The sequence below is a fragment of the Rutilus rutilus genome, assembly GCF_951802725.1.
Source record: "Rutilus rutilus genome assembly, chromosome: 1".
Classification (NCBI taxonomy): domain Eukaryota; kingdom Metazoa; phylum Chordata; class Actinopteri; order Cypriniformes; family Leuciscidae; genus Rutilus; species Rutilus rutilus.
In genome coordinates, this window is record NC_140209.1 from 13,881,682 (window position 1) to 13,953,770 (window position 72,089).

The following is a 72,089-nucleotide window of genomic DNA, read 5'->3' on the forward strand; positions in this document are numbered from 1 at the left end:
ATGAGCTGATTTAAAGTATGTATTTAACACCCTTTGAACCCATGTGCTGAATATGTTCGTTGATGTATTACTCCTCTCTAATCTAACTTATTGCTGATTATCATTCATTTCAAATACATGGTCAGTTGAATTGTACTCATGATTGCATCAACTTGCTGTTTTAATACTATGATGGTTCAAGAGTAAAATTTGTTACATTTGCATCTGACTAATTTTGGGTACGTGAGTGTTTCCTTGGTTATTGCGCCCACATACAATCTTTGGTCCAGTCGAGAACCTGTAAATCACCCTTATTAATTATTATTTCTTTTTCAGCCCATCATTTAATTTAATTTCAGTTTGTAGCGAAGCTGAGTGACGAACTAAGATGTTGAGTTGATCATTCTGACCATTACATTAGCTTTATTGCCCTTAGTGACAGTGAGTTACTGTTCAAATAAACTGTAGATCTGTGTGAAACTGCTCCTGGGTTATTTGTTGAAGGAACCTCCTGCTATTGCTATTAAAGCGGAGCAACAGCATGCTTGTCTGCACATTTATTAAACGTATTCCTACCGGGATATTAGTCAGACTACAAATAACTAGTATAGGCTACATAGCCTTAAAGCCACTCCACATAGTCTATAATGGTATTAACAATAACATAATGCATCAATGATAATTCATTGCATTTAAAATCTACATTTCAGACTTTTTGTAATGTATATGTGGAGGTGGATATCAAGGGTTAAACGGTAAATAATGTAGCCATAAAAACAGACAATAGCAATGAGTTGTTGATAAAATGAGTAATGAGTTTATTCAATAATTACATGAAGCAAATACAAACATTAAGTAAACGAGTTAAAAATGAATATCAGATTCATGTCTCTCTTAAAAGCGTCAAAAGCTCCTGAACATTGTCAGCATAAGAACACGGAATTATTTAAAAATCTACTACTTTACTTCAACTTAAGAAAATTAACATAAAAATCATTATAAAGCCTATTCATATAATTAATGTCATTAAGGAAAACGTAGATGGAGTCGATCTGAATCTCACACTGCTGGTCCTGAAGATGAACATGAACGTTGAAGACAATAGATGATGTTTCTTTATCGTGTCTCTCTTTGGCGCTGATTAGGACAGATTTCTATAGAAGAGATGCTTTATCAAATCTGGTCAACAACTATGATCTATTTTAATGTCATGGAGATAATTTGTGTTATTAATCACTAGTTTGGTCATGAAACTCTAGATGGCGCAGGCTTGACGTTGAAGGATTACAAATTTAAGAATCCATTTCAGATATGCTTCCTTACATAAACATCACGGTGAAGAATACTGATTTTAGCATTTGAGGTTTTAATTTAGATTCCAATATAAACTGAGAAAGTTTAGCAGCTGTTATGATGATTATATCAAGAGATTACTGCCAGTCCTGTTCTCTAAATGAGTCAATTAATGAGACTCTCACCCTCACCCTTTGTCTTTATGCATTTCCTGACCATTTAGCTCAATGTACAGCTGTGCTTTTGTCTCTATGATAATGTTAATGTATGGGCGATCTAGTCAGGCTGATTGGATCACTGTTATGCTGATGAGATCAGAGCTGCGGAAATTCTGGTAACGAGCTGACGCCTATATTGTATTTGCATACTTTGTAAAGGGAAGGTCTCCACCTCCAAAAGTCCCTCCTCCTAAAATGCCTATAAGATACCATGTAAAGTTATGTTAGATTAGATTGTTGGATGACTGCAGCAACGCTCAGCGAAGTCCTCAATAAAGAATAACGTCTGCTTGAACGATCTCCCAACATCTCCTGGTCTTGCTTCGATGAAGGAATAAAGCTTCCAACAACGTGATCTGTAATCATTCACATCGACACGAGCTGATTGGAGCCACTGAGATGCTTGCTCAATATTTAAATGGTTTGTTTCAATGTTTGCTGTAAGCTGCTCAAAGATTTGCTGAAGAATTACAGCATTGCTTTATCAGTAGGGGAATATTCGAGCACAGTGTGAATGTTTCATCAGAATCCACTGTTTCTATTTCAAATCTTCAGGTGCCATACATTTGCCTTTCCAGTGTCAAATGCATCAATAAAAAACTATTCACTTGGGTTTTTCATTTGCTTTATTTTGTCATGTTTTTATTCTCGACCTGAAACACTGTAAATCTGGTGAGCATCATGTTCTTCATCATGATGAATGAATGAGGAATCAAGAATAAACACCAACCACTTTGTTCTCCATTATCATGATGTTTCATTCTGCAGGTTCTGGATCACTGGCGTTCTCTCTGTCCTTCCAGATGCTTTCCGGCAGTTCTGCTATAAACAAACAAGTGTCACTTCTAATAGGCATGATGTGAGATTTCAGTTTATCACAGCTTTCCCCGGACGCTGTTCAGATGTCTGTGTTGTTTACTCTGGCCTGAGAAGTGTTTTTCCCATTGCATAACTTACATTTAAAGGCTATATTCTTATCTGTAAAGGAAGTCATATGATGTTAGTTTTTCCATTTTGCTTAAATGCTTGAATGTCCTGAGAGTGAAACTTATCAACTATTGTATAACTTCCTTTAATGACTGGCTATAAACACGAGCAGCTTCAAACATTTTCCATCCCGCTAAAAATAAGCGGATAACATCAAGCCTATTTAACAAACACTCTGTCAACTGTTCATGAGCTCCAGTCCCTAAAAGATGTATGCAACGTGTACATGGTGTACAACAGTGTTGATGGACTCAATACTCCATCTGTGTTTTGATCCTCGTTCTGAATCCAGGAAGTGCAAAAAATAAGTAAAATGTTATGTTCACTTAAAGAAAACTTCCAGTATTTTTGCAGAATAAAACTTCTAAACTAGTTTACTGAGAGTATACTTCAAAGTGTACTTTCATAAACTAAAATAATGCATTGCTAGTATTAAAGGTGCTGTAACTTCTTCACGCTACTAAAGCATTGAAATATCATAATATGTTTACAGATATTTAGGAAACATGCTGAGTTCACACACTCATTTATCTGAAAAACACTTCTACTGCCAGTTATTTACTTATTATTTATAGTCAGTCAGGTTTTGTTTTGGTCTGTGTGACTCCGCCCACTGCTGTTCAGCCATTAGTATTGGGGGATGCACCCTGGGATGCCAGATAGCAGGAAAACACAGCGTATCACAGCCATCAAACAAACTGGGTCAGAGATTGCAGCTTCTACACAATCTAAAAGCCTCTGTATCCATCTAAACATCTCTATGAACGAGAGCATATTAAAACACAGATAATCAACTTACCGGTGTCTTAAGGCTTTCATTGTCAATTGCTCTCGTTCTGTTGCATGTCCTCAAACTGGCAACCGGCGTAAGCGTTGAGTCTGAAGAGCAGGTCGATCAACATATATATATATATATATATATATATATATATATATAGGTGGAGAAACAACGATTTCCGATATTTAGAATTTGGACTGCAGTACCTATTTCCACCACTAGATGTAATTCTTGCAGACTGCACCTTTCAAATAGTAAACTACTAGTATACTGATGTTCACTTGTAGTACAGATGCAGTACAAATGAGAAACGCAGTTGTGAACAAGTTGTGCACTTAAAGTTTACTACTGTTAACAGTACAGTACTACACTTAAACGTGTACTTTTTATATAGTAAAAATGGGCCAATTTAGTCCCAAGCAGTATTTAAATAGCACACTTATAAGTTTACTACTAGTAGATTGACATTAGTATACTTAAAATATATACTTGCACATTACTTCATAAAATTAACTATAGTTCTTATAAGAAGTATACTTCTTTTTCGTTGGTGAAGTCAGAGATGCTGTCGGAGCAGTCCAGTGCGCTTCACTAAACGGCAGACTCGCACGCAGTGAACGCATGCAAAGAGACAGAGCAAACAGAAAGGAATTGCGTGCAGACAAAGATAAGAAATATCACAGATGCAGGTTTGCCACGCACCTTTCAAATGAATGCGAGGCAAAGACAGCAAAATTCCTGTATTGTAAAAACAAAACAAAAATGTTACACTTTGCAATGACTTGGAAAATGGATAAAAAGAGAGACAAGCCAGGATTTAAAGAGAAACTCAAAGGAACTGTGCATGAGTCCGATTCGGATGATTCAGAGGAGTTTGTGAACTCCATCGACTCAGAAGGTAAAGAGACTGTAAAAGAGCAAAGCCATTTGATCAAAATGATAGTGGATACAGGCAGTAGAAAAAAATGTCATCAGTGAGCAACGGTATGAGACTATCTTCACACAGAAAGGCATCACTCTGTGCCAGACGAACATAGGATTTTTTTGCAGATACTCCCTTTAAATACGTAGGTTCCTTTGATGCTAGTTTAAAATACAAAGACAGAACCATAAAATACATCATCTATGTGATTAAAGGACGGTAAAACCACTGCTGGGGAGGAATGCATGTCTCAAGCTGGGAGTTTAACAGGTGTTGTCTGTCAACAAAGTGGAAAATTCCCCAGGCAGGTTCAGCAAACTGGCCAAAGAGTGACTGTTCAAAGCACTGCAACAAGTGTGAGGATATTTTCACAGAGTCACTGTCGATGAGAAAATATCAGCTGTGGCACAAGGACTAAGATGAGTCCCATATCACATGACTGAAGCTGTCAATCAAGAGCTCGATAAGAGGATTGAAGAAGGAATTATTGAGGAGGTCAATGAAGGTGTATAATGGATCTTCAACCTCTTACTGATACCAAAGAAAGACACGACAGAGGTGAGACTGTGTGTTGATTTAAGAGAGGTCAATAAAGCAGTCATTCGTGAAAGACTCTACAGTTAACAGCATCCTTCAAGCGATGCAAGATGCAAAAGTATTTGCTAAATTGGATGCCAGGAAAGGATTTTGACAGGTTGATTCAGCAGAGTAGTCAAGCAATCTGACAATCTTCATCACACACAGAGGGTGCTACTGTCTCCAAAAAGTTCATTTTGGCCTTTCTAGTGCACCGGGGCTTATCAAAGAGCAACAGACTCCATACTTTGTGGATTACCGGGGTAGATTGGTACATGGATGATGTAGTAGTGTATGCTGACACTGACAGAAAGCTGGAGTAAAGATTGAGAACAGTGTTTGAAAGATTCTAAGAAAGAGGACTTGAACTGAACAAAGATAAGTGTTCCTTCACACTAGCTAAACCTGATCCCAGGAAAGTGGAGGCTGTGTGTGGAGAAAACCCCAAAAGAGCGTGAAGCTCTCGGCTGTGTTTGGGCTGTTGAACATTTCAGAACAAATCTGAGGGGAGGAAAATTTACATTACAGACTGATCATAAACCTCTCATTCACACATTCAATCCTGAAAAGGCAACACTCCTTTTCCATCACACTGTTGCTGATTCTCTATCCAGGCTTCCCTTGCCAAAGACTGAAACGACTGAATATGTGGAGGATTATTGATGAAAGTATTGTTAGTGCAGACACATGACTTACAGGCACAAACAAGTGATGTGATTAAACTACTTCTTCAGCATCTGATTCAAGCAGTTCACACAAACCAGTGGCCAAGTCCAGTTCCAGTAGTGTCAGTTCTGTATCAGCGTATGAATTGTCACTATATGATGGACTTGTAGAAGGTAGAACTGTGCTTCCCTCTTCTTGGGACTCACTCATGAGACACACCATGGCATAGTAAGAACAAAGCAGTACCTGAGGTGTAAGCTTTACTGGAAAGAATAGTCAAATCAAGTCACCTTCATTTATATAGCGATTTTAACAATATAGACAGTTTCAAAGCAGCTTTACAGTGATAATAGGAAATTAAAGTAACGGAGATTGTTTTGGCTTTACAGCAGCTCCAGAATAAAGTCATTGTCCAGCTAAAGTTAGTCTTGATTGATTCACTTCGGTTGCAGCGATCATTAGTTATTAACTTAGGAACCACTAACACGACACCGTTCTAACAGAAAACCCTTAACGCACTCCGGCCCGCTCATCCGCACAACGGCAGTGTCTGGTGCTCGAGAACCCAAACCTTGAAATAGGTTTAATGAACCTCTTCATGAAGACCAACTGCTGCAACCACTTGAGCCATGGACTAAACTGGGAATTGACTTAGTATGACCAATACAAGGTGAATGTATTCTGACTGTTATTGACTACTTTTCCTGTCCTGAGGCAGTGGTGATAGCTGACATCTCCTCATAAACAGTCCCTGCAGAACTGAGGAAAATGTTTGCTCACTTTGGCTATCCATCAGAAGATGTAACTGACGATAGCAGACATTCAAGCGTTTGACACGTTTCTCAAGAATGGAGGTATCAAGGACATATGCACTTCGCTGTATTATCCTAAGAGTAACGGGAAGATTGAACAGTTCCATTGATATCTGAAAAAGACGTTTTAAACATGCAATGCAAGTGTGACATATAAGGAGAAAATGGGTTTTAAAAGTGCAAGGTGTGTCCTTCTGAGCAAAACGTCAGACAGCTCATTTGAACTTGTGAATACAGAAGATGGATCTTTGATCAAAAGTAATGTCAAACACATGAGACATGCATCATTGTCTGTGGATTCACCTGTTCCTGAGCTTGAGAAGGAGAGCATAAGCTCACATCTGCAAAGAGACCAAGTGCAACGTGAGCAAGGAAGACGTGTCTACAAACAAAGAGAAGTTGCCAGAGACTGTTTCTGTAGAGAAACCATTCACGACTAGGTTGTTTTGTGAAGAAACCAGCTAAGTTCAAAGATGTGAAGTTACTTGAAGTGATAGTTGTTGTTTCAGTTACATTGAACCCTTCTGTGGTTAACTTGGACTAAAAAGAAGGTTGTTTTTATTTCTTTAATTTAGTAAAGACGTTGTTCAAGTAATAGGCTACATTTAAATATTAACAAGGGAAGACATGTAGAATAGTGTATGAGTTCTCACGAGAACGTTCAAGAGTTGGATGAGAGTTGTGAGAGGTAAGAAAAGAGATCAGGAGTGATAAACATGCAGTGATATTCGATTTTATTTTGTGAAGAGGCTGAAAAGTGTTCACATTTAGGGTTTATAGGGGGGAGTTAGGGGCTCAAAGATACCTATATAATAGTAAAATATATTCACATAAAAAAACTTTATAATTTAAAAATGATATAATATTGTATAGATATTGTATAGATTTGTATGTCCTGTAACTGAAAGGTATAACGGAAGCTTTGCATATGGCAAATAAATTATCAATTTAAAAAAAAAATGTTTTTACATAATTTATAAATATGATCTGTAAATGAAAGAAAAAGGAAAGAAAAATCAAAAATGAGATCTCTTTAACATCTTAAATGTCTTTCCTAAACAAAAATTAGGTTGCTTTAAACATCAAATGGAGACTTTCACTTGAAAATCTCTAACACTCTCATATTTGTCTCCTCTAAAGTTTAGAAGACATGTTGGACTCTTTTCTCTCAGAACTGTGTCTCAGTTGTGTCTACTTTTATCGATCATAAGGAATCTTAGGAGAAACATCTGAGACACTGTTACTAAAATGAGAGATATTTGAGAATCACAACTAAGTCCCCTGAGCTTAAAAAGAGCAACCTCCGAGCAATAAAATATGAATATAATGAAGACTTGAAAGAGATTACAGCAAGACAAAATGTTCTATGTTCCTTCCACCACATTCTCAGCTATGACTCTTTTTCTGATTTATGAGAATCACAACTAAGTCTCTTGAGCTTAGGAAAAAAAAAAAAAAAAAAAATGTTTCCTCTGAATCCTCCATGTGACTCTCATATTCAAGGTAATACCCTGCTCACATGCTGTTTACACTAAATGCTATCACATTTGTAAAAATGCTTATACAACAGGTTAGTGTCACAGAAATGAACTAGTTCCAGCTTTAAATGTAACAGTTGATTTAATAATAATAATAATAATAATAAATATATATATATATATATATATATATATATATATATATATATATATATATATATATATTTGTATTCTTTCAAATTGAATACAACATTTTCATTGCAATATTATATTATCCACATAAAACTGCCTGAAAATAAAATGGAAGAATTGTATAAAACTGATGATCATGTTCTCCAGCATGATTTGAGATGATCCGAAGACCATCTTATGAAAAGTGTGAGAAATATATGAACCATGCACATAAAACATGTACACTGACGCAATTACAAAATTACACTACTGAATAGATTAAAAATATCTTTACACACCGAGAACACACATAAAACAGGATAAATTCACATGTGAGATGTGAGAACATGAGCAGGTGCTGATAAACAAACTCCCCTCCAGTATATAAAGATAAACCAGAGCTCCACAGCGCAATATCCAGACATTCACATTGATCTACTGAACTGGTTCGTATCACAAAAGTACATAACTGAACCATGTAAACCTTCTAATAATTATTTACGTATAATTCTTTTTTTAAATTCTATGCAGAGTTTCAGTGTTCATTGAGAAACAATGGCGGTCTGGACTGTCTACCTGTCTCTCTGTCTTCTCATAGCTTTGACTGCTTCAGGTAAGAGCATTATTCCATGTTTCACATTATTGTTATATTAACATTAATTGTAGCACACCTGGGACTCTGTAATGACTAATCAGAAGAATGTCTAATACAGTATTTGCACTAAAATAAACCTAAGTTTGCTTCTTAATTATTATAGTAAATTAAGACAATAAAACAACAACAATTATATAATTATATCAGCTAAAGTTAATGTTTCTTATGAATGTATTTATATTATTATTTTTGATAATAAAATACATCAACAAATGTGTGTGTTAATCTGTAGTATATTTTTATTATTATCATTATTATCATTATTATTATTATTATTATTATTATTAATAGTAGCAGTAGTAGTAGTAGTGGTACCACTATTACTATACTGCTACTAGTTTTTATTTATTTTTAAGAGGAAACGCATCCTGTTGGAAATAAACATTGTGGTGATAATGTTTTTCTTGTCTTCTACTAATGTTGTTGTTCAACTAATCTAAAGTGGTAATGTCAAACGAAACAATAAATCATTCAATCTCGGTTAATTCTCATCAAGAACTTCTGTAGACGTCTGACAGAAATGAAGTCAAACTAGTTAGTAATAAGTGAAGCTGGTAATGTTGTTTGTGAAGTTGTTTAATCAGATTTTGAGAGATCTAAGGCTGTGGCTGGAATTTAGTTGTAGTTCTCGTGTTTCTCTTTTTTTCTCTTGTTTCTCTGTTTTTCAGTTATTCTGCTTGTTAACAGCAGGTGTTCATCAGTGTCTGAATTCACTCATTTGTTTTCATTCACTGTCAAGTGGACTTTATTAGTGAACTAAAATATATTAGTGATTGAGGGTATAGGGTGTGTTTGCAACACAGCCTCTGAGTGTCGACTTTGAGTGCTGTTAATTCACAGTAAATTCCTGTAGGCTACTTTCTAGAAAATGTCAAATATTACCCAGAATGCATTGTTTTCCTCTGGCCAATAAGAAAACAGTATGCTACTGTCAAAATGTGGCCATTTTTTACAGCAATTTTTAACAGTGAATAGAATAGAAAGTATTTCTTTGCAAACAAGTCTTCTTTAGAAGTTCAAAATGTAAAAATAAAAAGTTCTAAAATAGAAGTATGTAAAAGTTCAAAATACACTGCAATTTTCTTACTTCATATTTTTGTCTTGTTTTCCAGTACAAATATCTAAACATTCTTAAATCAAGATAAATTTAATCATATTTTTTCTCTTTGAATAAGGTTTATTTTGTCTGACCCCACTGAAAAATAAATAAATAAAAAATACATTTTATAAATTTTTCAGAAACAAGACTTAGGGCCCTATTTTAACGATCTGAAACGCAAGTATCAAGCGTGAAACACAAGTAACTTTGTGGGCGGGTCTTGGGCGCTGTTGCTATTATACCGGCGGGATAAATGACTCTTGCACCCGATGCAAATCTAAAATGGGTTGGTCTGAAGTAGGTTCATTATTCATAGGTGTGGTTTGGGCGTAGCGTGAAATAAACCAATCAGAGCGTCATCTCACATTCCCTTTAAGAGCAAGCTCACTTATTCCATGGCGGATTTCTATTATAACTGCAGATTTGCCAGGCACACGCCAGGAGCGGTTCACAGCCGAGGAGACCGACGTTCTCGTCAGGGCCGTAAAACACAGAGAAGTGACATTGGGGATGGAGAAACCAACCCAAATTAAAATCTATCCATCTATCTATGTATCTATGTATCTATCTATCTATCTATCTATCTATCTATTGTAATAATGTATGATTTGCAAAAATGAAACCTTCTGCTTCTGTGTAGATGAAAGAATCGAAGTGTATGCGCGTTGTGCACACGCTACATTGATTATGGCCAAGCATGCGCCCTTAAAATAGCATATAAATAACATGCGCAACGAGCCACTGACTTTAGACTAGGTTTTTCCTGGTCAGTGGCGGAATTGTTTTCTAAACGTGAAAAATAGCATCAGGGAACGTTTGCGCCGGAACACACCTCCTCTTTGCGCTGAACCGCCCCGGGGAGTGGCGGCTTCAGGATGTTTTTTTTCTTTTTCTTAAAGGGGTTCTTAACAGATTATTATTATTTTTCAGGTTTGGAACCTGACTACACAGTCAACTGGGAGGCCAAATCCCTAAAATCTCGGGACTTCGACTGTTACCCTGATGGGGGTTCCGATCAGGCCAAATGTGAAGCCCGCGGCTGCATCTGGGAGGTCAGAGAGCGAAGACATTCAAGATTCAAAGACACTGTTTGAGCTGAAGTGTGTCTTTCCTGTTACTGTTAGAACGTGATACTACACATCTGCTCCAAATGTTTTTATCATCTTTCATAGCCTTCAAGTATTCCCAACGCGCCCTGGTGTTATTACGCCGAGACCCACGGCTACATCACCAGCAACATTGTTGAAACAGCAAGCGGCATCACTGTAGATATAGAGCGCAATACCGATTTCCCAATTCATCGCCCTCAATCTCAAGACATCAACAAGCTCCGTGTGGAAATCACATTCCTGAGTGGAAAAAGCCTGCGCTGGAAGGTATGCTTTTCTAAATGTAGGCTTTAGACCAATACAATGAGTTAATATACCATTTACATTCATGCCTTTTACAGATGCTCATAGAGGTTCAGAGAGGTTACTTCCTTTGGCAACATTTTTTTTATTAAAATTGATATGAATATGTCAGAGAAAGTGTCTATTCTCGGAGGTCACCATTTATAATCACTGTATAAAATATATTTACATTCATGCACTTGGCAGATGCTTTTATCCAAAGCGACTTACATTGCATTTAAGGTATACTTTGTTAATGCATTCTCTTGGGAACCCATAACCTTGGTGTTACTAGCACCATTCTCTAATGATGATTTTAAGAATTAGGAATTAAGTAAATAGATGAATACATTTAGGACTGAAATCAAGAGTACAACTGATTATGGTCTTATTGATCTAGATCTTTGACCCAGCCAACGCTCGCTTCGAGGTCCCCGTTCCTCTCGAGCTGCCGGCCACACCAGAGACTGAGGAAAACAACAGACTGTACAGGGTTCAGATCCAGAACAAGCCATTCGGGATCCAAGTCATCAGAAAGAGCTCAGAAGAAATCATGTGAGTAATCCACCTCAATTAACATGGTAACATGGAGTCCAGAGAGCTTCTCTTGCCAAAAATCTAGTAGTTTTACTGTAGTTTCAAAAACTTGAGCATGTCTTTATATATATAATCAATCAAGATTTTGGATTCAAATTTAATGAATAAGGAATAGTGTGTATTTTATCTGCTGTCCCCATTTATTGGAGTTTACAGTTTGTAATCACCTAATAAAATACATTTATATTTATACATTGTCAAGTTTAGGTTGTGGGAAGCACAGGAAGATGAAGGTTCAGGTTCAAGAAAGATTTTAATAATCCATACTAGCAAACAATTCAAAAGGCAGGCGAGCAAACACAACTTAACATTGATGTGACTGGACAAATGAAAACTGAAAAGACTGTGGGCCCTATTTTAAAGATCTAAGCTCATGGTCTAAAGCGCACGTCACAAGTGCACTTAGGGCGTCTGAATCCACTTTTGCTAGTTTAACGGCGGGAAAAATAATCTGTGTGCCCAGCGCATGATCTAAAAGGGTTGTCCACCGGATTCCATCATATCTTTATGTACACAATAATAATCTTTTACACTGTTGTACTTTTATTTTTAATATTTGGCATGTTTTGCTGCATTGCACCGGGTGTATGATAGGGCCCTGTAACTTAAATATGAGGCAAATGAGGGTAATTAACGACAATGTGATGAATGAATGAATCTCCATGACAACTCATTAGTGGCGGTAAACTAAACAAAGGAAACCAGGAACTAATACAACATAAAAGTCCATGAAAGTGAAACTAAGACAAAGATAACTGAATGTCTGTGACATACATATGTCATTTACATTCATGTATTTGGCAGATGCATTACATTCAAGCTATTATTTTTATCAACTGAAGCTAATGTTTGAGTTAAAATGAAATAATGTTTTTTATATGTTAAATAAAATGCATTGAATATAAATAAATATATAGGACTATAAAGCACAGTTTGCCTTCTTAATATAAGGAACTTATTTATCAGTGTTCTCAAAGTTCTGTTAAATCTCTTCTCCTCTAGATGGGACTCTGCTGTGCCAGGGTTCACGTTCTCCGATCAGTTCCTTCAGATCTCCACACGCCTCCCCACAAACTATGTCTATGGTGTTGGTGAAACCGAGCACCCCAGCTACACACATGACCTCAACTTTCACACATACGGCCTGTTTGCCAAAGACCAGCCTCCAGGGGTGAGTGTCCGAACCAGTGCTGATGTTTTACAAGCCTGATCTGCATCTGCACTTCACAAACGGCTGATTCATTCAGGAATGAAGTAAATGATATTGCGTCTCATATTGTGCTTATTGCTTGTTATTTTATTGCTGCGCTTATTGCTCATACAGGGGTGTTTTTGCCCTGATATCTTAAATTTTAGGGTCATTCTGCTTTCTGTAGGCTTCAGAGAAATTGGATTTGCATTGTTCTTAAGCCAAATAAAAATCTCTCATTGACACTACATTGTCTGGAGCAGAACTGAAATCACATCACAAACTCAAACTCTGATCTCTTTTTGCCCATCTGTAGTATAAACTGAACAGTTATGGAGTCCATCCCTTCTACATGGGTCTGGAGAAATCAAAAGACGCTCACGGTGTCCTCCTGCTCAACAGCAATGCCATGGGTGAGTACAAACACACACTAAACATGTGTGACCCACCGGACACAACCTGTGCTGAATGCTGTAAGAGTGACCAAAATACATCTTAAAGGGTAACTAAACCCCTGGTCAGAGCCTGACTCCACCCACTGGCAATATTTGAAAAACGCTGGAAAAGTAGTCAGAGCCCAGCGGAGGGGGGGCGTGCATCTGAGACGCGTCTCTCTGTAGGCAATGGCGTGGTTAGCTGGTGCCCTCTGACGTCAGAGGGTACCACAACTTCCAATAGGAAAATTCAACTGCAGTAGCCACCGTTTAACCTGAAGAGGGCAGCACTCAGACGTTTTTACACCATATATTGTAGAATTAAAACACTTTAAACACAAATGTCAAAAAAATTACTCGAATCAATGAACAGCATTAATAAAGCCCCAATCTTACAGATCATTAACTAAAAAAAGTTGTTTTAGGGTTTAGTTACCCTTTAAAACAGCCTGAGATGGTTTGCTGGTTTAAACTGGTCTAGCTTGTTCATGAACAAAAGCAATGAAGACACTTTCAAAATTAATAAATTAAAGCCTATTATTTCACACCTAATTAGTAAAAAATATATTTATATTTAGTCGTTTTTAATTTATTGTAATTATTTTCTGTAGTTTTCTATATTTTCTCTATAATTTAGGAAGGTGGTTCACATTCTTTTCAGCATTTTATTAGACTAAATTTGGATGTGTGCATATACCTATGTGTTTATAAGAAATATTTAATAAATTACATTTTATTACAAATTGTAAAAAAATCTAGATTTTATAAAAAAATATATACTCACAAACTAAGCACCTCTATCAACAATTCTTATTGCCATTTTGTGGTAAATATTGTGACGTAGTCACAATTCAATAGGTAGTATTTGAACTTATGTTAATTTAAATGTAGAAGTCAATATATAAATATTTTACAGCAAATATACTGTTACAGTAAAACCTTCTAATCAAAATTATTATTGATAATAATGGAAATTACAAAAAAATATTAAATCTAAAACACATGACGTGAAAATAAGTGTTACAAATAGGCTTCATTTTCTTTATCCAAAATATAATTGCATTTTTTTTTATATTTGGATTTTATTCAGTTATCTTGTCTTAGTTTCATTTTCCTGGACTTTTAGTTGGCTCAGCATTCTTAACGGTTTCCTTTGTTCATTTTCCTGCCACTTGTTTGTTACTATGGTTACTAATTAATTTGATCACACCTGTTAGTATTCTGGTCATTATCTGTGTAGATTTAGGGACTGTTTACACAACACCGTTTTCCACTAAAAACGTAAAACTTTTGATATGTTTTGGCCGTTAGTTTACACGACAGCTCCGTTTTGGGTGCCTGAAAATGCAAAGTTCTGAAAACAGGTTTCAAACCGGCATCCGTGTAGACAACAAAAACTCGAATCTCTGAATGCTTAGACACACTGTCTCGTGGACTTGGATTATTTGAGTTTATTTCCTTATTACATTTATTTGTTTTGGAATCTCTTGACTCATCTTAATCTTTGGACTTTTAGTATCGTGACAGAATAACCACAACAAATAGCCAACACATACACATCAACACAAAAACACATAACCAACACAAAAACACATAAGACAGACGAGATACAAACAAAAGAAACACGACAAATACGGACACACGCGGCTACTGCTGTATGTCGCCACCGGAAGGCAGCGCCAGAACTAGCGAACATGTGAACTGTCCGCTGCGCTCTGATCCTCCATCCCTCTGTGGCTCAGTCTGGCTCCGCCTTCCCTCAGGCTCAGCATCAGTCCTCAGTCGCATCGGTTCCGTTGCTCAGTCACACGAAAGCAGTCTGCCCCTAAAGCCTGAGATGTCCCCGGGTACCGCAACGCGCCGTCTGCACCCAGGTCTCCAGCTCCATCGGCTCCGCCACCGTCGTTCGTCCCCGTTCACTCCCGTTTGCCTGCCTGCCTGTTCCCATCCCTTCACCAACTCCTCGTGCACCTCCTGAACCTCCTCCTCTGCCGTACTACAGTGCGAGGACATGCCTTCTCGGAGGGGGGCGTAAAGTCACACTTATTTAGTTATCTTTTCTTACTTTAATTTTCATGGACTTTTAGTTTGCTCAGCATTGTTTCTTGTTTCCACTTGTTTGTTACTATGGTTACTGATTAATTTGAGCACACCTGTTATTTTTCTGTTCATTATCTGTGTAGATTTAAGTTCTTCTGAGTTCTCAGTTCACTGTCAGTTATTGTTTCTGTTAGCGCTTATGCTTAGACGCATTGTCTCATGGACTTGGATTATCTGAGTTTATTTTCTTTTTACATTCATTTGTTTTCTTTTAGTATTGTGACTTTTAGTATCGTGAAAGAGTCACATGGATGATGTCATCCTTTTCTAACTTTTTTGCTTGTTTTGCTCTTAGATGTGACCATCCTGCCGACTCCAGCTCTGACCTACCGCACCATCGGAGGAATCTTGGACTTCTACATGGTGATGGGACCCACTCCAGAAGTTGTGGTTCAACAGTACACTGAGGTGTGTGTGTAAGAGTGAGAGTGTGTGTGTGTAATTGTGTGCAGTGCTGGGGGGCCTTCAGGAATGTGGTTGGGAACCACCATCTTAAGCCACTTGAATATATATATTCTAAAATGTAAGTGCATAAAATGTAAAATATTTATCTCTTGGTTTTGTTTGACAGATGATCGGCCGCCCGGTTCTTCCAGCCTATTGGTCGCTTGGATTCCAGCTTTGTCGCTACGGCTACGCCAATGATGCGGAGATCGCAGATCTTTACAACGACATGAAAGCTGCTCAAATTCCTTATGTAAGCGACCTCATCTTTTAAACTTCTGATGTCTTTGGTCATTAAATGTAATGATCATAATATTTGACCTTTGATCCCTCATAGGATGTTCAATATGCAGACATTGAATACATGGAGAGGCAGATGGACTTTACGCTGGACAAGGAGAACTTCAAGGGACTGCCTGCTCTGGTGGACCGCATGAGGGCTGAGGGGATGCGCTATATCTTCATTTTGGTACCAACAATTCTTAATTACCGGAAATTAATTGTTGTTTCCATAAAAGGGTAAAAGATGTCGGAATGAGAACAGAGCTTATAAATATAGATGGATGTAGTCTGACATCAGTATGGCCAGAAACATGCAGTGAAATGTATTCTGTAGCAAAGCTACATGCTTTATTTGTTTGTGTGCTTCAGGACCCGGCTATAGCAGCCAATGAGACTAAAGGCTCCTACCCTGCGTTTGATACCGGGATTGAAAAAGACGTTTTCATCAAATGGCCTCCTAAGCTCAGCGATGACATTGTGTGGGGAAAGGTATGACAAACGCAAAGAGAAAGAGCAGCATATATTGATGTATACTGAGTCAATACCTCATAGTTTTGTTGACAGTCTGGTTTTCTCTGCTCTGCGGCACAAGTTTGGGGCGCTTCATGTTCTGCGCTACCTTAAAACATTGGTTTGCTTGTGTTGCAATTTAAGTATAATATGATTGTCTATGCAACAGGATATGGGAATAAAGAAAGTTTGCCATTGTTCAGTGAGGGATTGACAGTCAGCCTACATAAAAACTGAGTTTGTAAATCATTATTATTACTTTATGACATTTTTATTATCATACCAATTTCCATAATTTTCTCAAACAGGATGATTTTTTTGTAGTAAAACAAATCAAATAATAGCACAAAACAGCACTGAATTCATCAAATCCTTTGCTAATACTTACTGACGTTTGTGCTGACGGTTTCCTTAAAAAATATTGTTCCTTCCTTGATGTCATTATCCTGAGATGTCATTATTATGTTTTGTTATGCTGCATTCTCCAGGTCCTAAAATGGAAGTTTCCCAACTCCTACTTGGGAATAACCACTGAAAGGCAAATTAATCAACCCATACTTCAGTCAGAAGTTTCATTTGATGATGAATGAAGCAAAATTCTGAATTCTGTTGATTATTTTCAAATGTGGCGGAGGAATTCAGATTCAGAGTTTCGGGTTAAATGAGGTTAAAGTGGGAAACTTCATCTGGAACGCAACATTAGTTGAAGAGATTTTTTTTTTTTTTTTTGGAGCATTTTGATTAGAGAACCTGTTCATCTGATGTTTTCAGTCATATACAGTATGACGTGGACATGTACTGAAAGCAGGAATGATCCTGAACCCCTGATTTTAGCAGTTGATTCGCTCTCATAGGTGTGGCCTGATTATCCCAATGTGGATGTGGACAATTCCTTGGACTGGGATACTCAAGTAAAGGTAACTGCCTCTTTCTCTCTTGTTCCGTTTTTATTATTTTTCTATATATATATCGCTTTCTTTCTATTTCTATCACTCTTTAATGAGAAAACCGGACACCTTTTCTTTAGCTCCCCCATATTCAAGTCTATTCCTTCTGAAATCAAGCGATATGAGTGTGATATCATAGATACTATCAACCAGTCAGCATGTAGAAGACACACCATCAGCCAATGAGCACATACTAGTGCTATGCTGTGGTAAACAAACTCAAACTCAGCCAATCAGAACAGATAAGAAGTACATTACTGTTTAAACAAATGAGCAAATGTAAATCGGCATGTAGAAATGGTTAAAGCATCGTGTCCAACCTAATGTTTCTTTCATTTAAACTTTCAGCTGTTCCGAGCGTTCGTGGCGTTCCCTGATTTCTTCAAGAAAAGTACAGCAGAGTGGTGGGGACAGCAGATTAAAGACTATTACAACAACGTCATGAAGTTTGATGGACTTTGGATCGTGAGTGCTTTGTTTTTGTCATTTTTCATGGAGTGAAAAGTAAACCAATTTCATGAATTAAAATTGTACAAGATGTTCTTTGAGGACATCTGTGCTGTTACGCGCCTTTGTTGCTCTTAAAACAACACGTCCTTAATAATTAAATACCTCCAAAATCGAGGAAAATGATAAGAATGTTGTTGAAATCTTAACAAGGATGTTGATTCATGAATACATCTTACTTGTCAGAGTCATGTTGAGCTGTGCAAGAACAAGTGAAGGTTTAGCATAGCCACGCCCCATTTCTACACTCATTTGGATATCATCACAGTTATACCCTTTGGATTGATTGGATGATAATACTGTCATTGTGTTTTGCTTTCTGAAGGACATGAATGAGCCGGCCAGTTTTGTGCATGGCACCGTTGGAGAGAAGTGTTTAGGGGATCAAACTTTGGAAAATCCCCCATACATGCCCCGTAAGTTCTTATGAGCGCATCCTGGCATGAATACTTGGCTCCAGAGATTTTACAACACCATAGTCAACATTTACTAGGCCTCCTCCTGACTGAAGTTTTTCTAGGTAGTCGTTAATTTAAAATATTAGTTGACTAAGCGCATGCTTATTAGCCTGACTACGTCAGACTTCTTACTTCCGCTCAATTTCATTTCGCTTCTGTACTCAGTCTGAGACAGCGTAATAGCTTTCCATTTTCCTCCGGCCTGAAAACAGCCGGCCAATCAACGAACAGAGGGCGGGCTGAGAGCCGTGACGTAGACACTAATTGTACCGTGGATGCATAGATTTACTTCACATAATCTGCAAAAGTCGTTCACAGCCATGTTCACTCCAGTATTTCGCTCAATGGTTTTGTTTTCACATCATACTACATGTGTTTACAGTGGAAGTTAGATGCGGCTGAGCATGCGCATAACACACGCCATAACCAAACGTTATGTGATTGGCTTACGGGTAACCAATGATTTTAAACTTCAGACAAGCGCCTCCCCGCGAGAAAGAAAACGCTTTTCAATTATGCCATGCCAGACTCTGTCTACGAAGCAAAGCGAAGTAGCAGAGTTTGGTATTACCAGGCTACATGCTTATAATAATTTAATTACTTTAATATACTCTGGGAGTGAACTAAACCACAATGAGACTTTAATATTTTCAGCGCTCTAGCACACGCATAAAGCTTGAAGCAAAGCACTGGCAAAAATCATGACTATGAGTGTGTCAGAAAAAATAGAAAGAATATATTTTGATTATTTATTAATGAACCATTTTTTTCTGAGTCAATGTCGGGTGCAAAGATGAAGTTGACAATGCTGACACGTCATCTCTGTAGTATAGCTCATTAATTTAGAGAGGAAACTGAGACGGCAGAAAGCACATCCTGATGTTTTATTTATTTTACAAAAGCACAATGTTTTCTTGTTATTGTGAGTTTCCTCAAATTAAAATAAATGACTATTTTGAGCGATGTATTACTCTTATCTGTATGACCAAAAATGAGGGAGTATAGTAATCGCGCCGGCGTCTCTGTGCAAGCGAGTGTACAGCTTCCACACTCCACACAAACACTTGGATAAGTGCCCAGTAATCGTTAACTTTAGAGCAAGTGGACAAGTAAAGTTGCTTCAATGTTATCATGTTTCAAATGATAAGCCATATTTGAGGTCGATGGATGATAGGCGAACATTTGGATTTCCTGACCGACATACTGTAATTACCACAAGAACCGCTGTTAACGATCTCTGTGTGACTTCACCACTTTCTGTAGAGTTTTTTTTCACACATAACACATAACATTTTGGTTGACTAAGCCTCTTCTGGCCGATTAATGTTTAGTCGACTATTCCCAACATTTACACTAGTATTTAGCACTTTCTGTCCAAAATGTATGTGTGTGATCTTTTCCCAGGACTGGAGTCCATGCATAGAGGTCTGAACCATAAGACTATGTGCATGAACAGCGAGCAGATCCTCGATGATGGCACACGCGTCAGGCATTATGATGTCCACAACTTGTACGGATGGTCTCACACCAAACCCACCTATGAGTGAGTTTTCTGTTCCTCCATATTCACTACTATATTTATTTCTTGGTTGTTCTGATATGGGTTTTGATTGCTTTTTGTGTTTATCATCATCATTATCATCATCATTATCTAAGCTTTATTAAAGACTCACATGGTTCAAAACACAAACAGTAACTGACACAAACAATAACAGACAAATACAAACAAAAAAATCACACAATATCACATATTTATATTCAGGCTAAAATGCCAATGGTTCCACACACTGGAGGAGAACCTGACTGACCTTAGGGCCGGGTTCGTCAGTGTTGAAATTATGCTATGTGTATTTCACAGTGCTTTGCTTAGTACCACTGGAAAGAGAGGAGTGGTTGTTACCCGTTCAACATACCCGTCTAGTGGGCGCTGGGCAGGACATTGGCTGGGAGACAACTACTCCAGGTGGGACCAGCTTCTGAAGTCCATCATAGGTATGGTGATGATGCTTATTATTTGGTGCTTCTTGGTCTCTACTTTACAGTTCAGTGTATAAACCTAATATCTGTATGCATGAAAACCAAAACCTCCCTCCCTCCCTTTCTATCTTTCAGGCATGATGGAGTTCAGCATATTTGGCATCCCTTACGTAAGTGCCTCTCTCGTCCTATTGATCTATCATTTGTGCTTTTGTTCCTGTCAAATAATATTTTTAGTTAATTTGGGTTACACTAGCATGCAGCCATGCAGACTCTAGAGTTTATTTATGTATGCTCTGTTTTACAGAGAACTATATTTGTGTTTCTCTCTATCACTCTCGTTCCAGACCGGCGCTGATATCTGTGGCTTCTTTAACCCTGCCGAATACGAGATGTGCCTGCGCTGGATGCAGCTCGGAGCTTTCTACCCGTTCTCCAGAAACCACAACACCATTAACATGCCAGTAAGAACACACACTCCCAGCATCTGTTTATGGTCAGATTGAGGATTTCTGGACCAAAAACTTGATTATCTTATTCTAAGCCTATAGGTATGACAATAGTATGAATGGATTGTGTCAGAGGTCTTTTCCCTTTTAAAAGCTCTCATGGTTTTTGCACATTATAATATTTTTTGGATCTAAAAATGTTTTTTTTTAGATCCTTCATCACTGTGCTAATGAAGCTCGTGTGAGAATCCATTCATGTTTTCTTCAGAAGTACTGAATGATGATGATCTGATCTTTGACAGAGGCAGGACCCCGTGGCCTGGGGATCGGAGTTTGCTGCTGTGTCTCGTGACGTGTTGAACATTCGCTACACCCTCCTGCCATACCTGTACACACTGATGTACGAAGCTCACGCTCATGGAAACACTGTGGTCAGACCCCTTCTGCACGAGTGAGTGTTTCTCAAGAGTTCACTCACACACACATGAAAATCACCCAAAACCATGAGCCAGATGTTCAGCAGAACGCTCATGTTGACAGAACATCAACTGTCCCTTTAAGACCATCGTTCATCTTGTGCTCCTCTCTTTCCCTCAAAATATACACGACACTATATTACCAAAAGCATTGGGACACCCCTCCAAATCGTTGAATTCAGGAGTAACAATCACTTCCATGGCCACAGTTGTATAAAATCAAGCACTAGGCATGGTTTGCTCTCATGAGCTGCATCATGTCCAGTGTTGATGAGATCATGTCCAGTGCAGTGTTGATGAGATCATGTCCAGTGTTGATGAGATCATGTCCAGTGTTGATGAGATCATGTCCAGTGTTGATGAGATCATGTTCTGTATTGATGAGATCATGTCCAGTGTTGATGAGATCATGTCCAGTGTTGATGAGATCATGTTCTGTATTGATGAGATCATGTCCAGTGTTGATGAGATCATGTGAGATCATGTCCAGTGTTGATGAGATCATGTCCAGTGTTGATGAGATCATGTTCTGTATTGCAGGTTTGTCACAGATGAAAACACATGGAAGATCGACAGACAGTTCCTCTGGGGTCCCGCTCTTCTGATCACTGCTGCACTGGACCCGGTACTGAACACACACACACACACACACACACACACACACACACACACACACACACACACACACACACACACACACACACAAACACAACTGTGTTCATGCAACACAAACACAACTCCACTGTGTTCACACACACACACACACACACACACACACACAAACACAACTGTGTTCATGCTACACAAACACAACTCCACTGTGTTCACACACACACACACACACACACACACACACACACACACACACACACACACACACACACACACACACACACACACACACACACACACAGACACACACACAAACACAACTGTGTTCATGCTACACAAACACAACTCCACTGTGTTCACGCTATACAAACACAACTCCACTGTGTTCACGCTACACAAACACAACTCCACTGTGTTCACGCTATACAAACACAACTCCACTGTGGTCACGCTACACAAACACAACTCCACTGTGTTCACACACACAAACACAACTCCACTGTTCACACACACAAACACAACTCCACTGTGTTCACGCTACACAAACACAACTCCACTGTGTTCACGCTACACAAACACAACTCCACTGTGTTCACACACACAAACACAACTCCACTGTTCACACACACAAACACAACTCCACTGTGTTCACACACACAAACACAACTCCACTGTGTTCACGCTACACAAACACAACTCCACTGTGTTCACACACACAAACACAACTCCACTGTGTTAATGCTACAAGTCCGAGTCTCCATTAGTCATTTATGAGTTTGAGGTTGCTCACATAAACTTAAATGATGCCCCTGTACTGACACACATGTGTTGTTTGTGTAGTTGTTAATTGCTGTCCCATTGGTTTTGTTTTGTGAAGGGTGTTACTGTGGTCAGGGGCTATGTGCCAAACGCTCGCTGGTACGATTACCACACGGTAAGCATTTCATCAGCAAGCATGCCGGATTTCTGTAACATGTCAATGAAAGATCAGTCATAATGCACTCTCTTTTCTGCTGGTGTGTGATTGATCCACCAGGGTGAAGTTGTTGGAGTGCGAGGACAGTTTGTGGATATGGAAACACCATTATGGAAAATTAACCTGCACGTGAGAGGAGGACACATCCTGCCCTGGCAGAAAGCAGAGAGCAACACACACTACAGGTCAAGAAGCTGCCCGCCATCTTTATTAAGACTTCTGACATTTCTCTAGAGTTGCATAGGATTTTATTTTCCACTTTCAAAAGGTTTCTTGCTAGACAAACAGTCCATTTTCTTTTTCATATCCATATTCCACTCTCTCTGTGTCTTCAAGAGGTCATATTGTTGTTTATCAAGATTACCAAGTTTCTGATCACTGAATAAGTATTAAAGAACCCATATTATGCTTTTTCAGATATTCCCTCTCATGCAGTGTGTAATAGAGCTGTTTGTGAATGTAAAATGTCTGCAAAGTTTAAAGATCAAAGTGCAGATAAAAGGAGTTTTTGTCTCCTGAAAGAAAGAAGCGATTCTGAACTGCATGAAGCGAGTCGTCAGTAATTCCAGTCTTACTTCCAACTCATTTGCATAATGCCATCTGTGATCTTCATTGGCTGAACAGCGTCTCTTTGCCCCGCCCTCAAACACTGTTGTGTATCTGAGACTGGAAGAGTTTGGTTTGTGTTGTTCATGTCGAGAAGAAGCTGTTTTCATTTCTGTTTATATCACTGTGTATCAAGAGCTGAGATTCAGATATGATAATGAGCATTTGGTTTCTGACCAATCACAGCAGACTGGGCCATCTGACCAATCAGAGCAGAGCAGCTGTCAGAGAGGCGTGGTTTAGAGACTGAATCCTTGATTGAAGCGTTTCAGACACTGAGATGTTGCATGTGAACCTATTATAGGAGACAAAAGGACAGTTTAATATGTAAATCTTGGTGTTAATATGTTTATTCTTGTGATGTCACAGCACTAATGTAATGTTCACTGTTTTGTTTTGTGTTTTGTGTTTTTTTTTTTTTTTGTAGTCGTCTGAATCCTCTGGGTCTTCTTGTTGCTCTTGATGATGGAGGTTCAGCACATGGATCCTTGTTCTGGGATGACGGAGAGGGAATTGGTGAGTTATATTTGTGAGTGAGTGAGTGATAGAGTGTGTGTGTGTGTGTGTGTGTGGGGGGGGGGGGGGTTCTGAATATGTATCTTTATTTTAGTTTGTACATCATCCTAAAACCCTTTTTTTGCTTCTTTCTCCTTACAGATACTGTTCAGAACAAGCGTTTCCTCTTGACAACTTTCACTGCATCTTCGGTACGTTCATTTGTTTAGAAGAAAGCTATGTGTGCAGTTCTTTCAGATTTATTTGGATTGTGTTCATTAAATCCAATAGGGAATCCAAGTGTGTAACGTGTGTAACAGCTGTCCTGTGTGTTTATTAGGGCTGTCCCCGACTATGGATTTTCATAGTCGAATCAGAATCGTCATGTCTTGCCTATAGTCGACTAATAGTCGAATCATGTGTATGGGGGCGGGGCTTTAACGTTTCAAAGCCGCGATGTACAGAAAATCACACAAAGATATAGAAGAAAATGTATAAAAACATTTTGGATCAGTAAAACTAAGAAATAACATAACTCCAAAAAGGCCACACTGCAGACAGGATTTGCATTTCACATGCAAATCAAATTAAATCGGCTAAATTACCTGTGCGAGCAGCAGGCCAGCCTACAGCACAACATCGATGCACCAAAAAAATAAACAATTAATTTACTAAAATTAAATTAGAACAGAATAGGCCTATACCTTTCTAATAAATAAAAATACAAAACGAAATAAATCAGATTGATCCACAAGATGAGGAGCAAATGTGTGCAAAATGCCTAAAGTGCAGGGGAATATATATTCAAAACACAAGCCACAAATAGTTAGATTAGATAACCCTGACAGATTAATAAATAAAATAAAAATAAAGAAATTATTAAAATAACGATAGTAGCCAGAATTTTCAACTTTGTCTTTTTAACTACAGAAACAACAATAAATGCTAAACTGAGGCAGTCTTTTTAGCTAAAAATGTTCACAGCATCCAGAAATGAAAATAGGACCGGCTGAAAAGTTTTGAAATCACTACCCGTATACCCAGCTAACAAAAATATGTCCTAAGAACGTTGTGGGAACGTTGACTTGAAACGTTCTAAAAATGTTGAAATGTCCAGTTTGCGAAACGTTGCTGGAATGGTATCTTAATGTTAGAAAAAACATTGCCGGAACGTTAGCATAATGTTGCTGGAACGTTATCTTAAGGTTAGCATAACGTTGCCAGAACGTTAGCATAACGTTGCTGGAACATTGTCTTAAGGTTTGCTAAGAACGTTGTGGGAACGTTGACTTGAAACGTTCTAAAAATGTTGAAATGTCCAGTTTGCGAAACGTTGCTGGAATGGTATCTTAATGTTAGAAAAAACATTGCTGGAACGTTAGCATAATGTTGCTGGAACGTTATCTTAAGGTTAGCATAACGTTGCCGGAACGTTAGCATAACGTTGCTGGAACATTGTCTTAAGGTTTGCAAAATGTTTCTGGAACATTATCTTAAGGTTAGCATAACGTTGCTGGAACGTTAGCACAACGTTGCTGGAACATTATCTAAAGGTTTGCATAACGTTGCTGGAACGTTATCTTAAGGTTAGCATAACGTTGCTGGAACGTTATCTTAAGGTTTGCTTAACGTTGCTGGAACGTTATCTTAAGGTTTGCATAACGTTGCTGGAATGTTATCTCAAGGTTAGCATAACGTTGCTGGAATGTTAGCACAACATTGCTGGAACATTATCTTAAGGTTTGCATAACGTTGCTGGAACGTTATCTTAAGGTTAGCATAACATTGCTGGAACGTTATCTTAAGGTTTGCATAATGTTGCTGGAACATTATCTTAAGGTTTGCATAACGTTGCTGGAACGTTATCTTAAGGTTTGCATAACGTTGCTGGAATGTTATCTTAAGGTTAGCATAACGTTGCTGGAATGTTAGCACAACATTGCTGGAACATTATCTTAAGGTTTGCATAACGTTGTTGGAACGTTATCTTAAGGTTAGCATAACATTTCTGGAACGTTAGCACAACATTGCTGGAACATTATCTTAAGGTTTGCATAACGTTGCTGGAACGTTATCTTAATGTTTGCATAATGTTGCTGGAACGTTATCTTAAGGTTAGCATAACGTTGCCGGAACGTTATCACAACATTGCTGGAACATTCTTAAGGTTAGCATAACGTTCATGGAACATTATCTTAAGGTTAGCATTACGTTCATGCAACGTTATCTTAAGGTTAGCATAACATTGCTGGAACATTGGCATAACGTTGCTGGAACATCATCTTAAGGTTAGCATTACGTTCATGCAACGTTATCTTAAGGTTAGCATAACATTGCTGGAACATTGGCATAACGTTGCTGGAACATCATCTTAAGGTAAGCATAACGTTCCTGCAACGTTCTTTCCCCCAAAATGTTATTATCAATACAACATTCAAAGAACGATAAAATGTCCACTTTCTTTCAAGTTAAAATGTTATTTTAAGGTTAGAAAAAAAATTCTGCACTATTCGTCCAACTTTATTTTTTTATTAACACAACCATGTGAATTATAAGTGCACACTTTTACAGTATATCAAAAAGCAGAAAATTTCATATGATTATCATACATTTTAAACGCTACATTATAGCTTAAAAAAACAACAACAAATATTTTCATATAAACATTTAAATGAAATGAAAACGGTGTTTAAGGGTTAGTTCACCAAAAAAATCTGTCTGTAATTACTCACCCTCATGTTATTCCAACCACGTAAGACTCCCGTTCATCTTCAGAACACAAATTAAGATATTTTTGATGAAATATGAGAGCTGGCTCACTCCTCCATAGGCTTCTAGGCAATTTTATTCTGGCGAGTTTATCAAGCGACGACAACAATTTTTGTACACACAAAAAAAATAAAAAATAAAGACTTTATTCAACTATTAATTTTCTCCCGTATGGGCCTCTGAGTGACTTCACTAGTGCTGGGAGAAAAAAATCGATTCACCTAGGTATCGCGTTGTTTTTTTTTTTAAACGATCTTAAAAAAAAAATTTTATTACAGAATCGATATTAATTCAAATTAAATTGCTTTATTTTTGTCCTTGCTTATAGATGAGGTTGACCGAAGTAAGTCACTTTCGTTCCAACAAAGGATGAAATGTGTTGTTAAATTTTGAGTGTCGAGTAACGTAATATCCCTTTCAAGTGGATGCGTAAAAGCGACGTGAGATTGAATGCATTGAAAAGCCCTCGCGCTACTCATATACTGGGAGAGAGATAAGACAATAGAGCTGCACGATTCATCTTTAAAAAAATGTGATCTCGATTCAAACACCCACGCAATCTGCTTCCATTTTGTCTGTCTATTAAACCTTTGACAAAATCACATCGCAACATTTAAAGCTGTGCTGACTCAGAGTCGTCATGAAACAGCTTCACAAACAGTCTTTTCAACCTCATAGTATCATTATTTCTGTGATACAATAGTTAAAATTATCATAGAAGTACTAGGATAAAAGTTAAAATTTCAAATATAAACACTGATGTTTATGATAGCGATCAAAATAGAGTAAAGCCCCAATCACACCTAACGCGTTTTTCCGGTTCGAAAACGCGAGGCGCACAGCACTGCCCCAATCACACAGAACGAGCAGTGAACTGCGTTTTTTGTTGCTAGGCAAACACAGAAACCGCTGTCCTGTCAGACAAGTAAACGTCAAATCAGCCTTTTATTAACTTTGTTTATTTTCTGTTAACATTGTGGTAGTTACGATTCGTGCAGTAAAAAATCGTTACGAAAAGACAAAATCATAATACCAGCAGTATCAGCACCTATAGGGATGTTCGCCGGAGTCAAATGTGACGTCACGATATGGGCGTGGGCGCGAACTGGTTGGCAGAAAGAACCAAAACATGTCGCATGTCGCAGCAGTCTACCTGTGTTTTGTCAGCATATGTTAATTATTTGTCCGAAGAAGCTAAAAAGAGATATAATTAAGCTTTTATATAACCAGGGTTCATGTTCTCTGCCTGATCCATATCACCTGAGTGAGAATTTTTTGTTGTTCTTTGACATTTAAACGAAGTCAGCAATTTCGTTGGATTTACAGCTAAAAAATCTGGCGGCACATTACTGGAGTAAAAAAAGCATCTGTGAAAGCAGTGCAGTTTGAGTGTTTCGGAACGTGTATGTGATCGGAGAGAAAGATGAGGCCCTTCTCTGACTACGTTGGTGAGATGAGATGAGATGAGATCATGCAATGCTGACAGTACAATGACAGTTGCACAGATGTTGGGAGTTGGGAACCGGTGAGAAAATGTCCGGTAGCCTACCCGGTAACTTCACCAGTAATAACAATATTAATTTAGTTCTGCTTAACGGTTCCTGAACGCTGTAACTAACAGCTGCCCAGCCATCAACACAGCCACGTGTAATTTGTTTACATACGAGCTGCACTAGGTCTATATCTGTATTCTAAGAGTTATTATTACTTATGGATCTCGTTAATAACTTGACAGCACTTAAATGTGTATTCTTACAAGTTAAAGAACAAATGTTTGTGCAATTCCTTTTTTTCACCTTTTATGAGGCCAAAAAAAAAAAAAAAAACCTGTCTGGTAAAAAGTCAAAAAAGTTAACTTCAGGCCCTGTATATAACATTGGTTAACATACGTAAAAATGTATGAAAATACAATAATTTGCCCTTAATTTATAAGGATATGTACACAGATGATACACACAGTACAGTAACCAATCTTGCTGATCACACAGCACGATACAACCATTTTTGTTCTGTGTTTGCGCTGCGCAGCAAGCGGCTATTACTTTTCTTCTGCCAACCAGAGCGCATGTAACCGCGTCGTGACGTCACGGCGAAGATCCCTATCGTGATAGTATCGAATCGGGAGATAGTTGTATCGTCCCAGCCCTAGAGTTCACAAGAGCAGCGAGAACTGAGAAGATGACGCAGATGGGTCTCGGATGTAGTGCGGCACTTTTGTGAACTCACTCAGAGGCCCACAAATAAAAAAATTAATAGTTGAATAAAGTTGTTATTTTTGCACACAAAATTGATTGTTGTCGCTTGATGAATTTAAGGTTGAGCCAGTCACTTGGACTATTTTAACAATGTCTTGACTAAGATTCAATTTTGGTATGTTTTAGCTTACCTCAAGGGCATCCAAGATGTAGGTGTCTTTGTTTCCGCAGTAGTTTCAATTTTGATATTTTTAGGTCAAACCGTTCTTGTCTGTCAGTCATATCATGCAGGTCTATGGTTACTGTCTCAAAGAGCATGCACAGAGTCCAAATTAAAACATCGTCCAAATTAAACAATTCCCCATCGTAAGTACACATTGATGGCCTAAGACACGAAACGAGCGGTTTGTGTGAGAAAACGACCAGTATTTATATCGTTTTTTACCTCTAATACACAGCCACATCCAAGTGATCTGAGGGCAGGAGCGCATCCTGGTGTGTGACGTGTGCGCAGACTGGTGCATAAATATATACACTAGATGTCGCCTTGGCTACGGCAGTTCATTGGAACGAATGCCGTAGGCAAGGCAACATCTATTCTAGTATATATACATCTATGCCCTCAGATCACTTGGACGTGGCTGTGTACAAGAGTTAAAAACGATAGAAATACTGGTCGTTTTCTCACACAAACCGCTCGTTTCGTGTCTTAGGCCATCAATGTGTACTTACAATGGGGAATTGTTTAATTTGGACGATGGGGAATTGTTTAATTTGAACGATGGGAAATTGTTTAATTTGGACGATGGGAAATTGTTTAATTTGGACTCTGTGCATGCTCTTTGAGACAGTGACCACAGACCTGCATTCATAGGACTATCAGACAAGAACGGTTTGACCTAAAAATATAAAAATTCAAACTACTGCGGAAAAAAAGACACCTACATCTTGGATGGCCTTGAGGTAAGCTAAAACATACCAAAATTTAGTTTCAAAGTGAGCTATCCCTTTAAGGGATAATTCCAGTATTTAGCACTTTGAGTCTCTTTTCTGGTTTGTTTTGGATGAACTAGAGTGGTGGACAAATCGCCTTTGACAGCTTCAGAGTCGCTGGCTACCGGCATGCACGAACATGTCCTTAAAACAACCCTCAACGCTCGTTTCCAAAACTGTGCAACTCACCGAGTGGCTAGTGGTGTTCGTTGATGTTCCAAAACAAGTAGCGTAGCGAAATACAGTTTCTGTCGTGTTTTATTTGACATTTTGTAAAATCCCATTGATTTCTGTTGGAGGACTCATTGCTCGTTGATATTACTGTGCTTCAGACTCAAATATCGAGCGGAAGTTTATACGCAGTTGTGAGTTATCTGAATAAATAGTTCCACTATAGCAAATAACACGGATTGAAATCATACATTGTGCCGATATATTTGTTTTTAATCATCAACGAACACCACTCTGTGAGTTGCACAGTTTTGAAAACTAACGTTAAAGGTTGTTTTAAGGACATGTTCGTGCATGCCCGTAGCCAGCCACTCTGAAGCGGACAAAGGCGATTCTAAACGAGTCAAAAAGTCGAGACAGGACCCATCGTCAACATTTCTGTGTCCACCACTCTAGTTCATCCAAAACAAACCAGAAAAGAGACTCAAAAGTGCTAAATACCGGAATTATCCTTTAAAAGGATTAGTTCACCCCTAAATGAAAATTTCCCAATAATTTACTCACCCCAATGCCTTCCAAGATATCTATGTCTTTCTATCCTCAGTGGGAGAGAAATTATGTTTTTCGAGGAAAACATTTCTGGATTTTTCTTCTAACAACAAACTTCATTGGTGACCATCGTTTTTAAGTCCAAATCAATGCAGTTTCAAAAGTCTTTGAAGTGTTTAAACGGGCTGTACGCGATCACAGCTGAAGAAGAGGTTGTTATCTAGCGAAACGATTGGGCGTTTTCAATTTTTTTTTATAATTTATAGACTTTTTACCTTCAATAGTTCGGATTGAGCTGATCAACAAACGGACAGGGAACTACGTCATCACGTTGAAAGGTCACGCCGGCACCGGCAGAAGTATCGCCTAGGGGTGCACCGATCCGACTTTTTCAGTCCCGATACCGATACCTGGGCTTTGTGTATCTGTCGATACCCGATACCGATCCGATACTATAGTTGAATTAATAATAAACTGTATACCTTCCACAAATACCTTCCTTGAAGAGACTAAAGGCACCAGACTTTACTAACTAAACATAACTAAGACAAAATAACAGATGTATGTAATGTGTTGTATTCTTATTTATTTAAAAAACAATTGTGCATTCAAAATCGAAAATAGAATATAATCAAACTTCTTTAAATAAATGTAATCGAAAATAGAATATAATCAAACTTCTTTAAATAAATGTCAAAAAAAAAAAAAAAAAATGTAGCGGTGGAAACAAAAAAACTGTGTATTGGTCAAACGTGTCACACCACCATCACAAACATGACCTGAATGCTCACTTAATCAGCAATGGCAAATTTAAATGTCAGTTTTAATGATCATTATGTTTCATATTTTTTAAAATGAAAACAAAAAGAAGCAGGGTTGTGTTTTATATTTCGTGTTGTTAATATGCAGTAAAGATAATCAATGTACGCGTTTGCCTGAACCACATTTATGTGGCCATTAATATGTTTAAGTTTTTTTTTTTAAATGAAAAGAGGCAGAGTGGTGTTGTATAACATACTTCGTTTTATTGTTGGCTAAAATATACATAAAGGGATTACCGGAGTAGCCAGAGCGAGCTGAGTGACGCGATCAAGTACACCGCTGTTCCATTTGCAGAATAACCGGACTCGCGTCCTCTCGTCCTCGGGAGTTCGTTCTCCTGAGTCGAACTTGGCAAGTCCGAACTACCAAGGAGGACGCAAGTCCGAAGTTTGCGTACTTGGTATTGAGAAACGGCCTCTGGCTCGCTCCATGTTGCTTCTAGCATGCGACACGCGTGAAGCTGACGAATGACGTAGGTTCTGCTGCGACGACGAGAAAAAAAGAAAAAAAAAACCTGGATCGGCCCGTGGATCTGTTATTTTTTCCGATCCCCGATCCAGCTATTTTATCAGTATCGCGGCCGATATCCGATCCTAATATCGGATCGGTGCACCCCTAGTATCGCCCCACTGTTTACAATGCGACCGTACGTAGGAGGATAGTTCAAATAGTATTGTTTGCAATTATATATAGTAATAGTATTCACTGAATATGAATAGTATATGAATAACATTCTGCTGAATATGAAAAGTAGTTCAAATAGTATTGCCGGCGTGACCTTTCAACGTGATGACGTAGTTCCCTGTCCGTTTGTTGATCATCTCAATCCGAACTATTGAAGGTAAAAAGTCTATAAATTATAAAAAAAAATTGAAAACGCCCTATCGTTTCGCTAGATAACAACCTCTTCTTCAGCTGTGATCGCGTACAGCCCGTTTAAACACTAAAAAGACTTTTGAAACTGCATTGATTTGGACTTAAAAACGATGGTAACCAATGAAGTCTGTTGTTAGAAGAAAAATCCAGAAATGTTTTCCTCGAAAAACATAATTTCTCTCCCACTGAGGATAGAAAGACATAGATATCTTGGAAGGCATTGGGGTGAGTAAATTATTAGGAAATTTACATTTAGGGGTGAACTAATCCTTTAAGGGGTTGGAACAACATGAGGGTGTATAATTACTGACAGAATATACATTTTTGGGTGAACTAACCCTTAAATATAAGTAGTGTGGGGGTGCCAAACTAGCACTGTGGTCCAGTCTCTTCATGCTGTGGTCCAGTCTCTTCATGCCCCGTCTATAAAGTGAACAGATTGACTGATGTTACTAATGGTGATTTATTGTTTCATAAACATTTAATAACAACATTGTGACTACTCAATAAATGTTAACCCTTAAGTTATTTAGGCTGTGCTTTGAGTCCTATAAATATTAAACCACACAAGATTAAAATGTAGCTTACAAATGTTATACAATGGAAAGGTTCAATAACACATTGTAAAGGATTAGCTACACCTGAAAATGAAAACTATCATTGAGGGGAAAATAAGATAACGTGCATCAAAATTCTGTACCTGCTAAACTTTTCTAATTTGTACTAATTTGCCATACTATATGGAAGTAGGAATATAATACTTTCATTGTATGACAATAGCAGCATTGAGAAAGGTCTTCTGAAGCTAACGTTATTATAATAAAATTATAAAAATGTATAAACCAGGGGTCAGTTGCATAAACATAACCACTATGTTAAGACTGTGTCTTAAGAACTAGTATGATCAACTAGAAGTTAATTAGGGGTAATAATCAGTCTTACTGTTCGGTGTCAAATTAGACCAATCTATTATGTTACTGACTTTAAAAAGTTATTAACAGTTTTAAAGAATAAAATTGGATGACTAACTTGTAAGACTAGTCTTAACAGTTTATGCAACTGGCCACAGGGCTTAGCATTAACCCTGGTCTTGTAAGTTACTTGTCCTTTGGACAAATAAATCGTTCATACACTTGTAAAAAAAAAAAAAGTAGCTTGTCCAGGAATATATCTTTTTTTTTTAAGTAAGGTTATTAATCTGTGTGTAACGTATGTGTGTGTGTGCGGCTGTATGCTTAAATTAAAAGAGCACATTAATAATATAAAACGGTGATTCAACTGACTTGAAACTTGACTTGAAACGGTTGCATGTTAACTAGGGATAAATGGCATTATAAAACCCCAATTTGCCCTCCAGGTGGGCATTCCGTCACGTGAAAACTATGAATTAACGGTCCAGTGAATACTTTTAAGTTAATTACTTTTAAGATAATTTAGTTTAACGTTACTTCCATTCACATTGAAAAAATGCCAGCAAAACCTTTACAAAACCTCTGATTAAAAGCCTAAAGCCTAAACTTAGCAGCTAAAGTCTAATCAACCTAACCTTAACTTACCTTGACGTTAGCCTAAAAGTTGAGATGCTAACGGACTTTTCCCGAAGACACTAAAACCATTTCTATAAAGTAAATATTCAACGGAAGCGTATCATTTACATGAAAGAATGTGTCAGAAACATTTTTATGTACAATTTGTTTAATTTTGTCACTAAACTTACCTGAAATTAGCGAAGAGACAACAGTGAGAGACGGAGTTGCTGCTTGTCGTCAGCATAGACTGTGGTGTGGTCGTCAGTTGAGCTCCCCGCCCGTTTCCATGGTAACTCCAGTTCAAATCTGGTTCAAATCCAACTCGAGTGCGCGCGCTAATTAAAAGACGTAGAAGTCACGCTCACGCAGCATTTAATATAAAAGAAGAATTGATGGAGGGAATTATTTGATAATCATATAAAATATCCTGAAATGTGAGGTTAACATTATTAAGTGTATGGCTAGTGGCCATCACCAAACTGTAAACGGAATGAGTATATGAAGTATGAGTGTAAAACAATGTTTACAAAATCATTTATATAATAGGTTAATAAGCTATATATAGTTATATATTATAATATAATGTAATATATTATATAGCTTTATAAATGGTTAACGTGGTGTAGAAATAAAATTGCAAAAACATTTATTAAAAACTAAACATGATAAAAGGCATGAATATATTTTGTGAAATATACACAATATGTACACATATTTAAAGATGTAACATGAGGAACAATTTAAAAGGTTTATGTTCAATGTATTTTTGAAATAATATATTTTCAAAATGTATTTCAATATATTTAACAGTGCTTCACATATTTGAATAGCATATCTATCTATCTGTACATCTATCCAAATTATAGGAAGGTCTGTCTGTCTGTCTGTTAACAACATTTTCAAACTTGACAGGTTTTTTGCTACGGGCACAAGTAAGTGCAGTCAGTGTAAAGTTTGACGTTGTTTGGATTAGAAATGCAAAAGATATTGTTAAATATATCGGTAAAAGAAGGTAATTGTCTAAAAATTAACATTCTGGCATAAACACTCTGTCAGCTACACTGTTTACTTCTGAATATTGTATTTTATTCACAGCTTTTCTCAGAGTTCACTGTAGCCTGCTCCCTGAATCGTATATAGTCAAATTTTACTTGGTGCTTTCTTCCATGCATAAATAAAAATGTCACTGAACTTTTGCTGTGTAATTGTAACAATGAGCACTCAAACACACCAAAACAACAATTATTAAAAACACACACAAAAACTGATTTTGCACGGGCACTTTCCCATCATTTGTAGTAGCTATTCACACACTGTTTGCTCAAGGGTAGCGTTTCCTCTGAGTTCACTGTGTAGCCAGCTCCCTGAATCATCACGCTTACTCATTAGTGGATGTTAACTGAATCTGTAAGTCAGCTATGCTGTTAACTTCTGAATATTTTATTTCATTCTGGTGCTTAACATTATCACTACTGTGTAATAGTAGCATGCTATTAACCAACAAAACATATCCTATTCAATGCATTCACAATCTCTTTCATGGGCATCATTTGTAGTAGCCTATTCACAAACTGTTTTTACTCAAGCGTAGCGTTTTCTCTGAGTTCACTGTGTAGTCTGCTCCCTGCATCATGTAGTTCAATTTTTTACCTTTATTTATGTCATTATTTCAGGATCAGTACTTGCTTTCTACCATTCACAAATAAAAATGTCACTGAACTTTTGCTGTGTAATTGTAACATCAATGAGCACTCAAACACACCAAAACAACAATTACTAAAAACACTCAAAATATGATAGCCTATGATAGCCTATGATAGCCTAAATATAACATTCAGAAAATACTAATAACATTATAAGGACGTTCTGAGAATGTTGTTCTAAGAACGTTTTCTATCAACGTTATGAGAACTTTCATCAATCACAAATAACGTCATAAAGACGTTCCAAGAACCTTGTTCTAAGAACGTTTTCTATCAACGTTATGAGAACTTTCATCAATCACAAATAATGTCAAAAAGATGTTCCAAGAACTTTGTTCTAAGAACGTTTTCTATCAACATTATGAGAATGTTCATCCATCACAAATAACGTCATAAAGACGTTCCAAGAACCTTGTTCTAAGAGCGTTTTCTATCAACGTTATGAGAATGTTCATCCATCACAATATAACGTCAAAAAGACGTTCCAAGAACCTTGTTCTAAGAACGTTTTCTATCAACATTATGAGAATGTTCATCCATCACAATATAACGTCAAAAAGACGTTCCAAGAACCTTGTTCTAAGAACGTTTTCTATCAACGTTATGAGAACTTTCATCAATCACAAATAATGTCAAAAAAACGTTCCAAGAACCTTGTTCTAAGAACGTTTTCTATCAACATTATGAGAACGTTCATCCATCACAACATAACGTCAAAAAGACGTTCCAAGAACCTTGTTCTAAGAATGTTTTCTAACAACGTTATGAGAACGTTCATCAATCACAAATAACGTCAAAAAGACGTTCCAAGAACCTTGTTCTAAGAATGTTTTCTAACAACGTTATGAGAACGTTCATCAATCACAAATAACGTCAAAAAGACGTTCCAAGAACCTTGTTCTAAGAACGTTTTCTATCAACATTATGAGAACTTTCATCAATCACAAATAACGTCAAAAAGATGTTCCAAGAACCTTGTTCTAAGAACGTTTTCTATCAACATTATGAGAACGTTCATCCATCACAACATAACGTCATAAAGACGTTCCAAGAACCTTGTTCTAAGAACGTTTCCTATCAACATTATGAGAACTTTCATCAATCACAAATAACGTCAAAAAGACGTTCCAAGAACCTTGTTCTAAGAATGTTTTCTATCAACATTATGAGAACTTTCATCAATCACAAATAACGTCAAAAAGACGTTCCAAGAACCTTGTTCTAAGAACGTTTTCTATCAACATTATGAGAACTTTCATCAATCACAAATAACGTCAAAAAGATGTTCCAAGAACCTTGTTCTAAGAACGTTTTCTATCAACATTATGAGAACTTTCATCCATCACAACATAACGTCATAAAGACGTTCCAAGAACCTTGTTCTAAGAACGTTTCCTATCAACATTATGAGAACTTTCATCAATCACAAATAACGTCAAAAAGACGTTCCAAGAACCTTGTTCTAAGAACGTTTTCTATCAACATTATGAGAACTTTCATCAATCACAAATAACGTCAAAAAGACGTTCCAAGAACCTTGTTCTAAGAACGTTTTCTATCAACGTTATGAGAACTTTCATCCATCACAAATAACGTCAAAAAGACGTTCCAAGAACCTTGTTCTAAGAACGTTTTCTATCAACGTTATGAGAACTTTCATCAATCACAAATAACGTCATAAAGACGTTCCAAGAACCTTGTTCTAAGAACGTTTTCTATCAACGTTATGAGAACTTTCATCCATCACAAATAACGTCAAAAAGACGTTCCAAGAACCTTGTTCTAAGAATGTTTTCTATCAACATTATGATAATGTTCATCCATCACAACATAACGTCTTAAAGACGTTCCAAGAACCTTGTTCTAAGAACGTTTTCTATCAACGTTATGAGAACGTTCATCCATCACAACATAATGTCATAAAGACGTTCCAAAAACCTTGTTCTAAGAACGTTTTCTATCAACATTATGAGAACTTTCATCAATCATAAATAACGTCATAAAGACGTTCCAAGAACCTTGTTCTAAGAATGTTTTCTATCAACGTTATGAGAACGTTCATCCATCACAACATAATGTCATAAAGATGTTCCAAGAACCTTGTTCTAATAACGTTTTCTATCAACGTTATGAGAACGATCATCAATCATAAATAACGTCATAAAGACGTTCCAAGAACCTTGTTCTAAGAACGTTTTCTATCAACGTTATGAGAACGTTCATCAATCACAAATAACGTCAAAAAGACATTCCAAGAACCTTGTTCTAAGAACGTTTTCTATCAACGTTATGAGAACTTTCATCAATCATAAATAACGTCATAAAGACGTTCCAAGAACCTTGTTCTAAGAACGTTTTCTATCAACGTTATGAGAACGTTCATCAATCACAAATAACGTCAAAAAGACATTCCAAGAACCTTGTTCTAAGAACGTTTTCTATCAACGTTATGAGAACTTTCATCAATCATAAATAACGTCATAAAGACGTTCCAAGAACCTTGTTCTAAGAACGTTTTCTATCAACGTTATGAGAACTTTCATCAATCATAAATAACGTCATAAAGACGTTCCAAGAACCTTGTTCTAAGAACGTTTTCTATCAACATTATGAGAACGTTCATCCATCACAACATAACGTCATAAAGACGTTCCAAGAACCTTGTTCTAAGAACATTTTCTATCAACATTATGAGAACGTTCATCAATCACAAAAAACGTCAAAAAGACGTTCCAAGAACCTTGTTCTAAGAACGTTTTCTATCAACGTTATGAGAACGTTAATCAAATCAAAAATAACATCAAAAAGACGTTCCAAGAACCTTGTTCTAAGAACGTTTTCTATCAACGTTATGAGAACGTTCATCAATCACAAATAACGTCATAAAGACGTTCCAAGAACCTTGTTCTAAGAACGTTTTCTATCAACGTTATGAGAACGTTCATCAATCACAAATAACGTCAAAAAGACATTCCAAGAACCTTGTTCTAAGAACGTTTTCTATCAACATTATGAGAACGTTCATCAATCACAAATAACGTCAAAAAGACATTCCAAGAACCTTGTTCTAAGAACGTTTTCTATCAACGTTATGAGAACTTTCATCAATCATAAATAACGCCATAAAGACGTTCCAAGAACCTTGTTCTAAGAACGTTTTCTATCAACATTATGAGAACGTTCATCCATCACAACATAACGTCATAAAGACGTTCCAAGAACCTTGTTCTAAGAACGTTTTCTATCAACGTTATGAGAACGTTCATCAATCACAAATAACGTCAAAAAGACATTCCAAGAACCTTGTTCTAAGAACGTTTTCTATCAACATTATGAGAACGTTCATCAATCACAAATAACGTCAAAAAGACATTCCAAGAACCTTGTTCTAAGAACGTTTTCTATCAACGTTATGAGAACTTTCATCAATCATAAATAACGTCATAAAGACGTTCCAAGAACCTTGTTCTAAGAACGTTTTCTATCAACATTATGAGAACGTTCATCCATCACAACATAACGTCATAAAGACGTTCCAAGAACCTTGTTCTAAGAACATTTTCTATCAACATTATGAGAACGTTCATCAATCACAAATAACGTCAAAAAGACGTTCCAAGAACCTTGTTCTAAGAACGTTTTCTATCAACGTTATGAGAATGTTAATCAAGTCAAAAATAACGTCAAAAAGACGTTCCAAAAACCTTGTTCTAAGAACGTTTTCTATCAACGTTATGAGAACGTTCATCAATCACAAATAACGTCATAAAGACGTTCCAAGAACCTTGTTCTAAGAACGTTTTCTATCAACGTTATGAGAACGTTCATCAATCACAAATAACGTCATAAAGACGTTCCAAGAACATTGTTCTAAGAACGTTTTTTACTCAACGTTACAAGAACGTTAATAACGTTGTATGAACGTTCCGAAAACATTATTTTACTAACGTTTTGTGCTAACATTTACACAACTTTTAAAGAACGTTAGTGAAAGTTGTGGGAACGTTCCCTGTTAGCTGGGTAGGCCTACCTGATCGAGAGAACAAATCCAGTCTTTCACTCTGTCTGTGTCCGTTGGAGTCTTTTCAAATTGTGCGCGCGGATAAAATACATTCTAACGTGAAACCCAGTCTATGCGTGAAACGTGTTAACGTTGGCCGGCAGAAGTGCTATCATGGTTTTCCTGATGCTAAATCCAGCCTTGGAGAATATCCTTTCTGATGGTGTACATGTACATCCACACTTTAGATTTTCTTATCCCAGACATTGTTAAAGATTTAAATCATTGCCGCGAAGACGCTCCTCTGTCGGTCAGGGATCGAAAGTGAAACTTAAATCTGTCACGGGGTGTTTGGATTTATTCACGCACGTTAAAAAATATTTATTAAAAGCTTCTTTATTTGCACATTTTTATATACAGCATTATCATAATAGGCTGAATGTTAACGTATTGAAATAAAAGCTAGTTCTATGTGAAATTGAGCGCCCTCATATAGCCAAAGGGGCATGATCCTCGTTTCATAACACCTCTGCGAAGATTCGACCATGAGATCCGTAGTCGAATCAGGCTCCTCCTATCGAAGCATGGAATCTTCGACTATTCGGGGTCACCCCTAGTGTTTATGTGTGTAACAGTTGTCCTGTGTTTATATGTGTAACATATGTGTGTTTATATGTGTAATAGCTTTCCTGTGTGATTATATGTAACAGCTGTCCTGTGTGTTTATATGTGTGTAACAGCTGTGTGTTTATATGTGTAACAGCTGTCCTTTGTATTTATATGTGTAACAGCTGTGATGTGTGTTTATATGTGTAACAACTGTCCTGTGTGTTTAAATGTGTGTAACATCTGTGTGTTTATATGTGTGTAACAGCTGTGTTTATGTGTGTGTAACATCTGTGTGTTTATGTGTGTAACAGCTGCCCTGTGTGTTTATGTGTGTAACAGCTGTGATGTGTTTATATGTGTGTAACAGCTGTGATCTGTTTATATTTGTGTAACATCTGTGTGTTTATATGTGTGTAACAGCTGTGATCTGTTTATATTTGTGTAACATCTGTGTGTTTATATGTGTGTAACAGCTGTGTGTTTATACAGTATGTGTGTAACAGCTGTTCTCTGTGTTTATATGTGTGTAACATCTGTGTGTTTATATGTGTGTAATAGCTGTCCTGTGTGTTAATGTGTGTAACAGCTGTCCTGTGTGTGTTAATGTGTGTAACAGTTGTCCTGTGTGTTTATATGTGTGTAACATCTGTGTGTTTATGTGTAACAGCTGTGTGTTTATATATGTATGTAACAGCTGTGATGTGTGTTTATGTGTGTGTAACATCTGTGTGTGTAACATCTGTGTGTTTATATATGTGTGTAACATCTGTGTATTTATATGTGTGTAACATCTGTGTGTTGATATGTGTGTAACATCTGTGCGTTGATCTGTATAGGGTGTTCTCACCAGCATGGTTCCCACAGACGGTCTGGCCGAGGCTGACAGGTTGACTCTGGGTCTGGTGAAGGTGTGGGGTGTAACAGCGCCCGTCACTCGTGTTACCATGAGCGTGACTGGACAGCCTGACGCCGACCTGCCATTCACATATAACGCTCAGGTCAGACTCTTCATGGAAACATATACTACAGTTTCACACTGTCAGACACTCATACAAATGACATGTAGCATTACATCACTCGCTCAGCAATGAATCCTGTGCGGTGAATCTGCTGATTAAACACATTACAATAATCCACATGTGATCCACACCACTCCAGTCCATTAGTGTCTTGTGGAGAGAAAAGAGTAAACAAATCCATCATTAAGACTTTTTAACTTTAAACCATTACTTCTGGTTAAAATACGAGTCCATAATCCGTAATAACACTTCTTCCAATGAAACAGTAGTCTGGTCTGAAACAGGAAAGGAATACTCAATAATTGGATAACTCAATAACAGGAGAGGAATAATCAAGTACCATTTACAAGCCAAAACAGTCCAAAACAAATATGTGTGTGGATGTTGATGTGAGAGGACAACACGTGATGGACTTTTTCACTGGAGGAAGCGTTATTATGGATTATGGACTCCATATTTTAGCCAGACTCAGTGGTTTGAGGTTAAAATGTCTTGATGGATTTGTTTAATCTTTTCTCTTCACAAGAGTTTAACTGATGGACTGGAGTGGTGTGGATCATTTGTGCATTATTGTGATGTGTTTTATCAGCAGTTTGGAGTCTCATTCACTGCAGAGGATTCATTGCTGAGCAAGTAATGTAATGTTACATTTCTCCAAATCTGTTCCCATGAAGAAACAAACTCATCTACATCTTAGAGGACCTGTACATTTCCAGCACATTTTCATTTTGGGGTGAAATATTCCTTTAAAGCAGATTTGTGTAGTAACTGCTGACCATGAGGGTGTGTAGATTAGCTTTCATTCTGTCTGATAAACTTCATCATAAACTCTGTCTCTTCCTCTCCCTCAGGTCCAGGAGTTGCAGTTTGATGCAACATCACAATCTCACACCATTGAAAAGCCTTTCACAATCACCTGGAACTAGGCTTAGACTCGGGCACCAGTCTACGGACACAGCAATCGCATGATTATTTACCTTTATTTACCAATGTAGTAATAAAGCGGTACATCTAAAGTCAAGAGAATGTGGTTTGTCTTTATCTACCTTTTGCTACATTGGAATTTCTGGTTTAGAATACAATAGTTGAGCAAAAAACAAACAAAAAAACAAGGCAACCTATCGCATTCCACTTTTAAGTTAACTCAACTAATCCACTCCAGTTAATATCAACTTAAATAATTTAGTTCATCTAATGAGTACCAGGTAATCTTTTGAACTTAAAACTTCTTGTCAAGACAAATAAAAAATAAAAACAAGTTGAGCCAACTTGAAAACATAAGACAACATATTGATTTTTAACGAGAATAAAAGCAATGCTGTGAAGGATAGACATGCATATTCTCTACAGTGTATAATCTACAGTGTACTGTTGTATAATTTTAGTTTTTTAAAATTCAATATTCCGTTTCAATTAAAAAAAGAGGTTTGTATTTAGAAAATGTATAGTTATGATTGAGATAGTTGGCTAACAGAAAAAGACGGTTTATAAAAATAAATATAATTTTTCTTTTCACATTCATGAAAGCAGTCCTGAAATGGTCTGCTTGCACACTATACTTTAGTAGGCTTCCCCATCCTAAAAACATCGAAACCCTCACATTATAAATTGACACTAAAAGTTACTCTTGATCAATTAATTTGGATGTAATGTCTAAGTAACAACATTGTGCAAGTTCTTGTACAGATGTGCTGTATTTTTTAAGAGTGTTTGAACTATCCTGAGCTGCGATAGAGGTTTACCTCATATTGAGATATACCTAAAATGTGTTGTGTGTCATGACTCAAAGTCAGCCACTGTGGTTAAACCAAGTAGAACACTGGTGGTTCTGCAACACCAAATACATAAAGGTAATTGTGCAACACACTTTACAATTTTGGACCTCTTGAGTTAGAATGACCCATATACAAGTATGTGCCAATGAAATAGCCTCAACCTCACCACACCTGTAATACCCCTAGTCATTCTTTCAAAACTTGACATCAGGCTTTCATTAATGAAATTTTTTATACATACTCCTTGTTTCTGTTCAGACCACTGCAAAATTATTATTTTCTCTGGTTTTACTTTTTATAGGTATGTGTTTGGGTAAAATTAAATTTTTGTTTTATTCTAAAAACTACTGAAACCATTCCTCCCAAATTCCAAATAAAAATATTATCATTTAGAGCATTTGCAATGCAGAAAACAACTGGTCAAAATAACAAAAAAATATGCAGTGTTGTCAGACCTCGAATAATGGAAAGAAAATAAGTTCATATTCATTTTTAAACAACACAATATGTTGTTTCATGTTTTAACTTAGGAAGAGTTCAGAAATCCTTCCTCCATCCACAGCTTGATTGACCTGGCTGTGTGGCATGGACCATTGTCCTGCTGGAAAAACCAATCCTCAGAGTTGGGGAACATTGTCAGAGCAGAAGGAAGCAAGTGTTCTTCCATGACAACCTTGTATGTGGCTTGATTCATGCGTCCTTCACAAAGACAAATTTGCCCGATTGCAACCTTGCTGAAGCACCCCCAGTTTTCAGCTTTGTCCAACACCTGGTCATCTCATGGTTAGACGGAGACCTGGAGAGGCTCACAAGCCACAGTGCCTCGCATCCACTGTGAAATTTGGTGAAGGATCGGTGATGATCTTCAACAAGGCTGGAATCGGGCAGTGACAGAAACAGATTTGGCTTTGTGAAGGACGCATGAATCAAGCCACATACAAGGTTGTCCTGGAAGAAAACGTCTCGGGTTACGACTTTAACCCTTGTTCCCTGAGAAAGGGAACGAAAACTGCGTCAAATGACACTTTGGGGGAACGAGTACCCACTATGCCACAACAAGCCCTGCCTGTCCCCGTGTGAAGCTGCGTACAAGCACACTTAGGACGAGAGCGCAAGGGTGCCAGGTGTAGATGGAATGTCAAGGCTATAAAATCTAATGAAAATGTGAGGGGTTGACCATCCTGCTGCATCGCAGACTTCCTGGATCGGGGCACCTGAAAGGAGGGCTCTAGAGGCCTCTGGTCGAATGGTCAAAGGTGAAGGCATACTGCGCACCTGATCGAGATAGCCTGAACAGTCCAGTTACTAATGGTCTGCTTGGATGCAGAATGGCAATTGGTCTGACTTCCGCCATGAAGAGGACCTCTGACTGTTTAATTTGAGAGCTCTGACAGGGCAGAGCAGATGAAGTCTCTCCTCATCCACTGTCAGTGAGGTGGAGGATAAAAAGCCTGCAGAACCGTAGGCCATGCCACATTCGATGGCACCTTAGGCAAATAGCCCGGCCTGGGATGTAGGATGGCTTTGATGTTGCCTGGAGCAAACTCCAGGCACCCATTGGATATAGAGTGCGCCTGAAGATGTCCTACCCTCCTCAGAGAAGTAATGGCCAACAAAAAAGCCACCTTTAGGGAAAGGTTCTTGGTGTCAGCTGACTCGAGAGGTTAGAAGGGGGCCTCAACCAACCCTTCGAGAACCACCACCAGATCCCAAGTGGGAACCCTGGTACGAGCCACAGGTCTCATCCTCCAAGCCCCACAGAGGAAACGTACGACCAACTGCTGTCTCCCCAGAGGCCCATCACCTAGAGGAGCGTGGAAAGCAGAAATGGCAGCCACTTACACATTGAGTGTGAACGGGGTAAGACCAGCCGAGAAGCGGTCTTGGAAGAACTCCAGCACTGAAGCCACTGGGGTTGGATGTATGAAGGAGAACCACAGCGGATAGTGGTTAGTCTTAGATAGCAAGACTCTGGCTTGTTAGATAGTCTGGGCAAATAGATCCATTTCCACCGGGCCAAAACCTCTGACATATTGACTCCACCACGTTGGGGTGGAGTCTCCATTCCCCGGGCTTCAGCCCCTGCATCGACAGGATGTCTGCTCCCTGATTCTGATTCCCCGGGATGTATGTTGCTCTGAGAGACAACAGTTTCCCTTGGGACCACATGAGGATCTGTTGCCGTTTTATTTCTATTTTTTATTTCTTTAATAAATACATTTCCGTCAGGTTAGATACTGATAATAATCACTCAACCCCCTTTATCTAAACCATAGACAGTAAAAGATCTAAACCTCTCTACATAACCGCCAGACTCGCACGTCCTCCATGTCTGTAGTTTTTTAACACTTTTCACTCGTGTTTGTAGCTCTAACCGAATCCTAATCCAACGCGCTATGGGTTCAGTGTTGTTTTCGTCAACGATGACGATAACGAAATGATTTCGTTGACGCACCTTTTTTTTATGACGATAACGCGACGATGACTGGCTAAAAATTGCTCTAAGGTGACTAAAACATCACGAGACGTTTTCGAGTTTTCGTTGACGAGACGAGAAGGAACGAATATTATTACAAGTCTGACGGTTGCCAACCGTTCCGTATAATACGGAATCGTCCCGTATTTGACACAAGTCTTGTTCAGTTCCGTATTTTTGAGAATCAATTCAGTGCAAATCCAGGACAGACACATAGCCGCCTTCTAATTTATGTCAGACTATGAACGAAGACATTTGTAGGCTATGAGAAAAAAACCTGACGGTGCGGTAGATACTAATTTCTCCCCCTGTTTGTCTATGATCATCAGCATAGCGTTTTTAACATCTTGGAACATCATCAGAGAATGCCCTTTTAATTGGTCGTTTCAGTCATTGTGAGTCACGTATCGTAGCAACGATGACGACAAGTGACAACAGCGGGAAATGTAAAAATGACTATATAAGCAGCCGGCGAAAAAGAAAAGAGCGCAGAAATGTAAAATTGAATGGGATTAAAATACCCGTGGCTGGAATGCGTGAGGGACAATGAATATAAGGCCAATTGTACCATATGCCGTCGCGTTTTTTTTTTTTTTTTCGTTTGTCACGGCGGAGTGTGTGCTATTAAGCAGCACGCATCAGGAGATAATCTAATAATTCTATTGAATAAGTTAAGTTCGCACACAAGGCTACAGAAAACTGTTGTGTTTATTTTTCTTCAAATGCAGTCTAAGCCGGTGAGTTTTGAATGTTATATGTTGTATTTGTTTAAGTTAAAAATAAAACGTATTATAAACTAAACAAATCCATGGTTCATTGTTGGCAAAATGATCATGATAGCCTTTATATTTCACATCTATGTGGTTCAGTCTTGTATATTGATTAGGCTTGTATATTGTATAGGCTATTGTATATGAATTTAGTCTTGTATATTGACTACTTTGCTATTCTATAAATATATAGGCCTAATAAGTTGTATTATAATATGCTATAAGGTATGAAATATATTTATCTAAATGTATCAATTAGTTTCCACAATATTCACCAGAAGTCATAATTTCAGGGGTTATTTAAAAAAAAAAAAAAATGAATTGCAACACTTGCTACAACCTGTCAAACCTAAGCCCATTTCCAATACTTTTTAACCTAAATTAATTTGTTGAAGACTAACTTACTTTTTTTTTTTTTTACTAAAATTGACTAAAACTTTTTTGAGTTTTCGTCGACTAAAACTTGACTAAAACCTTTTTGTGTTTTCGTCGACTAAAACTTGACTAAAACTAACAAGTTTATAAGTGACTAAAATGTGACTAAAACTAAAAAGCATTTTCGTCCAAAAGACTAAGACTAAGACTAAAACTAAAAGGGCTGCCAAAAACAACACTGTATGGGTTGTGGGCAATATTAGCCGTTAGAGTGCGCATCGATCGAGACACCCCTCGCTGCAGCCTGTAGCACGATGACGTAGCTGGATGACCCAATACGTACTGGATGGGGAAGTTCGGATCATTTTGCTGACTCTCTTGTTCGATCTCGTTCATCAAAGTGAATGAATCTTTTTTCAAGTCATTTCGTTCATTTAAGGGGCTTTAAATGTTATAGCCTACTTTTAACTGTCAAATTGCCCGAACACATCGACCTACACAATCTTGATAATATTCTGAATTAAGAAATCATTATAATGCAGTCAAAAATAATTTACAGGGAACATAAATAATTACTTTACCTTCCGAGTATTTCGTTCATTTGTCACGTGACAAACGCAATGAATGGATCGTTCATGAACATAATTCGCATGCGCTGGTCTTAAGTGACATGTGCTCAATATTGTATTGAGATGATGTTCTAACCTGTGTAGTAGTAGTAGCCTACTGATAAATAGTAATAAGTAATTATTGATGAATAAGTAATTATTTACATAAATGTGATGCTTTCCTAGTTTCTCTCTACCTACATGCAAAATAGTTAATTTTACAATATTTTAAATAACATGATTTTAAACCTAAATGTGATAGATTTAATGCGTGTACACAGAACATTTTAAAACAAAGCCATTTTATTTTATTCAGGTCATATTTGCTGTTGAGTGAAAGCAAAAATGAGTCAGCTAATTGTCTCTGTAATTTGTACAATACGGTCTGTAAACAACTTAAAATACCAGTACACATTCAAGGGAAAATGCAAAAATAATAACAGCATCAAGAAACTAAATCTTGCCAGAAAAGAAAGTGCTTAATGATATGTTGCCTGGTAAGAGTTCCTTCTTTAATGGCTATACTAATTTTTCCACAGTGATCTGTACATAAGGTTCCTCTTGCCACCCGTCCCTTAAAATACAGAATTGTCCCGTATTTACAAGTAAGATGATGCGTCCCGTATCAAATCAATAAGGGACGGGATTTGTCCCGTATTTTTCATTAGGCCCACACATAGTTGAATACAAACATAAGGATTTTGCAGTATGGATAAGACTAATAGCAAATATAAAAAATATCTATTTCACAATAAGTAGTAGAGAAGCTCATTGCATGATTGCATTTTAGCGTCTTTGTTCCTATAGCGACGGAGTCCACAGAGTTTTATGTAGGTACATCATGCCATGATGTAAAAAAAAAAAAAAAAAAAAAAAAACTTAATTTAAGTTTAATATACAAACTAATCACAGCAGTCAGATCACGCAGTTGTCACTCGAGAGATCATCTATATTTAACTTAAATTCAGGTTTTTATTTTATTTTTTATTTGTACAGACTAAAACACACCACCGCGCATGCGCGTCCAGTACGTGTCGGATCTGATCCAGCTACGTCATCGTGCTACAGGCTGCATGCCACGATTTGGGATGTACTAATTCTATTTTCGAATACTATTTAGGACGGATAGTATGCGAATTGGGACGCACCAATTGTCTCATCGTTCCTCTCCTGTGTTACAGGTGGGTAAATGTACAAAAAAGACCTCAGAGCTAGAATTTAGCCATGCAGAAATGTGTTTGGGATATGAGTGGACTGTTTTAGTGAAGTAATTTTCGTTAGGGTCTGTTTCTGATTTTGTTTGTAACGAGTTTGAAACGAGAGGGCAAAGTCCGGCAGAGTCTAACTTACTGACAACGCACACATTACGTTAGAGAGCAAGTCAGCTTAACACACACACTTTCCCACTGTGCATATGCACACGAAGATATTTTATGAGCTTGCAATGTTAACGAGTATTGTTTAGCTCACTGTATTAACTCCCCACCATCGGTTAAAAAAGTTTTTTTGCTCAATGATTTTAGACAAGAATGGTTACAGTTTAAAATGAGATTTGAAGTTACACTTGGAGCACTTTATTAGTTCTGAGCATGATTTGCAGTACTGTATTGACGTGATACTGATAAAATACTGTGAATGAAAGTTTTTAAGTATCCTAAAAATAGCTGGTGAATATTACCATTGTCTTTACATTTCATTTTGATAAATAGTGTAAAATACAAGCACGAAGAGTGAACATGCATCTAAGTGAACATGCATTTGGTACTTAGAGATTTATTTTATAATGGATTTTGTATTGACATGGACACTGAAATTCGTTGTAATGTTAAAAAGACACTGAATAATTAATGTGTGAAACATAAAATGACTCTTAACAAATAGAGATGTGTTTGCTGAAAAAAAATTCTTAAATAAATTACTGCAGAGAGCTCGAACCTGACACACTGTCTCCTCGTTCCTCTCCTGTGTTACAGGAGTCAGTCTGTTCACCACCAGTATAAAACAAACTCAGATATATTTTAATTTTTTATTTTGGGCAAATATTATATATATATTTGGCAGAGAAGCTCCTCCCACTAAAATTTACCATAATTGAAGCCCCTCCCATGGCAATTCATCATCAGTGAAGCTCCTAGCTCCACAGTAATTCTCCAATAAATGCTGTAAATTCCCATCAGCTACAAGTGGAGACGAGCATCAGAGCATCAGGAAGAGCTGAAATCTGCAAAAACTGAGTTTATTAAAGAGGACAGTGAGACCATGAGTGATCCAGAACCCTGCAGAATGAAACACACTGAAGATCCTGAAGAACAAAGAGGTTGGTGTTTATTCTTCATTCATTCATGATGCTGAAGAACATTCATGTTAGAAACATTCAAGCACTTCATCACTTTTAGATAAACAGTTAAACTATGAAATGGGTACAAAAGTTAAATTTTTGGTTTCCAAAAAATGGTCAGTAAAGCGAGATTTGAGAAATGTTCATATTTATTGTCAACATCAGGTCAAACTAAATATAATTGTAGCTTTTATTTAATTTAATTTATATGTGGTTCACAAGTTTTTTTTTTTTTTAAATCAACTAAGTAACAGGGTTGAGTGACACATGTAGGACACAGATAATTCTCAAAAATAGTTCATTTAAAACTAGTTAAAGCCGAGGTCAGTCTAGACTTTCAGTATATGACATTTCTACAGACACTGTCGTGATATGTCGCACTCTGCTGTGTATTTTTTACAAAGATAAATTTAATGTATAAAAAATAATAATAAATACAAAATATGATAATAATAGACAATCTGTTCCACTGGACTGCAAAAAGCTTGTGTTCTTGTAATTCAACTAAGAGGCCACAGTGTGACGTTTCTGTGGCAAGCAGAGCGGGAATTGAGTTCGTCAAACTCAAAATGGAACACGGGAACTCGCTTTATTTAATTAAAATACAAAAAAACAAACAAAATGGTAATATTTTGTCTACTTTAATGTCCTTTCACTTCATTTTTTTCTCTTGTATTATTTTGATGAATAATAATATTTTTCTTTCATTTCAGACCTGATGGAAGTGGAGGAGGAGAGTGAAGAACTGAGTGAAGTGAAGGAGGAGAGTGAAGAACTGAGTGAGGAGAGTGAAGAACTGAGTGAAGTGGAGGAGGAACATCATGTCAAACCTGCAGAAAAACCTTTGAGTCGCTCAAAGACTAAACACACATTATTAAAGAAAAGAAGAGCCAAGAAATCTACAACCTGCACTCAGTGTGGAAAGAGTTTCTCAAGCAAACAAAGTATTAAGACTCACATGAGAGTTCACACTGGAGAGAAGCCATTCACATGTAATCAATGTGGAAAGAGTTTCACAACCAAACATGGTCTTGAGATTCACATGAGAGTTCACACTGGAGAGAAGCCGTTCCCATGTGATCAATGTGGAAAGAGTTTCAGTCAATCATCATCCCTTAATGTTCACATGAGGATCCACACTGGAGAAAAGCCTTACGCATGCGATCAGTGCGGGACAAGCTTTACACAATCATCATACCTTAAGATTCACATGATGATCCACACTAAAGAGAAGCCGTTCACATGTGATCAATGTGGAAAAACATTTATCTGTGCATCAAACCTGAAGAGACACCTGAGAGCTCATACAAAGGAAAAGCCGCATTCATGTTCTGAATGTGGAAAGAGTTTTTCAGTGCTGTGCAATTTAAAAGTACATCAGAAAACTCACACGGGTGTGAGAGAGTACATGTGCTTTGAGTGTGAGAAGACTTTTATTACAGCAAACTGTTTAAAAAATCACCAGATTATTCACACTGGAGAAAAACCTTACAAGTGTTCACACTGTGACAAGAGATTCAGTCTGTCATCAAATCTGAAAACACATGAGAGGATCCACAGCAGAGAGAAGCCGCACACGTGTGATCAATGCGGAACAAGTTTCTGTTTTAAAAGTCACCTGAAGATACACATGAAGATCCATACAGTGGATAAACCGGATCACCATGATCCATGTGGAGAGAGGTTCCTTCAGTTATCTTCAGTTACTCACTCAAATGGAAAAACAATCACAGTCTGAGATCACAGTAAGTAGTTCATCTTTAGCCCCATCCACAGTACTGCATTTTTGTTTAGAAACGGAGAATTAAAACAAATACGATCTCCGTCCACACCAGCGTTTTAGCTGTATATTAGAATTGATCTCCGTCCACATTAAAACGGCTGAAAACGCAGATCACGGGACCATTCACCAACAATGGGCATGCGCATGCCGGTGTAAACAGGGGACGAGTCATGTGATGGGTGGCTGACGAATCAGGGAAGGATAAACCATGACTGATGACACCCAATTATAGAGCCGAGCATGAGCCTCTGCGTCATCGTTTCTAAATTCCTCCGTTTTGACCTGTCTTCACTAAAACGCCCTCCGGAGATTCAAAACGCAAAACGGGGTCGGCAGCGTTTCTAAACATCTCCGTTTTAGGTCTTCGTTTTTTCCGTTTTAGTCTGGACGGGAGGTGCAAACGTAGCAAAAGGTCTCCGTTTCTAAATGAAAACGCAGTAGTGTGGATGGGGCCTTAATGTGCTGAGCATTAAAGCCTCTCCTGTGTAAGTTAGTTTCCTAACTGCCATGATGAGCAACAGGACATCTTGGTGGTTGCTTGATATCTGCTTCACATTTTTCACATTATTATGAGATATTGAGTTATAATTATAAGAAAGTATCTCATTATTACATACAATTATCTATTATTATGACATGCTGATGCTCACCAGATTTACATTGTTTCATGACAAAACTAGGGTTTTATAACACAAATCATCTTCATGACATTAAAATAGATCATAATTGTGCACAGTAGTTGTTGACCAGATTTGATGGGATTAAAATGACAGTGATCTTGACTTTGAGCTTCACTTTTCATTTCACATTTGTCTCTAAATTTGAAATCTCACTTGATTTAATATTTTTCTTTTAGACCTGATGGACGTGAACAAGAAAGGAGAAACAGAAGCCCAAAAATCTGTCACAGCTTCAGGTCTCCTGTCCTCAGTGTAAAAAACGCTTCACATATAATTCAAGTCTGAAGATTCACATGAGAGTTCACACTGGGAACACTGGGAGTTCACACTCAGGCTTTCACTCTGAAATCACTTCTTCTCACTCTGAAGAAAGACCATTTAACTGTGATCAGTGTGGTAAACAGTTTCATTGGGCGTCAGTCCTGAAGAAACACCTGAAGATTCACACAAAGGAGAAGATTCATTAGTATTACAGCAGAAAAGACAGGGCAGTGTGTGTTTCAGTGATGAAGTCCTTTAATACAGAAGATGAACTGAAAGAGTGCCAGAAAATTCACACTGGAAAATAAACATTTGAAGGGAAAGTTCAAGAGCTGAAGAAGGCCATAATACTTTAAAGAGAGACATGAATCTGATATTATTTTTTAACTCGTTCTTTATTGTTTTTCATCAGAACATCTAGTTTCTCTTCCACTTCTACTCTTCAATGCAAACACAAGATATACTTTCATGTGTCTTTGAAACTGGACACTTTTCTTCTCTTCTTCTCTTGAGATGCTTTGGCTCTTATAAGTCAGTAAAGAGAGAGATCTGTCTCATTCTCCTTCACTTTTACTTAATGTTTGCAATTGCATCATGTAATGATTGATTAAACTTTATCCTTTTTATCAACACCTCATTGTTATTGTCTGTTTGAATCAGGAATAATTTTAGATCAGGATACTTCATAACTTTCAGATCACTGATGGGCAGTAACGCGTTAGAAGTAACACGTTACTGTAATCCGATTACTTTATTCAAGTAACGAGTAAAGTAAGGGATTACAATTGCAAAAACAGTAATTAGATTACTGTTACTTCCCCGTAAGCAGGCTGCGTTACTGCGTTAAACTGCGAGACTGTCTCGTGACGTGAGTCGTGACTTGTGAGTGACAATGACATGAGCGCCGCAAAGTCAGTGGTAAACACTATGGCAGGCGATCGCGTTCAAAAGTCTTTAAACGAAATGCGTGAATTTTGGCGCGTCAACACGCACCGTTTGTCCGTGTTCAGACGTCATGTTTATTCATGAACGATGTCGTAATTGTAAACTGGTATGCACGTATGCAAACATCAGACGTTATATTTGTTCATGAGGGATAATGCATTGGTACGTTGTGAGTGATGTCAGTCTTATGTCATGATTTGTCATGCCTTTTTAAGTTGTTCGTTTAACGTTCTTTCTCAAGGTAGAAAAGTCAACAGCTTAAACGATGGCTCTTAGAATGGCTCTTTTATTTTAGCAAACTGCCAAAAAACCTTTTCAGACTGTGTGCAGCTGAACCAAGAAAAGCTTAAGATTGCATGGAGCTGATAAGCATGAATGGCAGAAGAAAAAGACTTAAATTAAAAAACAAAACAAGAGAAAATTATTTTAATGCAAGCAATAAAAAACTGCACACATCAGCTGTGGAATAAAATAAAATAAATGCATGATCAACTAGATTAAGGCAAACTCCTGTCTTAATGTAAACCCTGTCCACCACCCCCAAAGGTTTCCTTGCCACTGTAACTTATGGCTTCCTAAAGACAGGTTTATGGGTAAATAAATGAATAATAATAAAAATATATATACCAGGGCTCAACATTTAAGCCTTTTCATTTGTCCTTCGGTCGGTCATTCACTTGTCCGAGTAAAAACATTTGTTTGCACAGGAAAATTTTTTTTTTTTTTTTTTTTGTGTGTGTGTTGTAAATATAATTTATTCCGATTCAGTATTCTCATCAGTTCAGTCAGCTTTAACATATATACATCGGCATATTTATGATATTTTAACCTTTATAAAGGGCATTTTTCCCTAATCGTTTGCTTCATCTTTCAATCGATCAATAAATTAAAATAGAATAATAAGATGCTAAAGGGCTGTTACCAATCAAATTAAACTGCATTAAATAATGTAATGAGATTAGGCCAATATGAGCCAGTCATCGATAGAATTCAGAATACGGATGCCCTGAAGCTGCATCCATACATTTAGTGAACGTGCGGGGAGAGAGTGCTAGGCCGAACGGAAGAACCCGATATTGGTACGCTTCGCCCCCGAAAGCAAACCTCAGGAACCTCCTGTGACATGGAAGGATGGAGACATGAAAATAGGTGTGTTTTAGATCTATCGTGACAAACCAATCCTCGGCATCTTGAACCTGAATCTCCTCAGAGAACGATTCAACTGCCTCAAATCTAAAAGCGGCCTCAGCCCGACATCCTCCTTTGGAACTATAAAGTATCGGCTGTAAAACCCGGACTCTTTCTCTGGTAGGGGAACAATTTCTATGGCCCCTTTGACCAGTAGAGTCTGTACCTCTTGTTCCATAAGCCGAGCCTGTTCTTGAACCACTGCAGTCGGTACCACCCCAGCAAACTTGGGAGGTCGGTAACCGAACTGCAGTCTGTACCCATATTTTATAATATTCAGGACCCATATAGATATATTCAAAAGGCGTTGCCATTCTTCTACAAAATCTACTAAGGGAACCAGCCCCTCGAGACTGACCTCGGGTGTTTTTCGAGCACTATTCTCGACCTCCTGAAGCGGAGGACCGGCAGGAAAAAGTCGAGAAAGATTTTGTGACCATAGTCGGTGCCCTGTTGCAAGCTTTTGGGGTGAACACCACGGTGTGCGTTCGCTGGAAATCATTGTGGCCCGAACCGCACTTTACGCCGGGATACAGATATCGATTTCCTGAGGGCTCCCCCAGAGGGGAGGCTCTTTGGGTTTCGTTCTCGACACCCTGAAGCGGAGGACCGGCAGGGAATAAATCGAAAACAGTTCCGATGTGCGAACGCGAACACTGCCTGGCCGCAAGCCTTTTGGGCGGGCACTACAGCGTGCATTCGCTGAAAACCGATGACTAAAATAAATGTATAATGAAATATCGTTGACCAATAAAAACGAGACTAAATGTGGTTTACAAAATAAAAACTATGCTAAAATGTCTCTTCATTTTCGTTGACCAAAACGAGACGAGACAAAATGTTATAACGTCGATCACGACGAATGAGAGAGTTGTGCGTGAACCCGTTTATATGGCGTGAACCCATAGCTTTGTCGGCTTTAAATTCTGGTTTGCGATCTGGGCACCCGATTATCAGCAAATTTAACAACATTATTCCATTAGTTATTCCATTCAAATGTCTCATTGATATATTTGACATATTCATAATCATTACTTTTGCCGGTTCTTTGTGACAGCTGTTATGTGTGTTATTGGCAGCGTCACCCTGTAGTTATGAACGCGTCACCGCATCAGCACTGAAAACATGGAGTTTATTTTAAAGAATAATCGCACAACCTATTCAATATTCTATAATTAAATAAACTAATCGAAAATTCAAAAAACGTGACTCATCCCTGCATGGAATCTCGTTTCTTTTCCAAAAATTTCACCCATTTTCTAAGGGGATTATTTAAACGATTCTTCATGGTTCACTTTTAATAAGGCCTATTATTTTCGTATTCTTTACTGTGGTAAAGTAGAAAACGCTGTTGGACGATAGCCTACATTTGTAGGCTACTTGCATGTCAAATTATACAGTTTGTGCTTTTTATAGACATATAAGGCGCGTCAAGTTTAGTTGTAAAGCGCGTTTCACACGCGCGGGTGATTTTTAGTTTCACTTTCTCTGGCAGCACAATCTCAAACATAGCCTAAATATCTCGCCCTTGTGGAGGATAAAATTTGCTCTTCAGACCATTTTACCATTTTTAAGTTGAAAACATGAAAGATATCAGAAAAGAGATCGATGGACTCTTTCCTGCTCGTGTCCCACATCCCTCTCAAAGCGCATTGTGGTAGGCTATATCACACGTCTTTGTGTGGAGATATAAAACTAGTTTTTTTTTTTTTTTTTTTAAACAACCCCCAAACCACCGCTGGTAGTTGGTCCATTACCAACAAACTGCCACCGTCACAGCCCTAAATATAATAAGATAACCTTGTTTGAAATACTATATTGACTGGGTTAAATAGAATTGCATTAGCTACTAAATAAGACTAAAATACAATTTTCATTGACTAAAACTAGACTAAAATGTCATCAGGAAACTGATGCGTCCCGAAGCGTACTTGACGGCAGGAAGTCAACATCGATTTCCTGTGGGCTCCACGGAGGAGGCGACCTTGATCGCTCTGCCATGGGTGGGGCCGCCTGCAGAGAACCTAGGCTGGCTAGGATCTCTTTGACGAAGCCTTTTTAGTCTGCAGGACGGCCCTCAGGTCACCCTGCTTCTGCTGAGGCTTCGCCTGAGAGCGCCGTCTGTGCCCCCAAGCTCCTTGAGGGGGGGCTCTAGACGCGACATTCTCTTTTTGAGATTTCTTAGATTTGGTGCAGCGAAGGATGTATTGTTTGAAGGCTGCAGACTGCTTCTTTGCCTCCTGAAACCTGTTGACGACGGTATTTACGGCGTCGCTGAACAGGCCAGAAGGTGAAATCGGGGCATCAAGGAGGAAAGCCATGTCTTTCTCCTTGATGCCCGATAAATTTAGCCATAGATGTCTCTCCGAGACCACCATCACCGCCATGGATCGTCCGATAGCACGGGCCGTCTCCTTGGTGACTCGGAGAGACAAGTCTGCAGCCTTCCTCAACTCCGCAATATTTTCGGGAGTTGGGCCCTCGCCCTCATCTATATCTTTAAGAAGGTCGGTCTGGTAAGCTTGGAGTACTGCCATTGTGTGCAGACAAACGCCATCCCGATCCGCAGCCATATAAGCTCTGCCCACTAAGGATGATGTATCCCTGCACGGTTTAGTGGGTTTTCAGGGATGATGCAGATTCAGGGGATAAATAAGTGGCAAGCGGCTGTTCCACCCAAGGCATCATCCCATAACCGTTTTCTCGCGAATGTTACTATAATTCAGGACAGGGGGTTGGACACGCGAGAAGAATGTGGTTTATTCCATGATTTACAAAAACTGCAAACCCCGGTGGTGAGGTTGCTCTCTGTGCTGCAGGAAGCGCTCGTCCAACTTGCTTTTCACAAGCGCTTCCTGCCTCTCATGTGGCCAATTGATATTAAGACGGGCCACTGCACGAGAGACAACCTCTACCAGCTCCTCATATGTGGGGACATGGGGAGGCAAGTCATCCCCAAAATCCCTGCCTTTGATGCTGAGCTCGTCTACTTCCTCGGAAGCAGAGAGCTCGAGCATCGGGTTCTCCACTCGTGCCGCGAGAAGAAGAAGCCGCGGGGGGAGAACATCAGAACTGGCAGAGGAATCCCGAAAATGTGCCTCAGCAGTCTCAAGATCCTCTGTCAGATCCATCTGCAAGCCTCATGAAGAGCGTTTCCGCAACGTCTCGGTGAAGATTGAGTGAGAAACAGGTGAGATTGAGTGTGTGTGTTTAAAGGCTTTGTGTGCACAGTTTGAGCAACTTTTTTCAAGAGTAAAGCATATGGATGGAACAATTGAGCGTTTTTCCTCTTCGTTTTGTACTTTGTAGATGATCCCTATCTGCTGTTTTACATTACAAAATGTATAGATATACAGTTAAGCCAATTAAAACACAAACTGCACTGTTTGTTCTCGTCTACAATTTAAAACAGTTCGAACACAACCTGTTTTTTGTTCTTATGCCAAATCATTATTGATGTATTTAAGTTTTTTGACAAATGTCAAACTTTCAACGTCAAACCAACTTTATTTTGGTGAACTGTTACTGATTTTAGATCTGTGAGGAGAATTGATTCGATCTAAAGTATTGCTGCTGCCGTTTTATTTCTACTCTTTTGACACATTTGGATTAAATTTGTTAGTTACTTTAAATTGTTAAAATGAACTGCAACAGATACTGCTAAATACTTTACATTGAGTCTATAATGACTCACATGAGACATTTTAAATCTATACATAAATAATATTCTATCTATTACACTTGGAATAATGTTGCTTGTTGTGCTTTTTATTTGTAAAAGTTGTATGATCGTTTTCAGTTTCTGCACATTTTAATTAACTAATTACTTTATTGTGATGAATGTAGTTATCATAAAATCAAACTTTATCAAGTTTTCCAATAGAGCAGTTTTACAGGCTTTTATCATCTATCCTGACTCAAATAATGTGTTTCTAACAGCAAACACTCAGAATAAAGTGGTATTGGTTGAGGAGAGATCCCCTGATATGATTGTAAAGCGCTTCAGTAGTACATATGAAAGCGCTATATAAATGCCTCATTCATTCATTCATTCAAAGTGAGATGATCTGCTGATGATCCTGAATGGCTTGTTGAATGAGTGTTGATAGTCTGAGGCTCATCAATATTAACAGATCTGCAGAAAACACTCTTTATTTCATGACAATAGTTCCTGTTTTCACCTCATTCATTATGCTGATGTCTTCAGATCTCCTGTAAATTGTCACTTAAAGCTCATTTCATTGGTGTCAACAGACTGAGGGTAATTGTTGGTTACTATGTAGGGTACATTTATTCTTTAGTCTTTCTGCATTGAACTGTTTTTCTTACTATTATTTATATTTGGAATAATTTCATTACATTATTTATATTCTTTTACCAATGAGTATAAAACAAAATCAGTAACTTTTTATTTTATTTTGGGCAGATCAGCTCCTCCCACTAAAATTTACCACAATTTAAGCCCCTCCCATATCAATTACATCACCAGTGAAGCTCCACCCACACCAATTCACATCATCAGTGAAGCTCCTCCCACAACAATTACATCATCAGTGAAGCTACCCCCATTGTAATTCCCCAATAAATGCTGTAAATTCCCATCAGCTACAAGTGGAGACGAGCATCAGAGCATCAGGAAGAGCTGAAATCTGCAAAGACTGAGTTTATTAAAGAGGACAGTGAGAACATGAGTGATCCAGAACCCTGCAGAATGAAACACACTGAAGATCCTGAAGAACAAAGAGGTTGGTGTTTATTCTTCATTCATTCATGATGCTGAGGAACATTCATGTTAGAAACATTCAAGCACTTCATCACATTTAGATAAACAGTTAAACTATGAAATTAGTACAGATTTTCAATAAATGTTCAGCAGAGGGAGGTTGGATTGTCCTATTGATTGTCAACATCAAACAAAGTATAAGTTTATATTTGGTTCGGAAGTTTTTGCAACCATGTCACAGAAATGTTGGACATTTCTCAATATAGTTTACACTTTTTTTATTATATTTAAGCAATAAACAGTAAACTGTATCAAGTAAATTACATTTCCAGAATGACTGACAGGGTTGTAAGTGTAACTTAAGCAATATCTGATTTAAGTTGTGTTTATCATAAATTATATAATTTCTACAGTTATAGAGATCATTCTTCTAACATAACTTTGGTAACAGGGTTGATGAATACAGTCAATGCTACAGTTTGTGTAAAAACTGAGATTATTTTCTTGTCCTCCCATCATGCAATAGAAAGAGTCCAGATGATGTCACTTCCTGAGTGTTTCACAATTTTAGAAATGCTCTGTTTTTAAGAGAGGAAAATCATGTCAGAGGTAACAGTTTAAAGATGGACTGAACTGAAAGAATCAACGTTGATAATATGTTGTTTATGACAATTAAAAGCAAATTACACTAAAACTTTGAATTAAAACTATCAATATAGCTCTTTTTTTTAAGCAACACAAAAATTGCATTTGTTGGTATAAGAACACTGGCAATTCCGATGACGTCACTGGCATGGTAGGACCTGCGAAGGTATATAGGCAGCTGCAGGGCCTATATACAGATGAAAATGAATAATTTTAATGGCATGGGTATCTGACTACCACCACACGCCCAGCCCGACACATTAACTGTAATTATGAACCCGAGCCCGATTTTAACCCGACCATTTTTTTTATACGTGGGCCGTTATAACCAGGGGCGGCGCCAGATAATTTTTTAACGCAGGTGCTGAGGGGGTGCTAGATATTATATATAAATATTATTAATAAATGAGCAAACATAAGCCACTTAATATTTAATATTCAATTATTTTATTTATCACAAATAAAGTATTAATTTTATTCAATTGAACAAGCACAACATTCAGCATTCAATCAAATATTCTTAAAGATTTATTATTATCAATAATGATAATTAGTAATTAATTATTTCAACATATCTCATTATTAGGCAAAGCAAGTTTATTTATATAGCACATTTCATACACAATGGCAATTCAAAGTGCTTTACATAGAAGAAATTAAAATAATGAAAAATTAAAACAGTTTAAAAATAAATAAATAAAATACAGTACAGTACAAACAGTCGGACGAACAGTGGCACAGTGCTCATTCAGTAAATGCATAGCTAAACAGAAGTGTTTTGAGTCTGGATTTGAATGTGACTACAGTAGGAGCACATCTGATCTCCTCTGGAAGCTGGTTCCAGCTGCGGCTGGCATAATAGCTAAAAGCAGACTCGCCATGCTTAGAGTGAACCCTTGGTATTTCTAGCTGATATGATCCTAATGATCTGAGTGATCTGTTGGGCTTATATTCAGTGAGCATATCTGCAATGTATTGAGGTCCTAGGCCATTGAATGATTTATATACCAGTAATAATACTTTAAAATCAATCCTAAATTTAACTGGGAGCCAGTGTAAAGACCTGAGGACTGGTGTGATATGTTCATATTTTCTGGTTCTGCTCAGAATCCTGGCGGCAGCGTTCTGTATGAGCTGCAACTGTCTTATGGTCTTTTTGGGAAGGCCAGTGAGGAGTCCATTACAATAATCCACCCTGCTGGTGATGAAAGCATGAACAAGTTTCTCTAAGTCTTGTCTGGAAACAAAGCATCTTATTCTTGCAATATTTTTCAGATGATAGTATGCTGATTTAGTTATTGCTTTGACATGACTACTGAAACTAAGGTCTGACTCTAGTGTCACACCAAGATTCCTGACTTGATGTTTAGTTGTTTGACCCCTAGAGTGAAGGTATGCATTCACCTTGAGAACTTCATCTTTGTTTCCAAACGTAATGACTTCAGTTGTGTCTTTGTTTAATTGAAGAAAGTTTTGACACATCCAACTGTTCACTTCATTGATGCATTGGCACAGGGAGTCAATGGGGCTGTAATCATTAGGCGATAGGGCTAAGTAGATCTGTGTGTCGTCTGCATAGCTGTGGTAAGAGATTTGGTTCTTTCTCATTATTTGGCTCATTGGGAGCATATACAGGTTGAACAGGAGTGGCGCAAGAATTGAGCCTTGAGGGACTCCGCATGTCATGGATGTCCACTCAGACTTATGATCTCCTATACTCACATAATAACCTCTCCCATCTAAGTATGACCTGAACCATTTTAGGACTATCCCAGAAAGCCCCACCCAGTTTTCCAGCCTGTCAAGAAGTATGTTATGATCGACAGTGTCAAATGCAGCACTGAGGTCGAGTAGTACCAGCACTGATAATTTGCCTGAATCAGCATTTAAGCGAATATCGTTTATTATCTTTATGAGCGCTGTCTCTGTGCTGTGGTGCGGTCGGAAACCAGATTGAAAATTGTCAAAGTATCCATTCGAGCATAAGAATTTTTTCAGCTGATTGAAGACAACTTTGACGAAATGGCCTCAGTTTTAACCCTCACCAGTAAACCTGTTGTATTGAAAGTACAACTCTCTAAATAGGTCATCACTAAAAAATGCTCACTACAGACTCGAAATCCAGGGGCTGCATGCTATGGCTCCTCTGCTGTTGGTTAGCAACGGAGTAGCTTACCATGCCAGTGACGTAGCCGAATGTTTAAATCGAACATGGCGGCGCCCGTGTAACAACAACATTTTCAACGTACCATTTTATCCCTTTTAACAAATTCTGCCACTTTAATAATTGTACCAATGAGAATAAATAAAATACATCTGTTATATCACCTTTACTCAAAATTCCAATTCAGTTCATCTTTAAGGCTGAAATAACCTCAGATACTTTGATCTTCTGAGATACGGACAACACAAACACACACAGCTTCTGTTTCACAACCCACAGAGTGAAGATGCAGGAAAGCTTTTTCCCTCTGGTCCTTCCTTCTCCCACTTCAGTCCTTTTACCCATTCTCCCCTTCACTCAGTTCACTCAGAGTGATCATAGTCAATGCTAGTGAATTAACAGTCATGTTTGGTATCATTTGAAATGTGTCAGTGCGACTGGTACAATGCTCTCATTTCCAGAGAAACAGAACAAAATGAAATAGAAGAGAGTTTAGAGATGCTTTTTCCCTTTTCCATCCAAATTACCTCCTGTTCCTCAACAAGATGTGAACTCCCCCAGTCTGTGATCCCAATCAATGCAAACTGTGCATTATGTGTCTTTCAAATGTCAGGTATTTACGGCTTGCACGATTTGGGGAGAATAAATATAATTTCGATTTTAAGTTTCTTTAGAAGAAACTGCAGCGCTCTTTCACACAGACACGGCAGAACATACACACTTCATATTTCAACAGCAGTCTTTTTGAGCTTTAATATTCACAGTCACTAGTCTGTATCTATATCTGATTATTTGTACAGCCCTACTTTTGATTTATTCATCCCACAATTCTGTGACGTTCTGTTTTATACAGTAAGTTCATTAGTGACTGGATTCTGTGATTCTGCATCTCGGGAATCAGTGTTAGTTTTGTGAGTTATTGTTGTATTATAAAGTTGTTAATATTAGTGTAAGAAGGGTATGTATTTAATAGTGGTCCGCTCTCTACACACTCTACATAGCGCTCTTCATGGCCATTGAATAGAGACAGCAGCTGTTTCAGCAACACACCGTTATGAGTTTATGAAAAATACATATCGTCTCGAAATTGAAACTGGTTTACCGCCCAGTATTAGTCATAACCTCCAACTAATAATCAGACTTATGAGTTTGTGACCATGAGATCAGCATTATTGGCCAGGGTGAAACTCTAAGTGACACTGGAATCCAAATGAACCAGTAAAATAAAATGTATAGAGTTAAATAGAATAATTAAGAGTCTATTTAAACTATGTTATAAATGACCAATAATTAATTGGCGTTCCAACTTGAACTTGAACGCAGCGAAACTTGTGTTTCTGGTTTCCCACGTTCACATGCGAATGAATGGGAGTCATTGGAATTAAAAGTCTAGTGTGACTGGACTGTAATAATTAAAAAGCTTTAAGTAAAATAAATTAAATATCAATCTAAACATTGGTATCAACATTATGAAACTATTGTATAATTTGTAGTGCTAATATTACATTAGATAATTGTGTCATTGATCAAATATATGTAATAGTTGTTTGCCACAGAAACATGTTATTTGTGTCTATAATGTTTTAACAAATATTATTAGAAGATCAATGTACCTCATTTATGGAAAGTAGTTTTTTCTATTACATCAGAGCTCTTTTTATGTCCTTTCACTTCACATTCCTCTCTTTGAATTATTTTTGTTGTACTGAAAATGAAATACATTTTGCTCTTTGATTTCAGACCTGATGGAAGTGGTGGAGGAGAGTGAAGAACTGAGTGAAGTGAAGGAGGAGAGAGAAGAACTGAGTGAAGTGAAGAAGGAGAGAGAAGAACTGAGTGAAGTGAAGGAGGAGAGTGAAGAACTGAGTGAAGTGAAGGAGGAGAGTGAAGAACTGAGTGAAGTGAAGGAGGAGAGTGAAGAACTGAGTGAAGTGAAGGAGGAGAGTGAAGAACTGAGTGAAGTGAAGGAGGAGAGAGAAGAACTGAGTGAAGTGAAGGAGGAGAGAGAAGAACTGAGTGAAGTGAAGGAGGAGAGTGAAGAACTGAGTGAAGTGAAGGAGGAACATCATGTCAAACCTGGAGAAAAAACTTTGAGAATCCACTCTGGAGAGAAGCCGTTCACATGTGATGATTGCGGGAAGAGTTTCACACGCAAACAAAGTCTTAATGTTCACATGAGGATCCACACTGTAGAAAAGCCGTTTGCTTGTGATCGGTGTGAGAATAGATTCACAACCAAACCAAGTCTTCAGATCCACATGAGTGTTCATACAGGCGAGAAGCCGCACACCTGTGATCAGTGTGGAAAGAGCTTCACACAAAAACAACACCTTCAAGGTCACATGATGATCCACACTGGAGAAAAGCCGTACGCATGTGATCAGTGTGGAAAAAGTTTTGCACGATCATCATCTCTTAATCTTCACATGAGGGTCCACACTGGAGAGAAGCCGTTCATTTGTGATCAATGCAGCAAAACATTTCTCTGTGCATCAAACCTGAAGAGACACCTGACAGTTCATACGAAGAAGAAGCCCCATTCATGTTCTGTGTGTGGAAAGAGTTTTTCACTGCGACAAACTTTACAAACACATCAGAAAATTCATACTGGTGTGAGAGAGTACGTGTGCTTTGAGTGTGAGAAGACTTTTAATTTAGAGAACAATTTAAAACGGCACCAAATTATTCACACTGGAGAAAAACCTCACAAGTGTTCACACTGTGACAAGAGATTCAGTCATACAGAAATTCTGAAAAGACATCAGAAAATACACACTGGTGTGAGAGAGTACATGTGCTTTGAGTGTGAGAAGACTTTTACTACAGCGAACAGTTTAAAACGGCACCTAAGAATTCACACTGGAGAAAAACTTTACAAGTGTTCACACTGTGACAAGAGATTCATTCAGTCATCAAATCTGAAAAGACATGAGAGGATCCACAACAGAACTAGTCAATAGTTTGGAAACATTTCTATTTTTAATGTTTTGAAAGAAGCCTCTTATGCTCATCAATGCTCCATTTATTTGATCAAAAATACAGAAAAAAAATTAATATTGTGACTACAATATTACTACAATTTAAAATAATAGTTTTCTATTGTAATATAATAAAGACAATTTTCTATTTTAATGAAATGCTGTTCTTTTTAACCTTTTATTCATCAATGAATTCTGAATAAAGTATCACAGGTTCCAAAAAATCAGTAAATAGCAACTGTTTCCAACATTGATAACCATTTTGCTGTTGTTGTCAGCCTGCATTTCACATAATAGGCCTATAGGTGGGGCCTGGGCTGCATTGAACCAACTATGATAGTTTTCAAATGGTGAACAGTGTATCAAAATACATTGGCTAAACACAAGTGACTTGAATACTACTTGCGGTCACCGTTATTTTGCCAAGTAAGACATGTTCCTGGATCAACATATTTTGTTCACCCTGGAATAACATTCCTGCCCCAAAATGTATCCCTACCCCTAAACCTAACCCTACCCAAACTTTTCCCTAAAATCAGAGGGAAATGATAGGTGAATGACACTGATGTTGAAGCACCTCACCCTGGTTTTAAGCCTAAACTTGACATAAACTGTAAACTTGTTCCTCAAATCTGATTGGTTGATTGGAAAGTTCTTCCAGGATCAACAAAGATGTTGATCCAGGAACATGTGGTACTTGGTGAAATCACGTTCACCTACTACTTACCATTAATGTGAATTTTGGTGCTGGTTTTGTGCAGTGCTTTGAAGTCAGTTAACATCCATTGTTTCAACGACGCAGATTCAGATCCTTCATAAATGTAAATTTGTTTTTGTTTTTTTCAAACAATTTATGAATGACTGGAAAATTACCGCTTTAATTCACATTGTCCAATGAAATTTGAACTTCTTGTGCCGATGAAGATTGATTGGTGTATTATACTTTTTACTATTTTTTATTGATTCGACACACTACCTTTGATTATTGAAAAAAAAAGGTTACAAAATGGATTGGTTTATTTTTTCCTGCCGTCGAGCCATAGGTAGGCTACTCACTGAAAGAGCCACATTTGGCTCGAGAGCATCAGTTCCCGAGCAGACTTTGGAATACCTACGTTTACACTAGTGCATTTTCATTTTAAAACGCATAACTTTAGCTACGGTTATGCCTGTCGTCCACACTAGGCTTCTCCGGAGTTTAGACCCTTGAAAACTGAGACTGACCCCTTCAGTCAAGTCCGAAGCAAGACAGCAAGTGTCGCAACCCATAGCAACGAGTCATGGCAACGACACCTCAGACCATAGACTGTAAAAAAAGATGGACGACGCCCCTTCACTCTCTTCCATTGATGAAAACTGAAGGTGCCAAAGTCCAAATAATGGCGCTAACATCTTGCGAAGATTTGGGACCTGCTTCTGCGCAGTAGTAACGCGGGACCTGTGTTTTTAAAAAATAATCAATATTCCGTTTCACTTAAACAAAGAGGTTTGTATTTAGCAATTTTATAGAAATGATTGTGATATTTGGATAACAGAAAAATATGGTTTATAAAAATAAATAGAATTTTTCTTTTTCACTTTTTTTATGAAAGCCAAAAATTACATATCTATGTAAATTAAAAATGATAGGATTCACATAACATTTGATCAAATAAATCGCCAATGTCACACCAAAATGTTACTGTGTGAGATGTTCTCGACACAAGCTTCGAAGCCTTTCTATTAGGTGTAATCACTTTTTTTTCTTTTTTTTTATGATGGACACACACATCTTACTACAAATTGAGATTACAATTAATAGAAAGAGAGTTATAATTTTTCTAATGAAGTTGCTAAATAACATGACAAGGACACAGACACTAGTTGTATTAATACAATAACACACATACATTAATACACTAGGAAAGCTTCTAAAAAACATAGATAAATATTTCTTTAGAATTTAAGGAATCTTAGTTTTATTCCATTATTTATATAATAAAGAGATTTAAGAATAGGGTATAATTCAATTTTAAAGTGGGGATAGGATGGAATAGCATTTGCGAATCTTTAATTATGATTTAAAAAGTTGCCATATAAAAAATAACCATGTACTTGTTAGATCTAAGGTTCCATTACATCATATAGAAAAATAGATTGTACAACAAGTCCATATATGGTCAGTTCCCTTTCAGTCGAGAACGTCAGACGTAGTCGACGTCGACTGAATGGGGATCAAGCTTAGGGAGCCTGTCTTCTTCGTACTACTATTTAATCTAGCCAATTCCAAAAAGAAAAAGATGTCATTCCGCCAGTGCGTTTCTCAATGCATTTGTTCCCTGCCTTTTTGTAACGGTCACAATTGTTGGTCCATCCGTGCTGGTCCATCCGTAATAGTTGGACCGGCTGTTTCACCCGGGGCTCCCCCAGTGGACAGGATGCAGATTGCAGCACCGGAGGGTAAGCTGGCCTCTGGAGATGGACTCCACTGCATTGTCTCCTTCTGGGAGTGTAACGTTGCTTGAGCCGGATTCAGAACTGTCAGCTATGCTGATTTGGGCTGTCGGGCTCGAGTGGAACCCTCCACCGTGTCCCGCTTAGTCTCGGTTGGATGATTGGTATCTCAGGCCATGCTGGTTCTCAGCTCGCCGCCCCAGTGCCCTTCTATCCCGAAGTGCACGCTTACTAGGTCGTGGATGGCACCTTTTACTGCTGAAAACTGCCTGAGGGGTTCTTCCCCCCTTGCTACCCTTGAGGCAGGAGCGGTGAAGGGTTATGAGGCTATACCTCCAGTGCAGTGGTCTTTTGCTACAACACGTGCACCTGTGTCCAACGGCCGCTGCTTCTGGGGGATCCTTGTCTCCCCTCGCAGGCCTGTAAGTTCGCGTTAGGTTTGACGATCAGAGCTTATAAAGCTTGCGGGCAAGCCGCCTCATCCTTGCATGGCATGGCATTGTTGTCGTCCCCCTGCGGCCGCCTCCACTCCCATCGGACCATCGCAGCTGCCACCACCCAGGTCTCGAAGTGGAGCCGGCCGTAGGAGGGCTGCCCAGCCTGTTCCAGGCCCTGCCAAGCCAGGTGGTAAGCGACAGCGGAAATGTTGAACCTGGATGGGCCACCCAGGAATGGAGAAGTTGCTCTTGGAGTGGCCACCGATCCACTCCCTCCAGCCGGTGGAGAGCCAGTTGGAGTTGCCAGCGGTACCCATATTCTCAGAAAAAGAGCAAACTTCTCTATTCCTGGATCCCAAGAGGGCCAGTCTGGCGGTGGGTGACCCTACATAGCCTTACACCCCTCAGCCCCCTCTTGGTTGCCAGCTGGCAGCTTGGTGCGGTTCGAGGACCCAGTCATCCGCCTTTTCATGCATCCACTGCTGTCCAGTGAAAAGTAAATATATGTATACACCAATCAGCGGATGGCGGGCGGGTGCGGTTTTGAAAATTGGTTAAAAACGTTGGTGCGGATGGATGGCGGACGGATGATGACTTTTGTGATGAGTTTTGTTGCGGATGAAATAATAGCCCATACGCGCATCTCTACTCTGTAACTCAGTTATACTCTGTATATTTTTCTTATAATTATATAATTATGAGGCATGGCTAAAACCATGGATATGCGCTGCACTCCTTTTGAAACCTGCTGCTTTCATTTTTACCTTTGAGTTTTTTAATACTTGTACATTTTATTAAAATATTAGGCTTGTTTGAGATGCGCTGATGTAGTCGAGAGTAGGCGCTGAGGAGAGGAGTGAAAACAGTACAGGCAAGCCGGACAGATCTATCTTCTCATAGTGGATCTGACACCTACTGGAACAGATACTGATATATACTTTACATTGAGCCTATAATGAGACATTTTAAATATATACATGATACATAATATTGTATAAGTACATAAGTTGTATAAGTACATAATTGTACATAAGTTGTATGATCGTTTTCAGTTTCTGCACATTTTAATGATCTAATTACTTTATTGTAATGAATGTAGTTATCATAAAATCTTTAAATAGAGCAGTTTTACAGGCTTTTATCATGTATCCTGACTCAAATAATGTGTTTCTAACAGCTAACACTCAGAATAAAGTGAGATGATCTGCTGATGACCCTGAATGGCTTGTTGACTGAGTGTTGATAGTTGATGTTTTCACCTCATTTATTATGCTGATGTCTTCAGATCTCCTGTAAATTGACACTTAAAGCTCATTTCATTGGTGTCAGCAGACTGAGGGGATTTGTTGCTTACTATGTAGGCTACATTTATTCTTTAGTCTTTATGTGTTGAACTCTTTTTCTTACCATTATTTATATTATGAATAATTTCAGTACATTATTTATATTCTGTAAATAAGTATAAAAACAAACTCAGTAACTGATATATTTTTTAGTTTGGGCAGATCAGCTCCTCCCACTAAAATTTACCATAATTGAAGCCCCTCCCATGTCAATCACATCATCAATCATCATCAGTGAAGCTCCTCCCACAGTAATTCAGCAATAAATGCTGTAAATTCCCATCAGCTACAAGTGAAGACGAGATCAGAGCATCAGGAAGAGCTGAAATCTGCAAAGATTGAGTTTATTAAAGAGGACAGTGAGAACATGAGTGATCCAGAACCCTGCAGAATGAAACACACTGAAGATCCTGAAGAACAAAGAGGTTGGTGTTTATTCTTCATTCATTCATGATGCTGAAGAACATTCATGTTAGAAACATTCAAGCACTTCATCACTTTTAGATAAACAGTTAAACAATGAAATGGGTACAAAAGTTTTATTTTTGGCTTTCAAAAAATGGTCAGTTAAGGGGGGTTTGAGAAATGTTGATATTTATTGTCAACATCAGGTCAAACTAAATAAAATTTTAGCTTTTATTTAATTTAACTTATATCTGGTTCACAAGTTTTTCAAAATTAGATTAGATTAGATTAGATTCAACTTTATTGTCATTACACAAGTACAGGTACAAGGCAACGAAATGCAGTTAATCAACTAAGTATCAGGGTTGAGTGACACATGTAGGACACAGATAATTCTCAAAAATAGTTAATTTAAAACTAGTTAAAGCCGCAGGCAGTCTAGATTATTTTATAGTAGTTGTCTACTTTAATGTCTCTGCGGTGTCTTTTACAAAGATAAATTCAATGTAGAAAATATAACAATAAATCCAAAATATAATAATAATATACAATCTGCTCCACTGGACTGCAAAAAGCTTGTGTTCTTGTAATTAAACTAAGAGGCCACAGTGTGACGTTTCTGTGGCAAGCAGAGCGGGAATTGAGTTCGCCAAACTCGAACTGGAACACAGGGGAACTCGCTTTATTTAACTTTATTTAATTAATCTATTAAAAAAAAAACAGCAAAATGTTAATATTTTATAGCAGGTTTCTACTTTAATGTTCTTTCACTTCATTTTTTTTTTATTTTGATGAATAACAATATTTTTGTTTCACTTCAGACCTGATAGAAGTGAAGGAGGAGAGTGAAGAACTGAGTGAAGTGAAGGAGGAGAGTGAAGAACTGAGTGAAGTGAAGGAGGAGAGTGAAGAACTGAGTGAAGTGGAGGAGGAGAGTGAAGAACTGAGTGAAGTGGAGGAGGAACATCATGTCAAACCTGGAGAAAAACCTTTGAGTCGCTCAAAGACTAAAATCACATTTTTAAAGAAAAGAAGAGCCCAGAAATCTTTCACCTGCACTCAGTGTGGAAAGAGTTTCACAACCAAACAAAGTCTTGAGATTCACATTAGAATTCACACTGGAGAGAAGCCGTTCACATGTGATCATTGCGGGACGAGCTTTACACAAAAACAACATCTTAATACTCACATGAGGATCCACACTGGAGAGAAGCCTTGCGCATGCGATCAATGCGGGAAGAGTTTCACACGAAAACAACATCTGACCAAACACAAGAGGATCCACTCTGGAGAAAAGTCACATATGTGTGTTCAGTGTGGAAACAGTTTCACAACCAAACAAAGTCTTGAGATTCACATGAGAGTTCACACTGGAGAGAAGCCGTTCTCATGTGATCAATGCGGGACGAGTTTCACACAAAAACAACATCTTAATGGTCACATGAGGATCCACACTGGAGAGAAGCCGTTCATGTGTGATCAGTGCGGGAAGAGTTTCACACAATCATCATCCCTTAATCTTCACATGATGATCCACACCGGAGAGAAGCCGTTCTCATGTGATCAGTGTGGAAAAACATTTCATTGTGGATCAACCCTGAAGAGACACCTGAGAATTCATACGAAGGAGAAGCCGCATTCATGTTCTGTGTGTGGAAAGAGTTTTTTAATGCTGTGCAATTTAAAAGCACATGAGAAAATTCACACTGGTGTGAGAGAGTACATGTGCTTTGAGTGTGAGTCGACTTTTATTACAGCGGGCAGTTTAAAACAGCACCAGAGAATTCACACTGGAGAACAACCTTACAAGTGTTCACACTGTGACAAGAGATTCAGTCGATCAGGACATCTGAAAGCACATGAGATGATCCACAGCAGAGAGCCGCACACGTGTGATCAGTGTGGAGAGATTTTCTCTTTTAAAAGTCACCTGAAGCGACACATGAAGATCCATACAGTGGAGAAACGACATCACCATGATCCATGTGGAGAGAGGTTCCTTCAGTTTTCTTCTTTACTCACTCAGTGATTTATAACACAAACATCTTCATGACATTAAAATAGATCATAATCGTGCACAGCAGTTGTTGACCAGATTTGATGAGATTAAAAGGACTATTGAACTCATCAGTGATCTTGACTTTGAGCTTCACTTTTCATTTCACGTTTGTCTCTCATTTGAAATCTCATTTGATTTAATGTTTCTTTTAGACCTGATGGACGTGAACAAGAAAGGAAAAACAGAAGCCAAAAAAAAAACTGTCTCCTAGGCTACACATATAAATCAAGTCTGAAGATTCACATGAGAGTTCACACTGGGAAGAAGCAGCTCAGGCTTTCGCTCTGAAATCACTTCTGCTTCTCATTCTGAAGAAAGACCATTTAACTGTGATCAGTGTGGTAAACAGTTTCATTGTGCGTCAGTCCTGAAGATTCACACAAA

The 72,089-nt window shown here is 38.0% G+C and overlaps 2 protein-coding genes across 2 annotated transcripts; both read left to right on the top strand.

Annotated features, from left to right (window-relative positions):
- The first annotated feature begins 8,304 nt into the window (after window positions 1-8,304).
- LOC311306622 (sucrase-isomaltase, intestinal-like) lies at window positions 8,305-42,345 on the top strand. Its single transcript, XM_084435135.1, has 26 exons — window positions 8,305-8,326; window positions 8,412-8,493; window positions 10,565-10,686; window positions 10,807-11,010; window positions 11,426-11,580; window positions 12,625-12,793; window positions 13,128-13,224; window positions 15,641-15,753; window positions 15,917-16,042; window positions 16,127-16,258; window positions 16,441-16,560; window positions 17,436-17,498; window positions 17,877-17,993; window positions 18,361-18,451; window positions 19,898-20,036; window positions 20,352-20,485; window positions 20,606-20,640; window positions 20,818-20,934; window positions 21,222-21,370; window positions 21,936-22,020; window positions 22,885-22,941; window positions 23,044-23,168; window positions 24,017-24,105; window positions 24,247-24,296; window positions 41,137-41,298; window positions 42,171-42,345. Exons 2-26 carry the CDS (start codon window positions 8,436-8,438, stop codon window positions 42,243-42,245), a joined length of 2,784 nt encoding a protein of 927 aa, XP_084291261.1. The 5' UTR covers window positions 8,305-8,326; window positions 8,412-8,435; the 3' UTR covers window positions 42,246-42,345.
- Window positions 42,346-48,371: 6,026 nt separating this feature from the next.
- On the top strand, window positions 48,372-53,016 carry LOC311275523 (uncharacterized protein). The gene is made up of 4 exons (XM_084384613.1): window positions 48,372-48,504; window positions 49,501-49,640; window positions 50,375-51,406; window positions 52,301-53,016. The coding sequence occupies exons 2-3, from the start codon at window positions 49,583-49,585 to the stop codon at window positions 51,397-51,399; spliced, it is 1,083 nt and encodes a 360-aa protein (XP_084240739.1). The 5' UTR covers window positions 48,372-48,504; window positions 49,501-49,582; the 3' UTR covers window positions 51,400-51,406; window positions 52,301-53,016.
- Window positions 53,017-72,089: the final 19,073 nt, after the last annotated feature.

Coding starts and splice junctions, on each gene's coding strand:
- LOC311275523 (XM_084384613.1), top strand. CDS start 49,583: ATGAGTGATCCAGAACCCTGCAGAATGAAACACACTGAAGATCCTGAA. Junction 49,641..50,374: donor AGATCCTGAAGAACAAAGAG/GTTGGTGTTTAT, acceptor CTTTCATTTCAG/ACCTGATGGAAGTGGAGGAG.
- LOC311306622 (XM_084435135.1), top strand. CDS start 8,436: ATGGCGGTCTGGACTGTCTACCTGTCTCTCTGTCTTCTCATAGCTTTG. Junction 12,794..13,127: donor CCAAAGACCAGCCTCCAGGG/GTGAGTGTCCGA, acceptor GCCCATCTGTAG/TATAAACTGAACAGTTATGG. Junction 24,106..24,246: donor GGATGACGGAGAGGGAATTG/GTGAGTTATATT, acceptor TTCTCCTTACAG/ATACTGTTCAGAACAAGCGT.